Source organism: Oculina patagonica, chromosome 14, assembly GCF_052425735.1.
Source record: "Oculina patagonica isolate OP01 chromosome 14, crgOcupat, whole genome shotgun sequence".
Taxonomy (NCBI): domain Eukaryota; kingdom Metazoa; phylum Cnidaria; class Anthozoa; order Scleractinia; family Oculinidae; genus Oculina; species Oculina patagonica.
Window position 1 is genome coordinate 7,684,708 of NC_135771.1, and position 71,243 is coordinate 7,755,950.

At 39.3% G+C, this 71,243-nt stretch overlaps 4 protein-coding genes and 1 pseudogene across 8 annotated transcripts in view; 3 read left to right on the forward strand and 2 right to left on the reverse strand.

The window, feature by feature from the left end:
- LOC144638143 (carboxypeptidase D-like) overlaps positions 1-5,553 on the forward strand; it is a 7,465-nt pseudogene extending 1,912 nt beyond the window's left edge. Inside the window, exons 2-5 of the transcript XR_013567887.1 lie at positions 307-558; positions 2,639-2,944; positions 3,857-3,975; positions 4,435-5,553. The product of XR_013567887.1 is annotated as a carboxypeptidase D-like (transcript). The remainder of the gene's footprint in view (positions 1-306; positions 559-2,638; positions 2,945-3,856; positions 3,976-4,434) is intronic.
- A 7,735-nt stretch (positions 5,554-13,288) lies between these two features.
- Positions 13,289-43,247, reverse strand: LOC144639380 (uncharacterized). Of its 4 annotated transcripts, none has more exons than XM_078498693.1 (21): positions 43,070-43,247; positions 35,388-35,505; positions 33,852-34,038; positions 32,927-33,077; positions 30,538-30,725; positions 30,047-30,193; positions 28,651-28,804; positions 25,794-26,099; positions 24,321-24,614; positions 23,194-23,478; positions 22,861-22,913; positions 22,024-22,265; positions 20,840-21,332; positions 20,345-20,390; positions 19,747-19,841; positions 18,875-18,999; positions 18,090-18,358; positions 17,406-17,472; positions 16,251-16,731; positions 14,996-15,626; positions 13,289-14,029 (listed from the first exon to the last, which is right to left on the reverse strand). In XM_078498693.1, exons 1-21 carry the CDS (start codon positions 43,146-43,148, stop codon positions 13,884-13,886), a joined length of 4,557 nt encoding a protein of 1,518 aa, XP_078354819.1. In that variant the 5' UTR covers positions 43,149-43,247; the 3' UTR covers positions 13,289-13,883. The 4 variants fall into 4 exon arrangements, with proteins under 4 accessions (XP_078354819.1, XP_078354818.1, XP_078354816.1 ...); XM_078498692.1 differs by having other exon boundaries at positions 35,388-35,508; XM_078498690.1 differs by lacking the exon at positions 43,070-43,247 and adding an exon at positions 37,234-37,330 and having other exon boundaries at positions 35,388-35,508.
- Positions 43,248-48,573: 5,326 nt separating this feature from the next.
- On the forward strand, positions 48,574-63,108 carry LOC144637760 (lactadherin-like). Its single transcript, XM_078496838.1, has 9 exons — positions 48,574-48,766; positions 48,918-49,100; positions 54,146-54,260; positions 54,870-55,086; positions 55,799-55,949; positions 60,294-60,493; positions 61,923-62,066; positions 62,181-62,334; positions 62,472-63,108. Exons 2-9 carry the CDS (start codon positions 49,037-49,039, stop codon positions 62,711-62,713), a joined length of 1,287 nt encoding a protein of 428 aa, XP_078352964.1. The 5' UTR covers positions 48,574-48,766; positions 48,918-49,036; the 3' UTR covers positions 62,714-63,108.
- A 2,439-nt stretch (positions 63,109-65,547) lies between these two features.
- On the forward strand, positions 65,548-66,658 carry LOC144638316 (discoidin, CUB and LCCL domain-containing protein 1-like). Its single transcript, XM_078497547.1, has 3 exons — positions 65,548-65,713; positions 65,828-65,981; positions 66,119-66,658. Exons 1-3 carry the CDS (start codon positions 65,624-65,626, stop codon positions 66,358-66,360), a joined length of 486 nt encoding a protein of 161 aa, XP_078353673.1. The 5' UTR covers positions 65,548-65,623; the 3' UTR covers positions 66,361-66,658.
- Positions 66,659-66,773: 115 nt separating this feature from the next.
- The window catches only part of LOC144638131 (uncharacterized), a 20,315-nt gene continuing 15,845 nt past the window's right edge, over positions 66,774-71,243 (reverse strand). The window contains exons 19-22 of the mRNA XM_078497318.1: positions 70,804-70,938; positions 69,765-69,867; positions 68,247-68,370; positions 66,774-67,437 (exon numbers count right to left, since the gene is read on the reverse strand). Of these exons, the coding sequence (XP_078353444.1) occupies positions 67,208-67,437; positions 68,247-68,370; positions 69,765-69,867; positions 70,804-70,938 (592 nt within the window). The 3' untranslated portion in view covers positions 66,774-67,207. The remainder of the gene's footprint in view (positions 67,438-68,246; positions 68,371-69,764; positions 69,868-70,803; positions 70,939-71,243) is intronic.

A 71,243-nucleotide genomic window follows, 5' to 3' on the forward strand; every position in this document is an offset into this window, starting at 1 on the left:
AAAAAAAATAAGTTTATTACTACTGAAGGAAGGATTTTCAGTGTAAATGGATGTTGTCGTCAATTCACTCAAAAACAATAACTTATGCAACTATAAGCATAGACTACTTGTTGCGTTTTTGTTACTTTTGTCGTTATCGTTCCTTTGATGAAATCGCTTTATTAAATTCAAGGGCATGTTAAGAACGCGAATTTAAAGTGATTCAAAATACAAAATTTTCGCAAATCGCGAAATATGCGCACCTCAAAATCGCGAAATTAACGTGTCGCGAAAATTTCATGTAATAAGGTACTTGTTTTACTTTAGGCACATCCCGTGATGCATCTGGCTAACCCTAAGTGGAACTGCACAGACCAAAAGGAAGAGCACTTCATAGACGGTATCACGAATGGTGCCAGCTGGTCAAGTCTCTCAGGAGGCATGCAGGATTATAACTATGTTCACTCGAACTGCTTTGAAATAACACTGGAACTTGGCTGCGATCGATTTCCCAAAAGCAGCGACTTAGAGAAGTACTGGCTTGATAACAAAAAAGCTCTTATCGAGTTTACACAGCAGGTAGGAAAGATATTTTTGTCTGTTACCTTATTATTGCCAACGAGACAGCCGAGCCAAGAGGCGAGGCTGTCGAGGCGGCAGAATCATAGAGCCGTGTGCGTATGAGTGTATAGGCAGAGAAAATCTTAAGTTCTGCGTAAGGGACTTTTTTTTTGACCATATTTGGGTGTAAGTAAACCCCATATTTGGGTTGTATCGTCTTCCCAACTGGTTCCCAGTCTCTCACTCCTTGCTAGAGAGCAAATGTCCAAAATGGCGTCAACGCGGCTCGCTGTTAAAATTTTCAATGTGGTCATTCATCCCTTTACCGATCAATACACCTTTAGGGAATTATAAATCGAAAGAGAATACCCTACAGAATATTCGACCGCCGAAAAAATGAACATCAAGGTCTTCAAAGCGATGAAATAATGTTTCGACTTTGGGAGTCCTTTGATTTACGATCGAAGAGAGATGAAAATTAAAAGCGGACTGTTGACTTCAAGTAGAGTTTTCTTGACTTATGAGAATGCTGAAGTCGGGTAAATGCTACCTTTTAGTGTTGATTGTGTTTATAGTAATTGTTTGACCGATGATTTATTCCAAATCAAATACCGTTTATATATTATTTGGCACGCATTTTCGCTCCGCGTAGGAATAACATCAATACAAAGCGACGCTCACTAAAGCGGCATAACAGCTCTTATAAAAACGGCATCGACGAAAGCATAAGCACAAGCACAAGCACAAGGATCAAAATTTGTCCTTTTCTTGTGCTTGCGTTCGTGTGAAAACAAACATCGCATAAGCACAAGAAAAGTGTTTACGTCTAGCCGTGTCTAGCCAATTGAAGTACTAGTTCCAGCATTTGAACAAAGTCGCAGAGGCCGCGGTTGATTTTGATAAACGTTTTTCGAGAATGTTCGGAGAAGTGTAGACAAAAAAACAAAAAGGCCCAGGCGCGGACTTGAGTAGCGAAAAAAACGGAGACGAATGCTTTCTTTAAAAATATTTATAATCCCAAATGTTTCGTTTTTCTCCTTTATAAGTCGCTTTCACTTTCTTCGTCACACGAGTAGAGGAGAGATAGTTTCTGCCACAATATTTGCAGGGAGAACGGAGTCGAGAACGAAGCCTTCTAACTTGTAAACATCATATTCTTATGCTAACGTGCTTGTGCTTATGTCGACGTTCGTTTTCACTTGGCAGGAACTACTTATGCTGCTTGCGTTTGTGCTTGCGCTTGTGCTTGCGTCGCTAGTGAAAACCAGGCTTAAAATTACTGCATGTCATACGCACAAGAAAGTCAAACGTTTTTACCTAAAAAACGTTTTTACCGTATTTTTACCTAAAATGCAATTTACCATATTTTGGTCAATTCAAATATAGTTCTATCAAAAACCATTCAATATCTTTTCTTATGAACAAACATGAGTATTTCGCTCGTTGGCACTTACCGATAGGTACAACTAGTAGGTACCTTGACCCTTATTCTTACTAATTTTCGCGCGTACTTAATTTCGCGAAAAGCCGAAAACTCGGGAGCCGAATTTCGCGAGTATTAATTTTCGCGATTGCAAGAAAACTTAGAGCAAAAGTGTATTAAATTTCGCGATTTTGTCAGTGTTTTCTGGATCAGTCGTCAATGACTAAGGAACAACTGTAAATATACAAAGGTCTGGTTCAATGTAACTACAAGGAGCCTGCAAACGGAAACTTTTGTGACTGTACTAAAGAGGTTTTGGCGGATTTTTAAGCTGAAGAAAACAGTTAGAGGATGGATGCTAGTCGAAAACAAGACAGAAAGACGTTTTCAAGGGTAGATATTTGCATTTCCAAACATTCAAAATTTTTTATTGTTTTGATATATGGTATAAATTTTCGCGTGTTAAAATTTCGCGCAATGTTTTTTTCGCGCGTATCTAATTTCGCGATTATTTTGAAATCGCGAAAATCAGTACTCGCGAAATCTAGCTAGAATAAGGTATTTTTTAAATGAAAATCTAATGTTAAATGTTCTCTCTCTGATATACTGAGTTTCCTGCAGACATCCATGACCAAATGCAAACTGAAAAAAAACTTTATTTGACATGTCTCTTAGGTACATTACGGCGTGAGTGGGTTTGTTAAAACCACACAAGGAGAGCCTCTCACCGATGCGACCATTAGTGTCGCAGATCGTCGTCATGACGTCACTACGTCAAAGGATGGAGATTACTGGCGCCTGCTCGTACCAGGTTCCTACGAAATCACGGCCAGGGCAAAAGGCTTCCAACCTCAAACGCATCTGGTGGAATTCCACGCGTCTGAAGGAAAAGTAGTTAATTTTACGCTAAAGCCGCATCAAGAAGACGCGACGAAACTGTCACTTGTAGCAGGCGAGGACGAATTGTTAGACCGAGTCATGGTAAGCTTATCACGTTCAGATATGTATATTTATCGCTCATAGAAACGAGGGCGAGTAGTCTAATTGGAGGAGGAGGAGAAGCCACGAGCCAAGCGGCCCACACTGCCGGAGCTTATCCCGGTTTCCGTAGCATTAAGCGGCTAAGAAAATTTCTACTCCCCCCTGAATGGGATGCTAGTCCATTGCAGGGTTCCCCCCCAGCATTATGTCGCCGGTACCCATTTATACACCTGGGTAGAAAGAAGGACTATGAGAGTTAAGTGTCTTGCACAAGAACACAACACAAGTGACCCCGGCCGGAGCTCGAACTCGGACCACTCGATCCGGAGTTCGGCGCACTTACCATTAGGCCACCGCGCCTCCCTAGTAGTCTAATTGGTTTAGTAAAAACTCTAGGGAATTGCAGTCCAAAACTTATAATTTTATGTAAACTATGCACTTTTAAGCCTGATTAAAAAAAATTGTCCCTTAAGAGAGCAAGGCGCGCGAGGTCGTGTTACCAGCGAATTGAAAACAATGGGAGAACCAATCAGATTCGCGTATTTCCAACAGAACACGGTTGAGTTTCTACTAATCCTTATTAGCATGACACAGTAACCGATTATTGGGAAAATCGCAATCTGATTGGCTACACAGACACCTACTATCGATCGATAGTAGGCTCTCGTAGCGCGAACGGCATTGTGGCTGGAATTATAAGACCGAAAAGTATCAAACAAAACCGTTAATAAATATGTGTTGTTGATATCATACGTTAAAAAGAGCCGCCACTTGGCTATGCTAAAACAATTAAGCTGCTCGTTCTTGGTTTCTATCAACTGAGAAAGTTGGCTCGGGTGGTTCAATCCTTGCCCATTTGCTCCTCCTTATTTGTTTTCTAAAGCTTACAAGTATTTATCACTTTTGCCACAGACTGGAAGCTTCGTAACGGAAACTGCTGATCCAAGGGAACACATTATATTTCCAAGTCAGAATGACAGAGAAGAACAGTCGTCTAATAAACACATCCTCCATCCCGGGCTCAACGACAGGTAAGTTATCTTTTAAAATTCCGGACAACAGATATGAGCGCTCGGAAAAAAGGTGTTAGTGAATCGCGAATTTGCAGTCTCCGTTGCCAGACTGAGCTCGCATTCAACGTATCGAAGTTGCTTAGCAACTGATTGCGTCATGATGGCGTGAAAACTTTCGGAGTACTCTCGAGTGTTCGTGCTTTTCTTTGATTGGATAACAAAAATCCGAAACTTCACGAGAGTTTCAATTGCGTTTATTTCTGGTCGGTAGTCATATATGGTTTGAGATTGTTGAAGGTTCACTTGAAAGTGAGTTTAATAAGTTTGAAAGCTCGAGAAGCTTGTCCTTAAACATTCCTTACTAGACGCTCCGGTGAAGCATCACTATTTTGCACAACAAATCTTGCCTCCTTAGGTTTAAGTTTTATGATTCTTTGTCATGATATGTTTGTCCCTTCCTTCTTTCTCGTTTTAAAGAACTAGATTGTCTCTTGAGAATGAGTTGCTACATGAAGAAACTGCGCGGGGGAGTGGAGTGAGCGAGGAAAACAAAACAGACGATTCGTCCGGTGAAGGAGGAGGGAGTGGTGACGAGAACTCTTCACGCGTCAAGCAAGAACCAGACAGACCTGTCAGTATACAAAAACTGGTTAAACCAGCCAAACCTGCAAGTGTCCAGACACCAGCTAAACTCAGCAGCAACAAAACGTCACCTAGAGTTAACACCAAACCGCCTAAGCGGAACAATGTTCAAAGTCAAAAGAAGTCAGTACCTGCTGTAGAAACGAAAAAGGACGCACAAGCTAAAATAGCTGTCACAGACAAACGCTTTGCTAAGCTGATTGGTTCAAACGTGGCGTGCCGTTTGGTCGGAAAGAAAGGCTTAAGGAACGGGAACCTTCGATGGGTGGGTCACTTGCCCCACTTGCCATTAGACGACGCACATCTCATTGCTGGTGTGGAATTGTTAGCGGATGATAAACTGGGAACTGACGGCACATACCGTGGAGTAAGATACTTTAAGAGCTCTCCGAAACGAGGTTACTTCTTCAGGTTGAAGGACTGCAAAGCTGTCAAACATTAGGGGTCGTTAAGTGCTAAACTATAACTTTATTGAAAGCACCCAGGAATTACGCTCCGACTAGAAGGGCGAACTGAAGCCTAACACCATGACAAGTTACAATTGACAGATGGTACAATTTGAGACTTTTTAAGCTCACTAGGAAGATTTTTTGTAATTCTTCTCAATCTCTCCTAATCCCCGGGTGAGGGGGCGGGGGGGGGGGGGGAGGGTACTCAAAACGTTTTTATAGTGGGGCTCCACCCCGAGATCTTAACCCTTACCCTGGCCTTTCATATACCATTTTACGACAGAAAAGGTAACCATTTCGTATAACTTCGATAGGAAACTTGTACCGCTTTCACTAACCTACAGAAGGGATACTGCATCTCTTTTCTTTATATTTCACTTTAAAATACTTAAAGGAATCGACCGTTAGATGGGTCTGTTCTAGATATTTTGAAATGCCCTTTTTAATATCTAGATGGTACTTTTTAGTGCCCTTTCCTTTACTACAACTCGTGAAATCCCTACCCTTTTATCCCGGGGGGGGAGGGTACTCCCTATAATGGCCTATACGGGGAGGCTCCGCCCGAAAGGGGTACCCTTTTCAGGCTTCAGGTATATAAATGGTATGTAGGTATATGAAAGGTATATATGTATTCGAACAGACGCACTTTATGGCTGTATGATTTTAATTTATAAAACGCAACATGAAAATGACAAGAAGCCGTCCTGTTCTAAGTCTATGCCATGTCTTTTAGGTATATGAAAGGGGTACCTTTTTCAGTAAAAGATATACGAAAGGGGTACAATTTCTGTGAAAATGGTATATAAAAGGGTAAGGGGTAAGAGCTTGGGGCGGAGCCTCCCCGTATAAAACTTTTTTGAGTGCCCCCTTCCCCGGGCCTTTTATATACCTACAGCTTGAAAAAGGAAGCTTTCTTGGAAGGAGCCTCCCCGTGTAGTCCTATATAGGGAGTACCCCCCTCCCCCCCCTCAAGAATGATGACAAAATTGGAGAGATTTTGTAGCTCGCTAGAACGATTTGTTATTGGTCTCAAGCTCAACAAATCTTAGCCATCCTTTTGCTTTGTGGCTTATTGTAACCTCTGGGCCGGGTTGTTCGAAAGACGATTAACGCTAACCCAGGATTAAAAGATGATCAAGATTTTAATTTCTCTTGTTTTAAAGGATTTCCCAAAGCTAATATTTTGTTAAGTTTGAGATTGGTCCATGTCAAAACTGTGGGACAGAAAATATTAACAGAAAACCTCAACGAAATTATATAAAATTGAAATCATTATTCACGCTAATCCTGGATTAGCTTAATCGTGCTTTGAACAACCGGGCCTGGTGTTTTTCTACCTTGCTAAACTATTTTTTTAAGATTTTCTTCGATATGAAGGTAATTTTATATATAACAAAATGTGGCTTTAATATCGTTACCATGCTCTTTGAACACGTACTCTTAACTCAGCGATGTAGAAACTCGGAGAAAGGTACGCAGCGAGTACACAGCAGCTAATATATCTAATATCTACCAATGTTTGGATGACAATCAGCGTAATAGCTAGAACTGAGTCCGGGATATGCTTATTAATCATTTAGGACTTAATCTTTGCAGTGTTTTGAAGCTTTTCTTTCGTTGCGGATGGTAGAGTGATTACAGTCATGTAACTTCTTCCCTTCCTCCTCCTCCCCCACCCCCGCGGGTTCCGTTCCCCGTTCAAAGTTTGGGACTGGTGTCTCTTTTTACAGATGAATTTTTATTTTTACTAAGCATCTCACATTTATCCAGATCCGTTTTGTTAGCCGGTTTGTCTCTAGGTGTGCGAACTACCTTGTAGCCAAATATGTATAGACAACGTTCAACCTCTATTCGAAATAAAGAAACTAGCCGTCGTTTGCGTCCGCCAAAAAACGCAGAATATGAGCACTCACGTTGTATTGTACGAAAAGTATCTAGATATATAAAGGACGAACAGAGCTATTGTTCTGCTCAAAAAAACAATTTCTTTAGCGACATTCACGTTGCTTTCGTGGTTTGCTTATATACATACTGTATACCTGGATGTAATGCTATGTATAAAGGTACAAAAATAAGATATCGAAAAATAGTAATAAAAATCTTACATTATTATCCGCCTCAGTTCTTTGAGCCATTTTTTTGTCCAGCTTTTCTGACCCCCTTGTTGGGAGTAGTAAAATAAGGTAAAGTCTGTCTCCGAGCCATGAGGCTCATACAGCCGGAGCTTATCCCGGTTTCTGTAGCATTAAGCGACTAGGAGTATTGCTACTCCCCCCTGGATGGGATGCTAGTCCATCGCAGGGTTACCCCCCAGCAGTAAATTCGCCGGTACCCATTTATACACCTGGGTGGAGAGAGGCACTTTGAGAGTAAAGTGTCTTGCCCAAGAACACAACGCAGCGCCCCGGCCAGGCCTCGAACCCTGGCCGTTCGACTCGGAGTCGAGCATGCTAACCATTAGGCCACCGCGTACTTCTCCTATAATCCAAAATGTTTGGAGGTATGTGCCGCACAAAAAAGCATATATATAGTATTAGAATTGTTTCAGTCGTGGGTGGCTCAGGGGGTGGGGGGGGGGGGGGGGTACTTCCTTACATTGGCTATACATGCTCGTCCCCATAGCCTTTTCGTTTTTCTTAGCCGGCTGGGCCTTGGCACGGGAAAACGAAGGGCTATAGAGACACAGGGACCAAAACTTCTGGTTTGAGTTTCCAGAAAATTCCAGTGCAAATGGAACAGTATTTTTTAACTTTTCTGGTTGACAGCACGGAAGGCAAAACAAAATTTGCATATGGTCAGGTAGTGCGTCTAATATGGAAATTTCTACGGTGCATTAAAATAATGCAATGTGGCCTGTTTCGCAAATAAAAAGCATTCCGCGCACTGAAAATAAACTCCGTGAATGACATCGTGGCCACAAATACAGGAACCTTTCAAACGGCACACTACAAGCAATGAAAACGTCGCCAACCCAAAAAGTTTAATGAGCGATAATGAGCGTAGCCTGCACGCGCGTTATAAATATTTGTACATTTCTTTGCTGCCGCCTGCAAAACAACAACGAAAAGCAACCGAGTTCACCTAAATTTTTTATGCTTTTTACAAAATTTCCGGAAAAGAAGTCAACCTTGAAAGGTGGACCCAAATTTTTGAAAACAATTTCCGAGAACTTTCAGTTCCATTTGATTTTGCTACGCCAAATAGTACGCCAAATAGTACGCCAAAATAGTACGCCAAATAGTACGCCAAATAGTACGCCAAATAGTACGCCAAATGGTACGCCAAAATAGTACGCCAAATAGTATGAAAAATAGTACGCCAAATAGTACGCCAAATGGTACGCCAAAATAGTACGCCAAGATAGTACGCCAAATAGTACGCCAAAATAGTACGCGAAATAGTACGCCAAAATAGTACGCCAAAATAGTACGCCAAAATAGTACGCCAAATAGTACGCCAAAATAGTACGCGAAATAGTACGCGAAATAGTACGCCAAAATAGTACGCCAAATAGTACGCCAAATGGTACGCCAAAATAGTACGCCAAATAGTACGCCAAAATAGTACGCGAAATAGTACGCGAAATAGTACGCCAAGATAGTACGCCAAATAGTACGCCAAATAGTACGCCAAAATAGTACGCCAAATGGTACGCCAAAATAGTACGCCAAATAGTACGCCAAATAGTACGCCAAAATAGTACGCCAAATGGTACGCCAAAATAGTACGCGAAATAGTACGCCAAAATAGTACGCCAAAATAGTACGCCAAATAGTACGCCAAAATAGTACGCGAAATAGTACGTGAAATAGTACGCCAAATAGTACGCCAAAATAGTACGCGAAATAGTACGCGAAATAGTACGCCAAAATTGTACGCCAAATAGTACGCCAAAATAGTACGCGAAATAGTACGTGAAATAGTACGCCAAATAGTACGCCAAAATAGTACGCGAAATAGTACGCGAAATAGTACGCCAAAATTGTACGCCAAATAGTACGCCAAAATAGTACGCCAAATAGTACGCCAAAAAGTAGTCAAATAGTATGCAAAATAGTACGCCAAAATAGTACGCCAAATAGTACGCCAAAATAGTACGCCAAATAGTACGCCAAATAGTACGCCAAAATAGTACGCCAAATAGTACGCCAAATAGTACGCCAAATAGTACGCCAAATAGTACGCCAAATAGTACGCCCAAATAGTATGCAAAATAGTACGCCAAAATAGTACGCCAAATAGTACGCCAAATAGTACGCCAAAATAGTACGCCAAATAGTACGCCAAAATAGTACGCCAAATAGTATGCAAAATAGTACGCCAAAATAGTACGCCAAATAGTACGCCCAAATAGTACGCCAAATAGTACGCCAAATAGTACGCCAAATAGTACGCCAAATGGTACGCCAAAATAGTACGCCAAATAGTATGCAAAATAGTACGCCAAAATAGTACGCCAAATAGTACGCGAAATAGTACGCCAAGATAGTACGCCAAATGGTACGCCAAAATAGTACGCCAAATAGTACGCCAAATGGTACGCCAAAATAGTACGCCCAATAGTACGCCAAAATAGTACGCCAAATAGTACGCCAAATGGTACGCCAAAATAGTACGCCAAATAGTACGCCAAATAGTATGCAAAATAGTACGCCAAATAGTACGCCCAAATAGTACGCAAAATAGTATGCATAATAGTACGCCAAAATAGTACGCCAAATAGTACGCCAAATAGTATGCCAAATAGTACGCCAAATGGTACGAAAAATATCTTAAAAATGTAGAACACTTATAAAATTTTCTCTTTTTATGCTCTCTGCAGTTTTTAGATGTATCAGGGGCGCTTTCCATTCGACCAAAGCTTCTGGTTTGAGTTTCCTGAAAATTCCAGTGCAAATGGAACAGAATTTTCCAATATTTCCGGTTGACTGCACGGAAGGCAAAACAAAATTTGCATATGGTCAGGTAGTGCGTCTAACATGGAAATTTCTACGGTGCATTAAAATAATGCACTTTGGCCTGTTTCGCAAATAAAAAGCATTCCGAGCACTGAAAATAAACTCCGTGAATGACATCAAGGCCACAAATACAGGGATCTTTCAAACGGCACACTACAAGCAATGAAAACGTCGCCAACCCGCACGCGCGTTATAAATATTTGTACATTTCTTTGCTTCCACCTGCAAAACAACAATAGTCCGGCGGCTTAGCTCGAAATTTTAGTTGAATTGTGCACTTTTTGATACAAGCACGAAACTTGGGACAATGAAAGTGGTCACGACATGAAATGTCGTGAAATATTTGTTTGTCCTGGTTTATAGACAAATACTATTATGTCAGGTAGTGATACCAAGTCGCACGTACAATGAAATTTAGAATGAAATGCTGTTATTGAGACTGTTCACAGCCCTATATTTTCCTATTTTTCTTCTGTATGCAATAATTTCCTAGTAAATTATTGGTATCAAACAGATGGTAAAAAATAACAATTGTAAGCCTAATTTAAAGCATTTATATCTGTATTTATGAATAAAAATCTACAATAAAAGGTTTATAAAAGTACAAGAAGAAGTACTCCGTGGGGGAGGGGCCTCTAGGCTGAAATTTCATTGCTGTTTACTAGCTGAAAATAGGAAATTGACGTTGGCCCTATATCAAAAATTGATTAGTATGCGAATGCTTGTAATCCCGCAAAGTTTGGTGCTTGTATCAAAAATCGCACAATTCAGGAGCTAAGCCGCCGGACTGCAACGAAAAGCAACCGAGTTCACCTAAATTTTTTATGCTTTTTACAAAATTTCCGGAAAAGAGGTCAACCTCGAAAGGTAGACCCAAATTTTCGAAAACAATTTTCAGTTCCATTTGATTTTGCTTCTGGAATTTCCGAGGTTCTCGGTTGAATGGTTCGCATTTCGGAAATTCAACACTTTCCGGATTTTCCGGAAACTTTCCCAGGAAATTTCTGTACCATTTGTCCTTGTTCCGAAATTACCGGAATTTTTGGTCGAATGGAAAGCGCCCAGGATTTCCAGTCCTGGATTCTAGGACTTCCAGGCTTCATGTATGTTGCCATGATGCTTCAAAAGAATTAGGAATTCTTTGTTCCAAACAGCCAATAAAAAAAATCGAATTAATCCTAGCCCAGTCGGCTTAGAGAAACGAAAGGGCTATGGGGACGAAAATGTGAGCTATATAGTATGTGCCATATAATAAGGTGGCTTGTCGCCAACTTAGAAAGCGGCGCTGTTTTAGCATCTACGGTCCATCAAAGCGTTTTCAGTGTGTTTGGCTATAATGTTGCAACATTTCATTTGGGAAAGGCCTGCAGTAACAATTACCTTATTCTCACTAAATTTCGCGAGTACTTAATTTCGCGAAAAAACAAGAGCCATATTTCGCGAGTACTTAATTTCGCGATTTTGAGAGGAAGGTACAGTCGGAGTGTATTAAATTTCGCGATTTTTATCTATTCTTCAATATGAAGCTTTGACCTCGAAACTGTAACAACATAATTAATATGAAAGTCATCGTCAGAAAAACAGCAAACAAAACAATATACACATGACAAAACATAAGGTATTAAACAGTCTAAATCCCTAATAGGTTCATCTACGACTGCAAAAGCGAGATTTTGAGGAACTTGGCGGCAGAGAACAGTTCAAACAGTGCGACTGATATAGTGGGAGATAACTAATGGACAAAATTAAACAAAAAACTTTTAAACATGAAGCTCAGACATGTTAGAATAACTATGATAAAACACATCGAGTTTTATCAGAGTTTTATATTATCAGTACGATATTAAATTTCGCGATTTTAAACTTCGCGTGTCCTATATTTCGCGAGTATTAAATTTCGCGTTTTTTTCAAAATCGCGAAAATCGCGAAATTTAGTACTCGCGAAATTAAGTGAGAATAAGGTAGGTCAATAAGCTGAGGTTACATTTTCTCCCTCAACTATCCGTAGCTTATAATCAATATATGCACTAATTTTTGTTTATGGCAGATTCATCTGTTCAAAAAGCTAACGGTTTCGCAATAGCGTCGAAGCTCGAGTAATTAAAATGAGCTTTGGTCAACTTATCCTCGGAGACCCAGGGGCAGTTAGTGGGGCGAAACGAAGGAAAACCGGGCAGAAATCGTAGCGACGAAAGTTTTCAGTTTTCTTGAAAACTTTCGTCGCTACGATTTCTGCCCGGTTTTCCTTCGTTTCGCCCCACTAACTGCCCCTGGGTCTCCGAGGATGTGGTCAACTTCGAGGAACAGTTAAATTTTTGTGAGGTTTTTTAGTAACGTGTCTTCCAAAAAAGCAATAAAGTAAATAAGTGACGGTTCTCTTGTTCACAAAGTATCTTAGGTTTGTGGAAGGGGCCGGGAGGAGTCTTTCTTTTTGCAGTTAAAACACAATCGTTAGAAGAAATGCCAACTACAGTCGAAGCTCTCTTAACGGACACTCTCGTAAGCCGGGACAGCTCTACTTACGACCGCCTTGTTTGAAACCCTGTTTTAACTCCCATACAAACTCTGTATCTTTACATTCTCGTAAGCGGACATTCCCGTAAGCGGCCGCGGACACTTTTTCTTTGTTTTTAAGCTCCCGTAAGCGGACACTACAAAAAAAATCCTATTTTACAACCTCTGTTTGTTTTTATCAATCAACTTCACATCACCAATCGTCACAATGATTTTACAGCAGCGATTACAGTACCATATTTCAGTGTTTGTTTTGTCGTCATCCACGTCCGTCGAGCTTCGACTGTATACAAATAACTTCTGCAAGGAACATTTGAGGGGAAGGTTAAGGGGACTGTGTCACGGAGTTTAGCTTAATCTATGCATGGGAAATGACCATCAAATTTGTTGAAATATAAAAATAACCGCTTAAAACAGTGAAGGGACATTTCAATAACACACCAAATACAAAAGAAAGTACGGATGGCCAAAAGCGTCAAAGATTGAAACGGATTGCGATATGGGTTTTTGAAATATTGTTGGGCTGAACACTTTTCAAAGTCAATCTTGTTTGCTTGTAACTTTAAATTATAATGCCCGGCGACACATTTGGCTGCAATGGAGCTATGATTTTGTCATTTAGATCCATAGAAATAATTTCTTTGCAACCATTAAGTTTCATAGTGAGTATTTGGCAAAACTTAATAAAATAAATTTAACTCAGCCGTGACACAGTCCCTTTAACGGTGGCAAATGGCCGTTTTTTTTATTAAAGACTGCACGATAAAATCAGTCTGGCATTTTATTTACATTCCTTTATTCCTTCATGTAGAAAACAACAATCTGTCCAGCTTAAACCAAGGATTTGTAACCGGAGAGTCGGGGCAGAGCTTACATTAATTTCATTATATTTACAAGCAATAGCTTCGCAGCCACCAAACAAATTTATTAACTCTTTTCTTGGTCAGAGCGCGCGACCAATAAGAAAACACTTGAGCAGGTCCAGACTGCTTAACTGCGAGGTGTTTCTCCCGTGATGTTGCGTGACAAGCCACATTGCTGTTGGTCACCATTCCCTTATCTGATTTGTCACGCAATATTACATACACGTCACGCGCCAAAATGAAAACACTTGAGCAGGTCCGCACTGCTAAACTGCGACGTGTTTCTATCGTGATTTGTCACGCAATTTGTCACGCAATGCTGCAGAGGCGTCACACGCCGAAAGAGACCACATCAGTGCAGAGATTCCAACTAAACGTTCCTTAAAACAGGAACAAACTCAACATTGTCAACGAGTGTCTCTAGTTAACAGTAATTTTTACAACTCGACGCTGTTTATTTTAGAAGTCATACTTCCATTCCGTGCCTTTGTCAGTGGCGTTACACTTGATGAAGTGTTGTCACGGGAGAAGACAACGATCTTTGCCTCTCCAAGTCAATTAATAAGTCAAAATTTTCCACAGTCGTTTCAACATATCCAACAATTCCTCGAACTGAACCTCTTAGTGGGCTTACAATCTGCTCACCTGAAACAAAACAATGTGCAATCAATGACGAGCGACTAAAACAATAATAAACAATAAACAATAGTCTCTTGTTTGGGCTTGTCACGCAACGCTCCCTCTCCCGTGAAGTGTTGCGTGACGACATAAATAACAGCTGCGAAGGAGACTACTACAACAATAATCTCACTGTAAATTTGACATCTTTTTCGATATTTAACCGATAAAAAGGACCTGGCCAGAACTACTTGTGAGAAAACGAATGATACCTTTTAGAGGTGTATAAGATGGAGCCACGAAAACGAAATTATGGTGCCTGTTGAAGGGTTCGTGGGAAAGCTTATGAGTAATGTAGAAATTTTCAAAAATAATACAACTTTTTTAATTTTTACAAACATATTAAAGTCGTATTATTTTTACTACCAAAGTGTATTATTTTTTTTCATGAGTAATGCAGTTACAACTTGAAAGGATGTAGGTGAAACCCCAGTGCGTGACCATTCAAATGAAAGGTATTGAGCAGTACTTTCATGTGCTGTACAAGGTGTTTGGCTTTTTAGTCTGTTGGTGAAACTTTAGTGTGTGGCTAATCAAAGGAAAGCTATTGAACAGGTCTAACATGAAGTACTGTTTATTACGCTGTACAAGTCTGTGAATGAAACCCTAATGTCTGACCATTCAAATGAAAGCTATTAAGCAGTTCTTTTATGTGGCGTTATTTCAGATATGTCCAGGATTGAACGCTAATGAGATTCACGTTCCTCATGACAGCCATCACAAAGTGTCCTCATTAATAAATGTTCACCAAAACACACCAAAAATTAGTCAAATATGAAGTAATATGGAAATGTCAAATAACACAGTCAAACATGAAGTGCTCATTAAACAATACTTGCGTTCAATCCTGGACAGAAGTGCGTTATTTGTTCAAACGAAACTTAGGATGATTTTCCCTTCAATTTTTAACTTGGTCACTACATTTAAACTTACCAAGGTTTTCAAATGGAAGGCCAAGATGCTTCTTTATCGTGGGAGTTTGAGCTTCTGAGCTCAGAGATTCGCATGAAGTCTGATCACTGCACACACTAAAATCTGCGCTAAATCGCATTTCATCTCCTAATGAACAAGTTCTTCTGAGAGACGAGCCGTTATTTGCCGGTCTCTGGACCTCAGGAGTGTGTGACACAGTTCTTTTTAGAGTTTCTTTCGCGGGCATACACTCCCGTGACCAATTAAGAGCTCCAGCCGAGCGCAGACCGTTGATGCGTGGTACCCTGGGGGGTACCTTCGGTGTTGACCGCGCAGAATTCACCGTGACATACGAACCACGAACGCTAGGATCTCGAGATTGCGTGACAGTGAGCGCGTGGGATCTGAGACTTGGTGTTCTGGACCCAGAACGATATGACAATCTCGTGGCAAGTTCGTCCATAGATTCGTTGACTTCTATTCCCTGGCTTCCGCTAAGCTGATAATCGCTTGGTTCAATAGATACAGTAGGCACCTGGGCTCGGTCGTCTTCGTAAACCATGTTGCTATGGTAATGGCAATTATTCCTGCCAACTTTGTCCACAATCACATCCGGGACACTGCTTACTTTACGTAACGGCATTTGCATCACCTAAAATAGCATGAAACAGTAATACAGTTAGAAATTATTATAACTTTTAATTTTATTACAGTTGAAAGTGTGTTTATTTTTTACTTATTCCAGTTTGCCCTAACTCTGAAACCTTGGGTTGCGAACTCTGAAATTCAGAATCCAACTAACGATTGCGTTTTTCGCTGCCGTCAATCATAATTATGGCGACAGCCAACGAACCATGAAAAACAAAAACAAACAAAACAGATCGACATCTAGCAATCACAACTGATGTACGTGACCTTTTGACCTGGTTGAAGTGAACTTCTGTTTCTCAAGAGGTCCGCTAAAGTGATTGATGGCAACAAATAGCGTAAACCGTTGGTTTAGGATTGAATTTCATAGTTCGCATATCACTGAAACCGAAATAAAATGCTTGACCTATCCCTCTTTCGAAATATGCTTATTCTGAATTCTGAATGCTTGTAAAATACGCACCCAAAGTGCTGCGAGGAGCGAGCGCGAGAAATGTGCTGCGCGATCAAGTTCGCTCAACCTCCCCCACGCGCGCGTCGAAACTCGCGTGTCCTAGAAGTATTAAGTCGCAGTATTCCTGGAAAAAATTCGGCAAAAAAAGAAACCCTGACAAAGAGAGTGACTCACTTGAGACAGGTTGGTGTTACTCCTAGCCCTCATAGCATCAAGCTGAACCCTGCTGGCTGAAGACAGCCGCCTGCGGTCATACGAGTCCGTGTACAGCGACTTTGACTTATTGAGACTGCGCAGATTACAGGTCAAAAGAGCCCACCAACACTCGCGGACCTTCTTCTGAATCACACAATAAAACACGAAGATTGCAAAGCCTTGAAGACTGTTGAAGATAGCGAAGAGATACTGGAACACCAGACGAGCTTCACTTATGGCGAAGAACCCAAACATCCATGTGATGCCGACTAGAATAAGAATTCCAAACGCTCTTTTGATTTTAAGAAGCCCTTCAGTGCCACGGTCCGGGTCGGCGGCGTTTGGTGGACGTGTCGCTAGTTTGTACATGATTAACGAAAACGTAGCCGTGTTGATGAGAATGACAAGCAACACGGGAGCCATGAAAGCCGCAAAGAATGCTATGTCTCCAATACGGCAACTGCAAAAGAAGTCGCACTGTGTTAATTTACGTTAACCAGCACTGTGCTTATTTACTGTGCGCGCGCGTATTTACGCATTAGGGCTCTTTGTAGCCTGCGAATAGAGAGCCTGCTCGCAGGCTAGGCCCTTAGTGCCATTCTCGACTCCAGGAACTTCTCTTTTGCGCAAGCTCGAGCCCCCTAAACTTCTTTTACAAAACCTCTAACTGCAATCAAAAGAAAATAGTTCATACTTAACAGTGTACTTAACCACGAGAAACAATATTGCGCTTCTCAAACTTGCAGCCCCCCCCCCCCAAAAAAAAAATAATAAAATAAATTACAAGTGCTTGTTTAGTCCAAACTGCACCATAACAGGTTTACTTGTAAGTGGTAAAATCAAACTGCAGCTCCCCCCCCCCCCAAAAAAAAAAAAAAATACAAGTGCTTGTTTAGTCCAAATTGCGCACCATAACAGGTTTACTTGTAAGTAGTAAAATCATACAATAATTTCCTGTGGACCTTAGTAAGACCCTTATCTTTGAGTACCTCCAAAACTTTTTTGTCGGAAGTACTTGCAAACCCCAATTGCCTTATTAAATATTTTACATTCAAAACTCCTACAAATCCATTTTTAAAACGCCAAATTTTTTTCCAAGTACACCTGGTGTTATGATATTCTAATTACACTTACTAGTGCTTTCCGCCATAACTGCTTTTATCCACAGCAAGCGTGATGATTACAACGATAAATGGAATCCCTGAAAGAAATAACAGCGATACCAGATTAGCGTTACGTTAACTTCTTTACCCTTGTTTTGTGTTCAAGCTGGTTTAAACATAATTCTGGTTTCTTTTGACAATTATGTCCAGGATTGAACGCTAATGAGACGCATGCCCTTTACTATAGGCATCACAAAGTGTCCTCATTGATAAAAGTTCAGATATAAATTAATATGAAAATGTCAGACAAACAGTCAAACATGAAGTACTTATTGAACAATACTTGCGTTCAAAACTAAACATAGGTGTCTTTTGCCGGCCACCGGTCTATTGAACCAAAAAGAAAATTTGTGTATCGTCAAGCATGAAAAACAGATTTATTTTGATATTTTTTTATATTCTTTTGCTTGTGTTATGGTTGTTCTATGCCTAGTGAAAACCAACCATACTTAATACATTGACTGACTGACTGACTGACTGACCGACCGACCGACCGACCGACCGACCGACCTACCTACCGACCGACCGACCGACTGACTGACTGACCGCCTGACTGACTGACTGACTGATTGACTAATTGACTGACTGAATGACTGACTGACCGACCGACTGACTGACTGACTGACTAGATCAATGACTTGTACGAATGACTTACCCCACCCCATTGCGGCACATTTCCACATGACGTAATCCCCATAGTCTCTGAACACTTTGACAAATGCTTGATACATGAAGTACGCCTCGATCAACATCCATAAAAACGCGACAAGTAAGAAATAATGAACGAGTGCTGCTACGATCCGGCACACGTCCTCAGACACCCCGCCCCTCTCCACCCCTGCGACAAACACGATCAACACACACAGAAGCGAGGCACACAGGTGTAGCAGAATCTTAGCTGCAATCTGATCCTTTCGAAGCTTCCTGGGTTACACAAAAGAAAACAAACTACCATTAGAACTGAATACAAACAAATTGAAATGAAAATCTACTGTTAGTGAGGTACGGATTTGATCTGAAAACCGACAACTGAGTAAAACTCTTATATGAAAAATACAAAAATATAAAAATCTAAATATCTTAAAACTCTTATATGAAAGATTTCTCATATGGCGTCATTTTGAACTGAGACCACTCCCTAAAAGAGGCTTAAATTAATTTTGTACTATTAGAATTTTAACATGTTGACGTTTGGCTTTTGACTTTTACTTTATTTGAAAGTACTGCTCAAAAGCTTTCATTTGAATGGTCATACACTACGGTTTCATCCAGAGACTTAAATGTTAGAACCACCTTGCTAGAATCATCTTGTACAGCATAATAAACAGTACCACATGAAAGTACTGCTCAATAGCTTTTATTTGAATGGTCACACACTAGGGTTTCTTCTACAGACTTCAACCTACAGATCAAAACGTGAAAAAGTTCACAGAGCCTTACTTGAAAAATCCAAAAGTGAAAATGGTCAGCGACAATCCCAAAATAGACAATGCGCAGCCAATGTAGCTGATGAGTGACAGCACCTTAGAGTGTTTGCCACACGCCCTCGAGTGATCATCCACATCCTGTAAACAGTAACAAAGTTCGCCATGTTAATGGGACTGTGTCACGGATTTTACCCAAACTTAGGCAAAGGAAATGACCATCAAATTAGTTTAAATGTATAAAATAACCTCTTAAAACAGTGAAGGAATATTATAATAACACACCAAATGCAAAAGAAGGTACGGATGGCCAAAAGTGTCGAAGATTGAAACGGATTGCGATGTGGGCTTTTGAAATATGGTCCGGCGGAACAGTTTTCAAAGTTTATCTTGTCTGCTAGTAACTTTAATTTATGACGCCCGGGAGACAAATTAAGCTGCAAGGAAGCTATGGTTTTGTCATTTAGTATTAAAGAATTAATTTCTTTGCAAACATTTAGTTTTATAGCGAATATTTGGCAAAATTTAATAACATAAGATTAACTTAGCCGTGACATAGTCCCTTTAATGGGTTATTCACATACTGTCGAACTCCTATTGAGCAGTCAACCCCTGTTAAGAAGCCACTTGCCATTTCCCCGAGCGTGGAACAGGACTGCGAGAGAAAACTAGGACGGTCTATGGGCCAAGACCTTAAAACCTTGGCTTCAAATTGGAATTACAAGACGTAGTCCTTTTACGATTTGGATATTTTTGTTTGTTTTTTGTCTTTTTGTTTTTAAGGAATTGAAAAAAAGTAGAAGAACACTGAACATTGAATATGTGTGTCCGGAGGGGGAGAGGGGTGGGGCGATGGTGTGTGAGTCAGTTAATCAACTAGATACTCACCACTAAGGCTGCAAAGTTGGTCATGTGATTACATTCGCAAATGATTGTGTCATTAACTATGCCGCGAAGAGAACACCCCTCAGTGGACCATCCACCTGGAATTTGAAATCAAACAAACTTTACAAAAATGTAGCAAATACAAAATATTTTGTTATTGTTAAACGACAGAATAGATTTATTTTTAAGGGTTGCTGTAAGAGCCCATTTATGCCCAATACTGTTCAACTGATACGACCGGGAATGTCATTACACGAACTGTGCTATCTGTTCGACCGGTACAGGTTATGAAACAATAGTTTATGGATCGTACGGTTTGTGAACTGTATATTATTAATTTTGTAAAACAGGGGGTGTAGAACTAAAAAATGTTGTGTGACATGTCGTCATAGCAATGGTTTTCGGATCGCACAGCTGGTGATTTGCATCTTATTTATTAAACGGACGATGTAGAAATTTGTTGTCCGATCGTACGATATGTGGTGTGTTTTACGAAAATTAATGTATTGTTCTTCAATCCTGTAATGACTTTGCAGAAACAAGAATAGCTTCCAAAAGATTTTTTGTATTAGACATGAATTATGACAAAGATCCAACTTACTTTTTTCGAAATCCCACCAGACACACCTTGTGCTGTTTTCGACAATCTGTTAAGAAAAGGAAAACACAAGTCACTAAGAAGTCATAGGGAAGTTTTGTTTAAAAACGGAGGGCCTTAACCTACCACGTCACGCGGCGGTGGGGGGGGAGGGGGGGAAAGGGAGTGGAAGCGGGAGGTGGGGTATTAAAAAATTAACCTTCCAGACGGGGACCTTATTAGAGAAGGGGCGTAGAAGACTGGGGGGGGGGGGGGGCACGGGGTGGATGTAGAACATGGGAGGGGGGAGACGGCCATTGACAGGGCAGCGTGGAGAGAGAGTGGTGAGACCTATGTGCCACTAGGCACGAAGTGGATAGGTAACAGGTGGGGGGGGGGGGGGGCTCAATAGAGTTTGTACTTTATGTTCTTTCAAGAAGGAGCAATGCAAACAAGTTCAACTGCTTCTTCTGCAGCAACCGCTACTCACTACAAACTTACTCACACTTTTTAACTCACCTGGTCATGAGGCATTTTGAACTTGATAATAACGGGCGTGGTCAGATTCGCCACGTGTTTTTTCCTCAAGCTTGCAGAGAGTACGGGACTGCTCTCGGTGACGACATCACCAGTAGAGTTCTCCATTGTATAACGCGAAGAACGCGACGACGGTTCCACTTTGGACATCTTTTCTGTAGTAAAGCTATCCTCACACACCTCCGTTTTGCGATAATCTGGCGCAAAAAGCTTGCTTGTTCGATAGTAAACAACAATCAACGTGGTATTGTCAGTCGTATTCACAACCGAGGCAGGCACGGTCACACTAGCTTCGTTTTCCAAGTTTTCGCCGCTTGTCGAATTTTCGGTTGTGTTAAAAGCGATCTTGTCCTTGGTCGTTTGAACTGACAAGTGAATCCCGTGTTTAACTAACTGTGTATGAACAGCAATGTTCGAGGTACTTTTGCTGAACTTTCCGCCCTTCTCGAGATACTCGTCAAGTAACTTGACAAATCTAAAGTAGACAACAAAGAATTAGGACAAAATTACACTCCCAGGAGTATTACCTTAAAAAATTAGAAGCAAAATTACAAGAGTTTCATCCATACTGAAGAGTTAGAATTATCTTGTACAGCATAAATTATAGTTATAACATTTTCTAAAATTTGTGTTTGGGTAAAGATGAACATTGAACAATACCACATGAAAGAATTGCTTAACAGCTTTCATTTGAATGGTGACACACTAGGGTCTCATGCCCTGACTTAAAGTTTGAACCACCTTGTACAGCATAACAAACAGTACCACACGAAAGTACTGCTCAATAGCTTTCATTTGAATGGTCACACACTTGGGTTTCCTCCACAAACTTAATTCTTAAAAGAAACACCTAGTACGGCATACTAAACAGTACCACATGAAAGTAGTGGTCAATAGCTTTCATTTGAATGGTCACACACTTGGGTTTCCTCCACAAACTTAATTCTTAAAAGAACCACCTAGTACGGCATACTAAACAGTACCACATGAAAGTAGTGCTCAATAGCTTTCATTTGAGAACAAGGAAGGTTTAATCCTGATTTTAATGTTTCGGGAACCATAACACAAGGTTTAATTCTGGGTGTAAAAATAACTGAACTGCAGTTGCGTTTTCTGTTAAATCGCTACAGTTGCATAAATAACTACTTTTTCAATGTTTTACTTACTTAGCTGATGTGTTGTACTTTTTTTGAGTTTTTTGTAGCACGTCAGTCTTAGCATCCATCACGTGACTAATGGTATCTAGCACGTGATCACCCACATCTGCTGACGTCGCGTTTGTCTTGACGATTTTTTTAAGGATGTTGGCTGTAAGGGAGATGTCCTTCTCCAACAACTCCGAAGACTTCGATGTAATATTCTTGACTTCTTTCATAACTTTAAGAGCGTTGTTATCTGTTACTGGGACCTGGGAAAGATGAATAACATGGTCGACTTAAGTTGGTTTCCGCCGAACATTCGAGCAATACAGGCAAAAATAAAGTTACCAAAGAGATCTCATAGCATGGTAACAGTTTAAGTACAGCTAACAAAAACCTACCAAAACTTTAGCTCTTAAGCTGACCCCGCCAGAGAAAAATGGATTTGAGATTATCCCAGTTAAAACGGACGTTTCGAGCCAGTTTAAAATGAAATGGAGCGGATTTTTAACATTATTTCGAGGTTTGACTTAAATGTTCTCGAGAATGCTTTAGGGTTTAATCACGGGGACACCAAGACAAATGAATTTCAGTGAAATTTTTCAAAAGTATGTAAAATGTTACCGTGCTATGAGTAAGTTTTTGGTAATTGAATTTTGCACTCACTGCACGAGCTTTCAGTAACCGTCATACTTTTTGAGTTAGGTCAGTCCTGTTTTTGTGTTTATAGAAAGTTTTGCTTCTGTCACGCGATCTCCTCTCCAATAAAAGATTGCGTGACGCGCACAACGAACTTTTCCGTAAGAGATAAAATCTTTGGGCTTTAACTTGACAAGTAGGTGTATAATTGTATCATTTACTTACCTTGTTAAGTTTCTCCAATGCACGCGTTATTTGCGATCCTTGGTTTGTTTCTTCTACAAAAAAATGTTGACAATAACATTAATTGAAGGCTATAATAAGAAGACATGGGTCTAAAGAGGTTTTAAGCAAAGTGGAGACGACGACATAGAGCTAACTGATCTATGTGCACTACGTTTGGTGCATCAAAAGTTTTACGGGTCAAAACAAGTGCAAATACAATGTTAACTTTAAAAAAAAAAACAACGACGACACATTTAACCACCTCAGGGTAGATGTATTTAATTGAGAGAAGACATTTTTGGTAAAATATTAAAATATATTTGGTCTCAGTACCTGTCGAATAAGTGATATTGCTGCTGTAGGGCCCAGGCCCCACCTTGGTGTAAGCCCGCACGCCAACGTAATACTGTTGATTAGTTTCCAGGTCGCTAATGTCCTTTGAGAGTGTTTTCTCTTCATTCATGAACGTTTCCTTATCACTATTCGGCTTGTAGAGGACGACCTCGTATTTGGTGATTTTGCCGTTGCTGTCTTTAGCGCTGGGAATGGACCAGGACACTCTGATGGTGTTTTTACCACGTGGTATTATGACGACATCACGGGGAGGACCGCTTGGGGCTAAAAATAAGGTGAAAGAAAATATTGTTTTTTTTTTTACATTCTTATACAAAATATGAACAATGTCAATGTTCCAAAGGGCTTCATGTTCCACGACTCTTGGCCGGGTTGCTAATCCAGGATAAGCGTGGATTTTGATTTCAATTTTAAACTTTTCAGTGAGGTTTTCTGCTCACATTTTCTGTACTCCAGTTTTGACGCCGACTACTACTAATCAAAAACTCCACAAAATATAGGGAATAAAAACACTTTTATACAAGAGAGATTAAACCCTCGATCAACTTTTAATCCAGAGTTAGGGTTAATCGGCTAAAACTACAGGGTTGAGCCAGTAAAACAAACGTGCTTCATTGCTTCATTGTCATTGCCTCGGAGCTCTAAAGAAAAAGAAGCTACATTTTTGTTCAGGCTTCAGGAAGATGAAAGTATTTGGCTTCAGGCTTCAGAAGAAAAATATCACAGCTCCAGCGCGTTAAAGCGCTCGCACCCTCTCTATCCCATCTTCAAGACCCTTAATCTTGTATCAAAGAATTCTTGGAAAAACATCCACAGCAATTTAAATTTTCAATTACGAACCTTGAAACTAAAAAGGTCGGTTTAAGATTTCTCAGCGGGGAGCCTGGGCGGTGGCGGGTTGGCGGGGGGGGGGGGGTTGGGTGGATGTGCCTTTCGTCTCTTCCCGCTCGTTTTTGCCGCCTTTGTGTTTGTTTCACCAACAAACTGAGAGCCTTGGATTAACAATGTCCAAGCACTCTTCACAGCCGTTACTTGGGTGTCACGCACCAAGCGTTGCGTGACGAGCCCAAACGCCTGCGAAGGAGACTATCTATACACGAACTAACCTGCTTGTTCTGTCTCAAACGGATGTGGTACACTATACGGTCCCTCATCGCCATCTTTGTAATAAGCCGCTACCTCCACTAGGTACTTCGTGTAAGGATGTAAGCCGTCCAACATGATCACTGTATCACGACCACTGCCGGTCTTATTTCGTAACACTGATACCCATTCCGAGTGGGGTGAGTGCGTTTTGTAGCGCACAATGTACTTCGCTGTGTCCGAAGGAGTCGGGTCTGTAACTCGAAGCTGCACGGTCCTGGACTGGACTTTAGTGATAACCATGACAGGACGGGGAGCTGGGAACGAAATAATGACTCATTACCAGGTCTACTCCTAGTAACAATAAGTCTCCTGACAGAAGGAGTCGTTACCAACCCTATTCTAACTCAAAACTTTTACAACTGAAGGCCAGCATTCTTTCGTTATTTGTCATTTTTGGCGGGAAAAATGTCGTAACCGTCGTCAAAATAACTACGAGTTTTCGTGCAAACGTCAAACAGGAGGTTTTGATTTCAAATTGAAAAAGTCGGTCAGGAAGACTTTTTCAAAGTCTGCCCTCGTGTCTTGAAAAAAATCGTTGAAAACTAACACGAGGGGACAAGTCGAGGGGGCACACACACGGAAGGGGGGGGGAGGGACGAGTCTCTTGAAGAGTTTACATGTAAGGACTAGCCGCAAGGACTCGTCCCCTCGTTTGTGCTAACCTTTATTGCAATTAGCTCTCTCTTCAACAATTCACTTTATAATCTTCATTTCAAAGGGACAGTGGAACTGTGGTTTTTATGTGATTTTCGTCCAATTAATACTGCCAAACTTGAAAACGTCAGCCCGACTTTTTCAAGTTTTCGGCAACTTCATTGCTATCGGCCCGTAGCCACACTAATTTTTAACAATGTTTGTAACTAGTACAGTGTGTCTCAGCAAGACCAGGCCACTATTAGTGGATGTCCAATTGATACCAACACCTTCATTGAATTTTCAAGTAGCACTAAAGCTTGGTGACACTGCCCCTTTAATGTTCTAGGAGGCAGCGTGGCCGAGCGGTTAGAGCGTTGGACTTGCAATGCGGAGTTCCCGGGTTCAAGTCCCGCCCTAGCCGCTAGCTGGATTTGTTCTTGGTAGTCCCAAGTTCAGATTCTCGACGACGCTTGTAAATAGCCAGCTGGTTTGCCTCCGGCCATCTGGGATTCTTAACGTTGTTATGTTTATTTGATTTATTTGTTTCTTTCATTTGCTCGGCCCCACTAGCCTTTGTGCTATAAATACTGCCGAGGGTAAATAAAGGTTATTATTATTATTATTATTATTATTATTATTATTATTATTATTATTATTATTATTATTATTATTATTATTATTATTATTATTTACTGTATAAGCGAAGGCAGAAAAATTCAGCACACTCCCCGTTTTATTCTCTCTTATAAGGTATCTCATATGTCACAAAAAAGGAATATAAAAGCAGCAGCACATACCATGTACAAGGAGATGAATATTCCGAGTCGAGTTGATAGAAAGTGATGGATACCAGGCCGTACAAGACACGATGGAGCCTCGGTCTCGATACTTGACACGTTCAAGAGTCAACACACTCCTTACGCTACCGTTACCGAATTGCGTGCGATGGATAATGGACAGTGGAGGGTCAAGGATCCGCAGTCCGTTCTTATACCATTCCATGTGTGCTCCAGGCTGACCGGAAACTAGGCACGTCAAGTTGACGGAGCTGGTGCGGTTAAGTTCCACTGTTTCACTTGGAGGACTCACTTCCGGTACGCTTCCTACAAGAAAATAACGCGTCAGGTATTATAAGGATTTGACTAAGTCGAGTCATTAAAGGAGCTACGTCACTGGGATTTTGCAGATTTGTGAGTCGCTTCATGTTGCGAAAAAAGGGTTAAGCTCAAGAAGTATGGGGGTGTGGCTCAAGCAGGAGGTTTTATACGCCACAGTTAAAAATATTCACAAAATGAGAGGAATGATCGCTAATAAGGAAACAGGAAATGGCGTTAGCTTGTAGCAGCAGAATTATTGTCCCACTGTTGTGGGACAATAATCCCGGATATAGTTTACAGTGCCCTAACGAACGACCCCTTGGTGACTATAAGGGCGGGGGACTGTGCTTAAAGTAGCTACGTTACAGGGATTTCGCAAATCTTTGGTCTAGACTGTTTTGAAAATAGTGGTAGGCGTTTTTACCCATGAAAAACATTACCTTTGAACATTTAACTGAAGATATAACCTTTATTTGGGGATAGAAATCAAACTTTGGCTATAAATATCGATTTCTTTTAAGGCGCGCGGAAACAACTTGAAAATGTTGCCTAACGTTTTCAAATTGCAATCCATTTCCATCCGAGCAATTGTTGATAGAAATAGACCATTATTTTTAAGTTTCCAACGACACAAATATAAATTTTGGCCGATTAAAAATCTGTTAAAATCCGTGACATAGTCCCTAGGGTCACAGGGAGCTTATCACTCTCTTTATAACATGATCTGGTCGGGCATATGACATTGCAACGGAACTTTATATCCTCGCCTACACACTCGAGCTCTGAGGTGACCGAAGCCGACTAATCCGACAAAGTTTTGTAGCCGCACGTGGGAAAAACAGTTGACCCAGTTTCTATTCAGTCTGGCCAATCACAAAAGACACGGACAATTCAGTGAACCAATCAAAACTCGAAGCAAATACATGAAGCCGGCACGAAGCTTGGGAAAACGTGCGCGAGCGAGTCACGACTGGTTTTCGTTTTACTTCTGATTGGTTCAGAGGGTGGCGCGAATTTTTTAACCAATCACATAGCGTAATAATGCAAAACCAAAGCAAACGTGAATTACTTTCGATATTCAAGTGAAAATCGTTCTAATAGGATCGATAAACGTTAGACGAACTACTAGAAATCCCTTTTTGACACTTCCAGGGGGCACTAATTGGAAAAGGGGCCGTTATTCATCAACACATTTAAAGGATGCACTTACAGGAGAGGGGACAACTTTTGGAAGGGGGCACTAAACTACACATATCTTCTTAGCCATTTTATTGTAAGATATCGCTGCATTTTTCCGACTCTTCTGCACATGACGAGTAAAACTGAACAGCGATACTACACAATGAAATGTCTAATATGACATTAGCCTGTAAACTGGGTCCTGAGAGGGGTATAGGGCGAAAAAACAAACAAACGGAAAGGCTTAGGAGCCAAGAGCGTTCTTGACTCTCTCCGCTCGCACTTTTTTTCATCCCATACCTCAATAGGAAGCCTGTTCAAAGCTTTTTGTACGAGATTTATTATCCAACATCCTCCGTTTTCCGAAACCCAGACTTTGAAGACCGTGCTATTGCGTTGCGCGCGGACAGGAGGACTAAGAGAACTTAAAATGGCCTGTTAAACAGGTTTCCCATAGGACATTTGAACTCATTTGGCGCATAATCTGCACTCTGAGTCTAGTTGGATAATAAAACTCTTTATTATAAATTGCGATTACTTTTACAATATTTCCTGCGTGGTTTTAACTATTTCACTGTTAAATATATTCACAGTTTCCTTTATCTTATTATGCATATTGCCAATGATAATTGCACAAAGTTAGAGAAAGTCCACTTCGTCAACATTCCAGGAGGCGGTAATTCAACGCACTTGTGTAGCAGCAAGTGATTTTGCTTTTTTTAAAAAAAAATAAAGAAACTTCTAAATTAACGGCAAAAACTAAAATGTGAAAAGAGAATTGTGAAACTAATTAACATGTTATACTGTAAATGAAGAATGAAACTGTAAAAAGAAAGCGTAATTTGAGGGTTGAAATGTTTGTTCCGCGCTTCGCCTATTAATTTCTTTCTCTGGAGTTTTTGTCATGCGATGTTCTCGATATACATTTGTAGGTACTTATTTGATAATATATTCAGCAGTTATTTAACGTTTAAATAATGGTCCAATTTTACAACAATTCTTATATTAGAGCACTGCAACTCTTAGCAACCGTCTTTGGCTGCGAATAGCTAGGTGAAAATGGATTGAAACTTTAATTTAGGCTACATTTTTCAAGTTGTATCCGCGCGTCTTCAAAAAATCGGTAATTATTGCCGAAGTTTGATTTCTATCAAACAAATTAAGGTTATATAAGGTTTTATCTTCCTTTAAATGTTTAAAGATGTTTTTCATGGATTAAGTTGCCTACCACTAATTTAAAAACATTTTCACCAAAAATCTGCAAAATCCCCTTGGCGTAGCTCGTTTAAACAGACTAGATACATATTAACGTATTTCCACTTTCGATCGCACACTTGATTGCTCTCTTAAAGCATGGCATCCAGGAATAAATCTTTACCTTTGGTAGGAAGACATTCGTAGATCTCGACACGCATGCAGATAAAGCCGCCCTTGTTCCACGCCAAAGGATTGAAGCGAATGTATCGCGCAAATATTCTGCGTGAAAACACCTTCTTTATCACCGTGTCGTTGTCCCAGTTACCTTGGAATATCTGAAAGCAAAACAAATTCTATGTTTGAAGCCTGGTTTTCATTAGCGACGCAAGCACAAGGGCAAGGACAACAGCTCTTATTTCTCCGTGAAAACGGCTTTGACTCAAGCAAAAGCACAAGCGCATTGCATTTGGATGCTTGTGCTTGTGCTTGCGGCAAGCAAAAGGACAACCGTCAAAATTTGTCCTTTTTGCGTGATCGCGCTTGTGCTTGCGTCGCTAGTAAAACCAGGCATGACGAATCTCCTTTTGGACAATTACCTGTACTTCGGTCATTTATATGATTATATGTATTCAGCTTAAACCCCTTTTTAGAGCGGTTTTCACTTGAGTGTCGAAAGATAATTGCGTTTGCTTTGGTTTTGCATTGCTAAGCTTAGTGATTGGCTTAAAAATCTCGCGCCACTTTCTTAGCCAATCAGAACTAAAACCAAAACCAATCGTGACTCGCTCGCGCACGTTTTCCCGCGCTTCGTGCCGGCTACATGTATTTGCTTCGAGTTTTGATTGGCTCACTGGATTGTCTGTGTCCTTTGTGATTGGCCAGAGTAATTACTTTGGTTTTGGTTTTACGACACTCAATTGAAAACTGCTCTAAACACCAACATTAAGTGTTAATTGAAATGAAAATTCGCTGTTCAATTTCTGTCACCGAGACAGCTGATCCTCCTACATTTTCAGTTTTTTTTTTCACACAATTTGTTGACGTTGATCGGTTTCTCATACCTTGTAGTCTCCTACAGATTTGTTTTAGAGAGATTTCTGTGCCGTATAACGCGTTAAGCTTGATGTTTCCTGCATTATTTTGATCGAGCGTTTCAGCTTTTTTAGCGTTGAGGTCAAAGTCCCACTTTCCAGAAATAAAAAGGCGAGCCATGATTGGTTAACCGCCGTGCGCGTACGTAGTTCCCGCGAAATTCCCGCCAAAATTACCCATACAAAGTCTTAATTTTACCGAAATCTTTCGCTTTAAAGCGAAATATTAACGCCGTCCATGGAAAGTTAAGGTTTATACGCAGCTTTAATATGGATGGGAAATTTGATAATTGATCTTCACTGAGTTTCCCAGTTTAAAATTTTCTTTCACCGTACTATTTCTATAATAATTTCTTACAAACGTTTGTGCACTCTCAAGTCAAATTCTTAGAAAAGTTCGAGGCGCCGAAAACCAGAGCTGACGTCAATTTGGGGGGGGGAAACGCGTGACGAGCCCAAAGGATGTCTGCGTAGGAGGCTACATACCTTACTGCTGCTGTCTCCTCTCTCCTTGTATGACTGCCATGTCAATCCGTCGGTACTGTAGTTCACTTTATAACTGGATACAAACATGTCATACATATAGCCTTGAGTTTCTACACCGGAAACAGACCGCACCCGTCCAAGATCAACCTGCATCAAAAGACAGACGAAATCATTGATTGTTACAGTCAGGGGAACTAGTGCCAGTTGATAGCGACATCACTTCTCCGAGAAGTGACTGAGCCTGCGGTTTTCGTCCCAGAAGTTGCTAAGCAACATGACGTATTTGTACGCGCGATTGCTTTCGGTGTACTCGTGAGCACTCGCGTTTGTTTCTGATTGGATGAAATAATTCGGAATTTCTTCGAGTGCTTCAACGAAGATTTGCAAAAATTGACACTTATTCCCCCGACTGAAACTTTCCCGAAACAGCTAGCTGTAGTATAAATTTTTGAAATTCATGCACATTTACAAAGGACAGTCTACACATTTACCTGCAAATATTGATTCTTGTTAAGCTTATCTGTGCACCATCCTCCCCAAATAGTATCCCCAGACGGACCCATACTGGCCTGGTTGTTGAGTCTAGCATTGGAGGCGTAATGTTGGTTCCAGTGGGATGAAGCTGACATCTGTTGGTCTGTGATTTTGCGAGTCTCAACACCAACTGGCGTGTTACAATCTGTTGTTATGAGTGCAAGGATAAGCAAAAAGAAGAAAGTCTCTTAGATGAAAAACTGGTTGTTTTTTTATTCTTCTTAACTTTAGCTGTAGATGATATTGTAATGCTAGTACAAATGATCGTTTTGCATGTATAGATAAGAAAATAAAGAAATAAATAAATGAATAATAAAATGAATGAACGGGGCAGTTTTGGCTTAAAATCGCGATCGAAACAGCCGCATTTGCGGCTAAGATGTTTCCTTCAGTGACAATGTTTGCGCCTGGGCCTTCACAGACTAGACATTTGGAGGTCGACATCGGACAGCTATTTGATATCATCATATCAACAACCAAATGTTATCGACAACTAAGGCCATCCCAATAAAATGTTTAGTTTCCCATCGCCCCGTCTCTTGTGATGGTGGGTCGGTCGGTCGGGCAAAAGAAAAAATGAATGAACACTTCAAGGGTTCTGGGTGAAAGGCTGGGCTGTTAGGTTAGAAAGCCTGATTACAAAGTCAACTCGAAAACGTGATCTTTTCGTTCGTTATTCCTTATCAAATGTCTAAACAGTCTTTAGGGACCGTTCATTTTTTATGGGGTAGGGGGGGGCTGGTGGGATTTGATAGACAGTCACTGTTATATATAATGGCCCCCCCTTCTTCATCGAAAATTTTTGCCTGGCCCCCCCTCGAAATCAAATTTTTTGCGATGACCCCCCCCCCCCCCTAAAAAAAACAATAATCAAGTGAAATTAAAATATATCGAGCCTTGTGAATAAAGAATTTATCAGTGTACAAAAAACACATCCCAAATAGCTGGCATTGCCTCAACTGTTTATTGTGGATGTCGTCTGTTAGTATGGGTTGTCTGCACTTGTAACCAATAAGCTGTTGGGTTGAGTTAATGGCATTTGGTACATAATAAAGTAAGGGGGTTCGGGGGCATGCTCCCCCGGGAAAAACTGAATTTTAAGAACCTCAGGAATGTTATTTTGGGCATTCTGGCAATTTTTTTTTACTCTTACAGAAGCCTCTTTACAACACTTAAAAGTACAATTATATTTAGTGACCCCCCCTTACAGACCATATTTTTTTGGCTGGCCCCCCCTTTAAAGCCAAATTTTTTCGGATGGCCCCCCCTCAAATCCCACCAGCCCCCCCCCCCCCCCTATCTCATAAAAAATGAACCGTCCCTTAAATAACGTAGTATCGATGTCTATTAAAGACAGACATCACATCATACCAATTGTGTGCTTGTAAATTGAAGTCCTTGCTTCTTGGACTAGTGAATCTGCATTTTTTTTTTTTTACTTTTCGAAAAAAATGGGTCGGTCGGGCGATGGGAAACGAAACATTTTAGTGGAATGGCCTGAAAAAAGTAGTGTGTGAGGCGCGTTGTCGACAACTAAACGCTAAATTTTTGGTTGTCGACAGCTAGGCAGTTTCCCTACACGTGAGATTTAATTTTTAGTTTAGACATGGTTCTTGTAAGGATGAAACTAATTTTCTCAAGCTATGATAAGAAATTAACAGTTGGTTCATACTTTAGTCTGGAGAGCACGAACGAAGCGTAAGGCCGAGCGTAAAACTTCTCAAGTCAACAAATTACAATAGTTCGACTGGTGCACAGCTTAATTTAAATTATTCTGGTACTCGGTTTTTGTCTAACTTGAGTTAATATTACTCGATTTCCTGATGCAGGGCTCAAAATAACGGCCGGTCAACGGACAATGTCCGCTCAATATTACAATTTGTCCGTACAAAGTTTGGGTTTGCCGCTCATTTTGATCGGTCACATACATGACTTTTAAAATAATAACTGGTGACAAGAAAAGAATAACATTATTGATACCAATTTATATTTAAGGCATTTATGTAGTTCTAATGAAAACAACGTCGGAGATGTTCAAATTTTGTCTCAGTTAATTGACTTGTTGTTATCACATCTTACATGGATATTAAGAAGCCATTTATTCAAGAAATTTGCAGCCAAAACAGTGAATAAATAGCAGGTCTTTTTATACCATACGAACGAAGAAAATTCAACGAACAGCAAGAACAAGTGCTAGATTAAAATTACTATTTTCAATATTTTGACCGGTCAGAAACGACAAGTGACCGAGCTAAAATCTGTTTGGCCGGTCAGCATGACCGGCAACTGTACAAAAATTATTTTGAGCCCTGTGATGGATTCCGTCTTAATCTGTGTTCTACTAACCTTCACTTGGTTGGCACCCATAGAGCTCCACTCTTAGACAGGATGACAAATACTGATCAACCACGGGGTGAAAACGAACAGCGCGAGCTGTCAGCGGCTGTGTAAGGTTATTCCTCTTTGGTATATATTGGTTCTTGTTGCCCTTAAAAAACTGGGAAAATAACGCAGTATGTAGTTGTGTACCTTCATACGTTTCATTTGCAGCTGTAATTTGGTTCGTCACGCAACGCTCGTTTGATCGTCACGCAACGACCCTATATCTGTAAGGCTTAAAGATTCAAAAATAGTGTACAGAAGAGAGAAAGTAATTGTTTCCTAGTTGCTGTATGAAATCGGACAGTATCTAGAATTTGGTGTGCAATTAATGCCTCGGAAATTAACGCTGCACTTGAATAATGACGTGGAAATTAACGCTCACAAAAATCAACACGGCTTAAATTAACGCGAATTTTGGGTATTTGCGTTTATTTCCTACAATAAGGTAAGTAATCGTATCTATAACTAAATTCTCGATTTTGATTGGTTCTGCGCGCCTATTTGTCGCGTAATCGGCGCGCGATCACGTGGGTGTCCAATAACAGGTATCCAATTTTTACCTGTAATTGGACACCTACGCCATTCGCGCGTCAATCATGCACATTTAAATGGGTTCTTTCTTGCTGTTTTCCTGCTTTTCGCACAACCAGTTGAGTTTATCTTTGACTTTTTCGCACAAAAAAAGGTTCTCCAAGACTTCCTAACCTCGAATTTTGTTATTGATACGATTAATTAGTAATTGGACCTCGTGTCGTACAATTCAGAGAGTAATCGTGCTCGTAATTTTTGAAATTACTCGCTCGATTACTCCCTGAATTGTACTCCACTCAGTCCAATTACTATTACTAATATTAAAACACCGTAATATAAATTTACTATTTAAACTTACCTTAATTTTACCGTCGACTGTGTAATTAAACCAACTAATGTTATCATAACTGAAGGTTAAGGTGAATTGTTCAACCCAGCTGCTGTCGGCTCCCTGAGTTGCCAGTTTTGTGATGGTGTGAGGCGTCAGGAGGTCTACTTGAAGGTACGGATTTTTATCATTTTTATCGGGGCACCATCCGCCAAGGCTGTAAGATAAAAACAGAAGTTCATGCAGCTGTATACCTCAGCTTCTCTTCGACTACAAGCACTCATTTCTCCCCTACCCCCAGTTTTTAGACCAAGAAGCAAAAAAAAAAAAAAAAAAACGAAGGGAATCAGAGCGGCGCGAAATGTGGACGCCACAGCTTTTCTTTGTTCGAGTTTTCACTTCTCCGCCAACAATCCGCCGGAAAGTAGGGGCTATACTCGACAATCTACCTCCTGCCTTTGTATTGTTCAATTCATAGATTTTACATCCATCTAGCCATTTCTCGCAATAATTAGCCTGGTTTAGTCCAAGAAAATGTTTAAAAAATGAAAATTTACCAAAAGTTTCGGTTTACATTTAAGAAACACGGCGTTAAAAGGCGTTTCTTACATGATTTTGAAAACAGAAGCTTATCTCGTCTCTTCGGGTTACCAACACGTGCACTTCTTTAGAATGAATTTGTAATATTTATTCCATCTCGGTAAATTGAGAGAAAATTACCGTGAAGTTGAACGTAGCGATCGCCCGACATTAGCAATCCTGTTCCAGGCGTTTGGTTAGTTGGGAAGCAACGCAAAAACGTGGAGCGAAAAGTAAGGGAGGGGGTGGGTGGGAAGGTGTGTGTGTGTATGCTCCCTCGCCCCACACCTCTTGCCATTTTTTCCACTCGACGTTCTTCGCACTAACCTCGTTTTCGCGCTGCTTCCCGACCAACCGCACGCCAGTAACAGGCTACCTTATTGTAACTTATTTTCGCGGGACTTAATATTCGCGATTTTCAAAAAATCACGAAATTAAAGACCCGCGAAAAATAACAACGCGAACTTTTATACCCTTCTATATGATTCAATATGATTAATCAACGTTGCCGACAGTTTACTACATAATTATCTTGGTACAGTCGTCAAACTAGCTCTACTTTGTTACAAAGGAAGATTTAAAACTTTTTTAAGTTTTGTTTTGTTATGTGGTTCTGTTCAGTGTCATTGGAAACTATTGCTGTGGAGAATTAAAATCAGTTGTGCCAATTTTTATTGATGCAGACCAGTATTTTTAACACTTTACGCGAAATTTAGTTCCTCTAAACATATTTTTTTGGCCAAATCGCGAAAATTTAAGTCCCGCGAAATGTGCCAGTTCCATTTTCGCGAAATTAAGTTCCCGCGAAAATAAGTAACAATAAGGTACGTTGCACCGAAAGTACCGTCTTCAAACAATTTTTATTTATTATTTAATATTATTTAAAAAAAAGGAAATTGGAAATATCTGATACATTCCAAAGAGTTTGTTTCAAGCGTGGAAGCGTTCTAGCGACTACAAATAATAAACATCAAAGCATTTTTTTACCCATCGTTATTGTTGAATCTCGCCAGCGCTGGTCTCGCTTGGTGGGAAAATTGTGAAGAAGCCGACAGTTGATTATTTTGAATATGGCCACTCTCCAATCCAAGAGCTTTGGAACAAGCTACTGAAATGAAATAAAAAATGTAATTAATTTATAATAATTACTAGAAAGCTAAAGCCTGGTGCGTGAAAAAGGCCGGTTTTCACTAACGATGTAAGCATAAGCGCATGTACAAAAGTGTATACAAATATTGAAAATTGCAGGTAGAGATATCTTTAATTCTTGCGATTTCACTAGCGTTTTCAGCTCCTGGCTTTACAGTATTTTAAGGCGCTACGCAGTTCTTTCACTGGCCTTAAGAAGTGTAAAAATACGCGCTCAGCATAACATTCTCAGTCATAACAGTCTACTTCCTAAAATATACTGATCTAAATAAATTATAAATTACCTTAATCAGTAAATAACCTTTATTTAGACACGGTGAGAATTAAAGCTATAAGCTTTTCAGGGCTCGAGACTAACGGTAGCCAACTAGCCAAAGGCTAGTAAAAATGCAGTTTTGGCAGTAGGTTTTGGCCTTTCACTAGCCAAAATGGCTAGTGAAAAAATCAGGCATTAGTGGCAAGAAACCGCATCAATGCGAAGCTTTAAACAAGCTAGTTGACAAAAACGCATGTACATGTACAATTTTTATAGTGAAGAACAAAGCCCAATTTTGTAAGAAAAAAAACATGAAGATTTAAGGAACATTTTACGGCTCAAGGTTTAAACATTATCGCACATTGTTCCCCCCCCCCCCCCCCTTAAAAGAAGAACTATGCTTAAAACTTGTGGCTAGTAGAAAATAAGTTTTGGCTAGACGACTAGTGAAATCAAGGCTGTTACTAGCCACTTGGCTAGTTAGCAAAAAAGTTAGTCTCGAGCCCTGCTTTAGCTGGCTGAAGCCAATCTGCCAATCTTTAGCTGTCTTAGCCAATGATACACTGTTCAACATTTTTTAAACAACAAATGTTCCAACTTGTTGAAGGCTCTATTCAAATTCAGTTTAACAACGTTCAACATGTTCAGTGAATGGAATATTTCAACATTAAACATTACATGATACACTGTTCAACATTTGTTGAAAAGCAGTCGCAACATTTGTTGCTCAACAAATGTTGAACCGTGTACGTATCATTGACTTTAGTGTAAAAGCTGTTTCGTAAATTAAAGCTGGGACAACAAAACGTAAACCGGGTCAATAATTTAAAAAAATCTGCTGGTTGCTCAGAAAGTATGCCGTATAGCAAACAGAAACAAATAAAACTGAGAAAACTTGGCAACAGCCGCAAATTGCATGGGATATTTTTTCAAGCACAACAACATCAGATTTATTAAAAGAGTTACGCAGAATAGAATTACGTTTCCCGCCAGCTAGCGGGGTTTCGCTAAAGCCCGGGCCAAACGAGGATGAGAGTTCAAACTCTCACTCTCGTTTGGCATGGAACTCTCATGCCCTCTTATCGACTCTCATGCACTCTCATGTTGCGCTCTCAACGACTTTGAACGTTCTCAAACTTTCACGAGAGACGATAAGACTTTGACGGACTCTCGTTCTCGTTTGGCCCGAGTTCATGATAGTCGATGAGAGGACGAAACCTCTCACTACAGTCAACTCTTATCAACTCTCATCCTCGTTTGGCCCGGGCTTAAGGGAATGGTAAAAATCAATGAAAAAGTCGACAATACGTAATCTGGTTTTCAATTACGTTAAGAAATCTTATCTTGTCGTCATGCTAAATTGAAAAGAATCAAACGACTCAAAAGTTAAAATAGTTAACGCCATAAAAGAGTTGTCTTTATACCTACCAAAACATGCCGATTGCGTGATGTATACTAAAACTGCCATGGCGCCCAAACGGGCAATAATGTTAAGCGAAGGAACTGAGCACATTTTCTGTTCGAATCTAACTACGTCTATTCATATTCACAGAACTACGCATTCTTTTGTCAAAGCGCAGAAAAGAAATTTAATTTTAATCATCTTTTACCGGAAAATACAAACATTGGGTGTGAGAAATACTACGCTTCTCATTGAAATGGTAATTTAGCTACGAATGACACAACGAGTCTCTCTTAGAACGAAGGTGACAAACAAACAGGCAAAATTAGATCAGAAATTGCGATTACAACAACAAAAGACTCAAACGTTCATGCCGTACAAATCGTTGTTTGCCTTAGATAGATAAAGCTTTCTGTGAAATTTCAAGTTTTACAGCGCACGAGTTTTAATGACTTGATCGTTAAACTATCAAAAGTATGCTAGAACTTTCCCTGTTGTTATTTTGAGAGCCCATTCTGACTAATCCTTGATAAACAAACCTTTCCGTTCATTCAGACATCGTGACGAGATGCGAGCTCATCTCATCCGGTTTTATTTAGCGGTGTTTTGATTTTTACGACCTTGCGTTGATAAGCAAAGAACTTTCGAAACCAAACTTTCATTCACGATTAACTTAGAGGCAAGAAAAGACCTACGGAGTACGTTTAAAATGTTCATATCACAGTTTTGTGTTCAAGTCGTATGCTACGTGACCTAAAATAAACCACGATGACTTCACTGACATATTTACTTTGTTCCCTTTCTTTTGGCTTGACTGTTTTGAAAACTGGAACAAACATTACTGCCTGACAAAAGTCACACACGCAAGAGAGTTCGATTCGGTACTAGACTTTTCTTGACAAATACACTTGTTGTTCAATCAATAATTTCTTCTCCAACGCGAGGAAAGCGAAGGCGAAACTGCACGGCCGGTATAAATCTTGCTAGTGAATCATAATCCGTCCTGATTTGTAGAATTTTTAGAGCAGAAACACAACTTTTTAGGGTGTTAGGGTGTGGGACATTGCTTGTAAACCCACCGAATCAATAAACGTTTCGACTATTGTTTTATTTCAATGGTACTATCGTCATAGATCTTTCTGAACGTGCAGTGTTGCAAACAAGTCGCAATTTGTAGAACTCTTGCTTGTAAATCTGTGACCTTATAATGCGGTTATCAGTTATTTGGTATGTTGTTTCACAATCGGTAGAAATCATTAATCTTTTCATTTCGATTACATTGACCGTAAAATGGTTTGATGAGAAAGTGGGGCTTAGAAAAGCGGACCGGCTGTACTTAAATCAAACCGAAACTTCTAAAAGTATAACGACACGCTAAAATTTGTAAGCTCGATTTGTTCCTAGCAAATTACACGCTGCAATTCGCCGGCGCGATTTTCTTTGCCTTATTTGAATTGCAAAGAATAAAAATCGGCCCGATTTCTAAAATCTGTGGCACTGCAACAGACTGTTAAAAATCGAGACGATTTTTACTGCGCACTCATTTTCTTACAAAAACTGGGCCAAATCGTTCCGTGTAAACCGACCGAAATTTCGGATTTTGCAGCTTTTAATGTCAATACTTTCGAGGGTCGCAGATTTCGGGGTATTGTTTATTTTTAGTAGCTAAAACTTTTATGATATGTGCGCCGATTATTATTAATAAAGCAAAAATGTTTTAAAATATAATTTCGCGGAAGGAATCAGTCTGTTTTATCAATAAAGACGATGAGAAATGATCTTATATATTGAAAAGAATTTATATTCCATTAAATGTAGAGGTACAGTAATATATTGCCTTTGGAACATGGATAATCTAAAATAAACATAAGATCAATTTAGTATAGCTTGTTGGATCTGTTTTATTTTCTTTGGTTTCTTAATATCAAGTCAAATTTGAGTTTGGAATCACACTTTTGGAGAAAACAACCGTAAATGTTATCGCTAATTTCGCGGTTTGCTACTTTCAAAACTTTGACGGTTTCAAAGTGTCCGTTGTCCGTCTTAGAAAAAGATGTGTCCGTCTTTTAGGGAGCTTAGTTACAGTGAAATGACTGAAAAGCGTCAGGGACCATCACCAGGTGTCCGTCTTATGGAGGTGTCCGTCTTAAAGAGGTGTCCGCTAAGAGAGAGTTCGACTGTACAGTCGAAACTCTTTAATACGGACACCTAAGGGCGAGAAAAGAGTGTCTGCATCATGGAGGTGTCCGAATTACAGAGAGAGAGTTTATATGAATTTTGGTCTCTTTCGTACCAAGTGAACGGTCCGTACTAGAGAGGGTCCGTATTATAGAGGTTTTTTTCTAAAAAAAATATGAGAATTTTATTGGGGAATCTGAGATTGTCCGTACTAGAGAGGTGTCCGTCTTATAGAAGTGTCCGTTAGAAGTATGACTTACCAGCTAACGTACAGACAAAAGTACCGAATAAAGCTGTCAGTAAATTAAATATTTTCTTGTTAAAATTGTTTGGGGAAATTAAATAGAGAAGGGGAATTGGAGAATTGTATAGTTGTATAGGTAGCTTACATGTAACAGTGCTTTTATCCTGATTCATGGTATGTCCAGAAAATATTGTCCTTTGCTGTATTTTTTGGGAGTAATTATTATTTTCACAATTTTTCCAATCAAAACCTTTTTTGTCACATTCAAATTAGCATCCTTTGTTAGTTGCTTAAGTTTGAATACCATCCACTTAAAATAAAAAAAAATTTTATTTTTTTTTATTGTAAAATAGTCTTTCCTTTGCAATTTTTTTTTGCAAATTACAGTAGCCTGAAATTTGAAAAGATTACAAAGAAAAACTATGTTACAAAAAATGTATTGTAATGAGACATAAAGTTCTTTTTATTAAAATATTATAAGTGGATGGCATTACTCCCAAAAAAGCAAACTTTAGCTACTGCCAGTGTCAAAAGCAGTGTTTCATGAAACTCAATACAAGCTTCACTTTAAATATGACAATTCTCCAGTCCCCTTAATTGCAGGTTAGTACAAGCTATGTGAAACGACTACCTCCCCCCCTCCCCGCCCAAACAAAAAACTTGGATAGAGCAAATCTCTGAACAAGAAAACAATTAACAGATGAATAGTCTCATTCTGAAAAGATGATGCCAAATGGTTATTTTTATAAAAGTTGTTATTTTTACATGTTAAATAACCATTGTTCTGGACTGGCACCTTCTTCAATTCAATTAATAATTGTTATTGTGCACAAAGCTTGTGAGTCTTAAGTAATCTGGACTTCTTAAACAGGGAATGTTGTCTTTTTTGGATTGACTTAGCCGAATAGTAATGTTATTTGCACCATGAGATTTGTTTATTTATTTCTTATTTTTGCAGTTCCTTTTTTGAAAGTGTTTTTAAAACAGGAAACTTCTCCTATATCTATTTTCATGATTTGAAACACATTACAGATGTACCACAAGATAAAACCAAAACACAGACATCTTTTTTTATGCACACTATAGCTTGAAATCAGCTTTCTGCCACTACCCCCTCCCCACCCTCCAAGATCCAGGAGGGACTTAATAGGGCTTTTACAGTGTCTCTTCAATTAGTGGTTTGGAACAAATCTTTCCATAAGATATAATGTAAATTTAAAAATCAAAATAAATACTAAAGATAGTCAAATAAATACAGATAATAATTAACTAAGTGAAAACTGTAAATGTAGAATAAAACACCTGCAACCAATTTTTTTATATACATAACTCAGTACTTTTAAATTGTTCGGAAAGGGGGAAAGCACAATATTTCACAATACTTAATTTTTAGGAATTTGGTATAATTCAGTTTTAACATTTCATTCCTTTATAAATAAGTCACTTTTTTCACAACTGAGATGCAAAAAATTTGATGTCGTGAAAATTTTGTGTAATAAGGTAGCAAGAATTCCAAGATGGTTGAATAAACAACAGAAAACAAAGTACCACATTCGAGACTTATTGCATAAGAATGCAAAAAAATATGGCCCTAAAGAAATTATGCAAAACATAATTTAGACACTAAAATTACTGTTTGATATGAAATAAAGTGAAAGAGAAAAAAACCTTTAGACCTAATTGGATTATTTGTGTGTGGTTAAACTGTCCCTTCTTTTCTTAGCTTTGTTCTTAATTAACTGCCAATTATAATAGGTGGGTCCCCATGAAATATGAAATTTGTTTACTTAAAAAATAAAACTTTTCAGTCTCAAAATTCAGTTTTTGAATTTCATTTAAAAAGGATCTCTGCTAGTTTTTAAACCGTAATGAATGTTGTAAGCTACTTAGCACGTATTTTGTCTGTCTCTAAAAGCGAGACAACTTACTTCATCGAATTAAATATAACACTGACTAACTCAAGAAATATTTTTCGTGTTTCGAATGTCTCATTTTCCTTCGCCATAAGGCGGGCATTCTTGCAGGTGAAAACCTGCTCTCGAGAGATAAGTTCGTTCAGAATGCGAGTAAAAATTACGTTTCAGACGAACAGAAATCAAATGAACCCGAGTTAAAACGTAATTTACAGAATAATTACGTAAAAACGTACATTTCAGCGCGCTTAAGTCAGTCGGTAAACAACAAAAGATTCGTTGTTGAATAAACATTTGAAACGAGCTTAAATTTGAAGAAAAGCTAGAAGTCGCCGGAGTAGTATTTTATCTAGTATCGACACGCTAGAATTTAGAATCTTTTTTGTTTTTTGTTGCCTTGATAACATGATCAATTGAAATGTAAGTTTTTGTTGATAAGTTCTTTAGCGGCGCTAAATTTCCTTTTAGCGACGCGCGACTAAGGGATATTTTGTCACAAGATTACCGGTATCTGTGTGAAACCCAATTACTTAGGATCCGACACAAATTAGGTAACCCACATAAAACCAGTAATATTGAACACAATGGACGAAGCAAACAAATGATCGAAAAAGTAAAAAGTAATAATTGTTGGTTACATTTCTAATTTCCTAATAAGAAAGTGCAAATATTGAAAAGGGGGACTGAATTCGACATAATTCGAACTACTGAATCGGCCATTCCACAAGAAGTTAGTTTTAGTCATAGAATTTCGACTGGAACGGCAAACTATTCTTGCTGAATGCTCACTTATTTATAAGCTTAAACCGAGCTTTAAAAAGTAGAAAGATAGCGGCAACAGAAAGAATTGCGATTTCAAAACACTCAACCGGTTATGATATGAGTCACGCTTGTTCGCATAGCCTAAAGCACTGTTTAGTGAAATTCCCCTTCTTGTGTGAAATGCTAAAGATTAAAAATACAAGCTTGAATTAAATCTTTTGGAGAGAAAAAAGCAAGCAAAAGTAGCTTTATGTCTAGTCAAATTTTGTTGAATAAACAAGAGTGTACGTTTGCTGTCAAATAATGATAAAAACATGCAGAAATATACAACGCTAGCTCGAATGAGTGAAGCCTTTTAGAAGAAGCTACCGAGCTTTGTGCCTTTCAAATGCTAGTAGTTAAGACATTTCCAGTGTTGATATTTTAACAAACTGAAAGTAAAGAGAGAGATGTAGACACAGTGGGCAAATATTGGCAGACAAGCTTACTGATCGGGTCATATTCTCAACGCCGAAGCCGAGACGGCGGTGCGCGACCGTAGACAAAATAGCTCTTCGATTATTACTCCTAGAGGCTCCAACATTAGCTCAACAAAGAGTTGCAGTGATTTACCGAAGCTACAATGATGCGAATGAGCAACTTTAGAGCTTCCCACTTGCGAATTCTGCTGAAAAAATCGCCGAATACCAAAGCATCTCTCTATTTCCTTTCGGTATGTGATTCCATTAGCACGCTAGCGACGCAAAACACTTTCGAAAATCTTACCTCTGTGAACGGCTCCCTGAGCGCCTCTCATCCATGAAATTACAAGAAATCCCCACACTAGGAAAGACTTTATCCTCATAACTCTTTGTGTAGCTTTTACGGTTTAAACTGATTCGTTTGTTCGGAGACAATAATTTCAATGTACAATTCGACAAGGTCTGCGCTTCGCACAAAGGGGAACACAAGAAGGCTATTGTATTTCAATCCACTAATAGGTTTTTTATGTTCAATTTGATTGACATTTCACGTGGAAGTGACATAGGCCGAAACACAAACAAACCTATCAAATCTCAAGGACCTCCAGAACATTCAAGAATACACAAAGTCGACAAGTCAACATAACTTGTATTTATATCGAGAGGATTATAAAAAACTGTGAAAAAACTCTTGTTTTTAAAAGTACAAATTTAATATTTATCGCATTTAATCCATGACAGCTTAGAAACTGTTGAATATCAAAAACCAGACTGTCTGCCTGCACTTGTGAGGCAGGGGTGAAAAATCATCAATCAAATTCGTCTATAAATACTTCAGTTTTGAAAACGGGATGATACGCGCGGGATGATAGATGAAAAGGTCAAATAACTTTACCTTTTTTTCACCCCTTTTTGATACAAAATTATCAAGGAAAACTCGTTGAATGGCAGGAAAAAATTGTTCAGTATAAAAAGACCTGCCTAGCGTCGAAAGGGATTTATTTGGCTCGTAGTTTACTTTGGAAAAATGCCTTCTTTTCTGACATCACCTTGTGTATTTTTGCGTTCAAAGAATGAATCTTCTTGCATGTCTTGACGTCCATGTCACACAAATGACTGCACCTCCGCACATCTTTCAACATAGCTCAGTGGTTACGATGCCCGCGCCAATCCAAATTGCGTGGTGATTGGGAATTTCCGGCCTCCAAGGAAGTTCGCAAATGAACTTCACGTCATTCACGTTCAGCGGTTTTGAGGGCTAGGGGTTCATATAAAGTTCAGATCGGTTGGCGGATCGCCACACCATGATCAGAACCCTGATAAACCATAAACCACTCACATACAAAGATATTACAAGCTGTCAGATTGCAATGTGGGAACAACAAAAATATATTAATAGCGGGAGGGGGAAAGAGAGTTGGGGGTTGGGGGAGCTTTCCCCACATGTGGTCTCACGTCCCGTACGCGAACAGGTACATCGGTACATGTACAGCGGAATCGCGAATCTCAGATTAGCCCTCAATTCCTTGAACTTGCCGATAACTCGAGCCAAAAGTGGTCTTCTTTTTCCCTTGATCAAACACTTCTATTTTACTGTCGATTTCTCGATCGAACACCCGATCTCTCGAACCAATTTTCGTTTTCGAGAAATCGGGTTTCCACTGTATGTGTTTAGCCAGAGGTTTTGCCTTTTTAGACTGAAAGTGGCAAGATTGCTCTTTGAGGAAAGTGAACTACAACATCGATTTATTAGACTTTTTAATAGACACTAATTTAATTAATTAATTAATCTTCAAATGTACAATTAGAGAAAGAATTACGTAGAAACTCGGCTTCCAAGGAAAGTTATTGGAGTTGACAAACACGCGATCAAAATACCGCTTCAAGTCTAAAACAAGGAAAATTAATTACAGTCGAACCTCCCCTTATTCGACCCTTATTCACACATCAATAATACGAACACTTTCCTATTACGGACCGGTTCCCTTGGTCCGCAAGAGACCAAAATTCAAATAAACTCTACCTCTGTAATACGGACACCTTCATAATACGGACACTTTTCCCTGTCCATTGGGTGTCCGTATTAAGAGGTTCGCCTGTATGTTATAGTTATCTTTCTCGTTTATATTTTCCTTTCACCTGTTTCTTTTGCGCAACAAACAGGCATAGATAGATAAACTAATGCACCTATCAATGTTAAGCCGCTGGGAAAAGGGTGGGGGGGGGGGGGTGGGGGAGGTCGGGCATAGGCCGGGCATTTAAACTTAGCTGAGCCTTTCTGTTCAAATGCCCAACCCTAGGGGATTTGTGGATGTTCAAAAGAGTCACTTAACGGTCAAAAGTCCCCACTACGGGCAAATAATTGCTGTCAAATCCCCTGCCTTGCCCGGCCTCTCCTCCCCGCCAGCGGCCTAACATTGACCAGTGCATAATTTATAAACAACAACTCAAGGACAGCGGCTGTGAAAAAAAAATATGGCGAATCTTTATAACTGTTTCTCGTTGATACTATGTCTTCTTCCTCAGTCGTAACCATGCATTATTGTTTATTTTTGGTTTATTTATTACTTCTTTGGTGTTTTTCTAGCATAGAAAACTGTTGTTGAAGATCTCTTTAATTTAAAAACAATCGTGATAAGTATCTCATCACAGAGCTGTCCAAACTGGCTGCCAGGATTTCCTGTACGTTAATTTTATTTCCCCGCGTAGTATGAAGTGTACGTATACGTATTTTGGAGAAGACTATTTTAAGTGACAGTGTTTACTCGTGGTTTTGAGACTCCCTGATGAATTGCACGACTCTGCTAGGATAACTAAAGCTCACGAATGAATGTGGCTATCAGTTTTAAAGCCTAGAAGGCTACTAGAAGGACAGCAATAACGGACAACGAATTTATACATGTGCGAACGAGAATATTGAACTTGTCCAACTTATCATAATTTTAGCTGACTTTCGTTGTCGGCCGCAAAAATGCCGTAAACTGGGTTTCCTTAAACTTATTTTTGTTCGCTTAATTCTAGAGAGGGGGGATGGTTTCTTGTCGAAAATGCGTAACCACCCTAGCCCGCAGAAGATGGTTTTTTGGGGAGGGGGGTGGGGGGGGGGTGGACAGAGTGCGGAGCACGGGGTGGTGAGAGGGATTTTGTAATAGGTAATAAAAAAATTGGCGATTATGGAGAATATTAAGTTTGAATGACTTGTGCTCTTGGAGCTTTTTGGGGGGAGTTTAAGTTGAAGAAGATAAGTTCTTTTTATGATGTTTAATACGGGGTATTTGAGGGCTTAAATTTATCAGTCATATGGGTACTTTCGGAGGTGTTAAATCTCGGCGTTGTCTTCATCACTCTGTCTTTTTTCCTGAGTACGTCTGTCTCCCTTCCCCGGGCACGCATACGATTCTGCGCCTTTTTAGGACAGCGAGTTAGAACAGCTTTTAGCTTGTGGCTTCAGGGGCTACCAACACCCGTACCCGGAAAGATTTCAGTTATGTGGGTGGAAAGGCTGACTTACACAAGGAATGTGCGCATGCCATTGACATACCAGCGGTACTAATCGGATTGGGGCGGTATTTCATTTTCATCTTTTAGTGGAAAGAGTTTAGTTTTTGAGGTCAATGATGCTATATCCGGATAAAGCAGAAAAATGCAACTTTCACGTCCGAAGTGCAAGAATAAAGAACACAAAGGAAAAAAAAACTTTGATACTGATAAAATTATATTCGCTCATTGTATCTGTAATTAGTATATGACCGTAAATACTAAAACAGTGGATAGTGTTTTTGGAGCGTACTGATTGGCTACTCAAACTCCGAATACCCTTTGCTATTCACCTCCGAGCAACGCGCGCCACGAAAATTGTAATCTTTGAAGGGAATAAGACAAATAAACTAGCCAAAAATCATTCTTTCGGGTTATATTATCTCACTGTTTTAGTATATACTAAAACAACTATTCACCTCAGTGTCGGTGGCTAGCGGTGGATATTCACCTCGCCGCTTCGCGGCTGGGTAAATATACTTCACTAGCCACCTCCACTTCGGTGAATAGTTGTTAAGTGTTAAGACGGAATCCACTAGGAAGTCGAGTAATATTTATTAAAGTTGGACAAAAATCAAGTACTAGAATAATTTAAATCCTATTGCGTTATTTCCTACCCTTAATAAAAGGTAAAGATGTAAGTAATTATCCGTGATAACACCAACAATAATTTCTTATCAGAGTCTGATAAAATGATATTCAAATTTGATAAGCTATGGGCAAAAGTTTACATCTTTTAAGCGTTTCATGGGAATTCAGTGGAACTTCGAAATTTGTTTTCGATGTTTGGTGTTGTTAGAAAAGATTTCTTTCGATAAGATACTTGAAGCAGTAACACAAAAGCTTGCAATCAGGTGTAAATAGTTTTGGTACATAATTTTGTCCAATAACTACTCGAAGTCCTGGCGGATTTCCTCTTAACCAATCTGGTATGGCGAAGTCCCGTGTCCAAGAACTGACTGAGCCCGCGATTTTCGTGACCAATGTTGCTAAGCAACAAGAACATTTTTGCGATATATTGGCGCGCCTCGTTTCGGAGTACCGGCAACGGCGAGTCCTCGCGCCTGTTTTTGAAGGGACAATGGACAGTCTGAAGATGACTTCCGCTCAGGTTGTCGAAACGTCATTTATTAACAACAGTTCTTCTCAGAACTACTTTCACCCAGACGATCACACTAGTACTACGACCTACTGATACTCTGGGCTCAAACCATGTTTTTCTATATAATAGGAATGGGGACATTTTCGAGTGCCTTGCAGAAGATTACCCCAAAACGACACTCGTTTCTCCAACTGAATCAATAATTCTGTGACACATGTTATGGTGCAATTACACGCATGTAATTCTTGGCTGGAAAGGAGAAACCGCCTACGAGCTCATATGTTATTGTTTCTTGATGGCAAAAAGCGTCGGAGGGGGGGGGGGGGATCCCCATAAAGGGACGGTGATACGCTAGTGGAAATTTGAATTAAATCCCTAAAGGGGACCTATTTGGGCGTGGCTTAAGCTTTTTTGGACCCCTTAAAGGTACCATTTCTACTCCGGTCGGTCTATTACCCTACCCCCTTTTTGACGTAGAAAAGCCCCTCCCAGTTACTGAATCAAGATGGTCGCCTTTTATGTTTGCCTATTAGTAAGTACACTCGACAGTGAGTATTTGATGAGAATTTCAACTCCCACCATTGTTCAATTTAATTACTACTGAAAAGATAAGCTACTTAGGTATCTTGGCACAGAAAAAAGATGCAAAACATTTTGTTCACCAGAAAGGTGAGACAAAGCTAAGTTAGTTAGCCCGCGTTGGGCTCCCATCTGGCAATCTATCTTAGGAAAAGTAACAATGTTACTCGGCCCCTCATGCTAAAGAATGCGGGCGAGAAAATTAAAACTAGAGTAACTGTACTACGAAACTGTTACAATGTTCTTAATGTAATTGTATTAAACGCGATTAGCCCCGGGAAGAGGTACTATTGGGCTCCTAGCCCCGGCTTTAAAATCATCGGTACTTTTGTGCTAATTATGCTACTCCGGAAAATAGCCGGAAAAACCGGGATAATCAATAAAGAATAGAATATAAGACTATTGATAGAAATTTGTTTACGCGCGATTGGTCAAAACAACGCCTCCACGTGACACACTGAGGCAAAGCGATGCCCCCAAATAAAGTAACTCAGAAGTCGCGAGATTTTATAAAAAAAATAAAATAGCAAATGAAAAGAAACGAAATAGCAGTGATGCAACCAGGGAAAATTATCAGTTGGCTCGTTAAGTGCCAGAAAAGTCGGAAAACAGAGTAGCCAATAGCATAGCAAATTATCAAAGGCAAACGGATTTCCGACTATCTGTCATTCCAAAGCATTTTATGCTCATGCGAGTGGTGGAATGAGTTAAACTGATAGTTTAATGGTTGGACTTTCCGCGATAGCTTCTATTTGAAGTTAGCCGGCTTCAAGTCTGGACTTGGTAAGTTAAAGTTAATTGTTCACCTAAAGATACTGTCATTTTGATTCAGGTCTCTTGACAAAACTAGGTAATTGAAACTACAGTCTGCATACCACATTACGACAGAACGGTAATTGACGAAGATTAATTATCTCTTTATTTTTCCGACCAGTCGGTTTACATTACACAACGACCTAACAACAGAGAACCCGGACTGAAAGGACTCGTTTGGTTTCTTTACAACTCGCCAGCTATATCAGTTTGGTAACTGGGCCAATCTGTACAAAGTAGATGGCTTCGTCTACAGGCGCTCTTCTCGCTGTTCTTCTGTCTCTCATTCACCATGTTAAATCCGGTAAGTCAGGAAAACGAAATCCTTTAATGGTTGAATGTTGGCTTCTAATATAATTGTACTTATTAATTATAAGCATTGTACTAAAACTATACCGATAGTACAGTGAATAATCTGTAGATAATCTTCAAGTTGAATCCCGATTTCTCGAATTCTCGATTTCTTGATGAAACTCTCGAAATCTCCGGTACCAAAAATCATTTTCCTCAGTTGGATTTGCTTCCATAAGCAGAACACACTTTAATTTTACCCGCTATTTCTCGAACTACCGTGTCCTTTTCCAATTTTCTTTTCCCTTACGGGTTCGAGGAATCGGGATTTTGAATGAGACAGTGTCACAGTTATATTTTAATAACACTGCTCAACAAACTTGAACCGACAAAATGTGACTCAACTTGAGCAGCCATCATCAGTAATGTTATCTAAGATACCTTTATTTTTGGATGTGTTAAACTGTGTATCATTTAAGTCTATATAAGGAAGCTCTCTCTGTTCTATCCTAAGATCAAATTCATACCATTTGTCGATACAGTGGAAGCCCGATTTGCGGACCCTCTATTCTTCAAACTTCCCCGGATAACTCGAACCTTAAGCTGTTTCCCTTGGGCTTTCTTCACCCAGTCCAATGCTGTCTTTTTACCCTCAATCTTTCGGACTCTTGTTTTATCGAAGCAATCTTCGTTTCCCTTGGAGCATAGTTCGAGAAATCAGGATTCAATCATGATTGTATTGATACAACTGTACGTACAGTAAAATGCCGATTTGTGAAACCCCTCAATAACTCGAACCAAAACTCATTTCCCTTTACTCGGTTGAACACTGTAATTTTACCTCCGATTTCTCGAACTCCCCGATTCCCTAAACCACTTTTCGTTTCCCATGGAGGTTGGAGAATTCGGGATTCATTACTGTACGTTGCAGCGAGAAGTAATGAACTGACCGATAAATTGCTGCTATAAACGTTCGTCTCTGTTTCATTGAAAAAGACCAGAACGCGCTTTTAAAAGGGGAAAAAATCTTCAAGAATAACATTAATGTTACGTTTAATACTCGAATATTTTATCAGAGAAGTCTATATGATGTGTATTTTATGGCTAAGCCGAGTTTCTCTGCCTATACGGACCTATAAGACTGTTCCGATTCCGCAGAGTTCCTTCGAGTGACCGGTTCTTCCTTTGCTAACAACCCGGGATTACAAAGAGATTACGCACCTTGTTAGAGGATCTGTGAAGACGATTTACTTGTCAACTACAAAGTGCTACCTCCTCACAGAAACTTGTTACATTTAGCGAGTTTATAACTCTTCGGGAAACAAGTTCTTTGCCGGTTTATATAAACTGAGAAGCCAAGCGAATCTTTCTGAAAACATTTTCGAATAATTTCAAACGAAACCGGAGTGGTCTTTGTTTGCGTAGTCATTGGACTGTAATGGACGTTCTAAAGTCATTTTAAACGACAATGCCATACACATACAGAAATGCTCAGAAATTAGTAAATAAATCGTTTTCGCAGTTCATCGTGATTGCCTCTTTTAAGTTTTTAACATGCAGTGATTTAATTCGTGATCTGAATAAAAAAAAATAACTTGAAGTATTTCATCATGTTCAACAATGCCTTCTGAATTTAGGAGATAAGCGAAAACGTATCTGGTCGGCTCGTCATTTGAAATCTTCCTATGATTAATGATGTGTAAATTTGGACGTTGCATGGCTTGCCCGAGCGGCAGACACAAAATTGCCCCCGGAAACCGCCTCGAGATGCCCTGTCAAACAACAAGATTAATGATTATTAATTACTGTCAACGGTGCGACCTTTAAAAAGAGCTTCGCTGTCAAAGATAGGTCACGGCATACAGTGCGGAATTATCACTGTATCTCTAATAAAGGGCTAACGGGCTGGGATGGAATTTCAAACACGAATATATGAAGTATGGGATAAGAGTATTGAATGATTTTTATTTAATAATGAGAACTCTTTATTTTGACATGATCTGTTTTTTTTGAGGGGACTCTTGTAATCTCGGTGAAAGAAATGGACACGCCCCGTGTGAAGGTCTGTCTTCTTGGATGTCTCAACCACATAAAACATTTACAGAATAAAATTTTCATATTTAAGTTAGACTAAAGAGATGTATAATAAAAATATCGTGGGATATTGGAAAAATTATACAATTTATTAACTGAAATGCAAAGGTACACGTTTAGTAGGACATGCAATCGAATTGACTAGTAATGCTACAAGAAATATCAGTCTAAAATCCTCGGTAAAAACGTTTAACAATCGGGTGTAAACTTTCGAATATTGTCTTTTTTTTTTCAATTCGAATAATCCAATTTCTTATGTAAAGTAAAACGGTATAAAAACACTTAATTTAAGGTTTTAACTTTAATAAATTGAAGTTGGAAGTGTAAGAGATCTAAACCGCATAAACAGTACTTGAGAAAAACTGAGCGATCTCAGTTACATTGTAGAGACGCTGGAATTACATTCTGTGGGCACCGAACGCATTGCCTACCGCTACAAAAAGATTGTTTTTAAAGACTGTATGAGATAAACAAAAAATATCTTTCAATAAACATAGAACTGCCTGTAAATTATTTTACAGTAGAATCCCGATTTCTCGAGCCTCTGCGGGAAACGAATTGCTACAAGAAATCGGGGGTAAAATATTACAGAGAAGTACTATCCAAGTTCGTTCAATCGAGAGTTTCTAGGGCTTGAGACTACAATTGGGATTCTACCGTATACATACTGACACAATCGGCTTTAGCCCCTTGGTAGTTACTTAAGAAATGAATTTCCAGTATTGTTTGAAAAATGTTTGATAGAAGCGTGTAAAAAAGTGTAGATATTTTTACCAAGGCCATTTCTGAAAATTGAATGGAGACAAGAGAATATGTACTTCATATTATCTTGATGGAGATTTTGCCTCAGTATCCGCAACTTTCCCAATGAGACTAAATAAATCTAGGGGAGGGAGAAAAGTTATTTACCCGACACTTTCGTCTATATAAATAGACAATGCCTGTATTCTTAAGAATTGCTTGGAATGTGTTAGATAATGACTTTAGTAAACGACTTCCCTCTTTGCGTCCCAAATAAAAGTGCCTGGATTTCTAACTAAACTACGCATTTGTTAGTCGTCACGGTGGGCGATTCAGGGAGATTTTTCTTTAGGGATATGCCTTTCCCAAACTGAAAAGCAAACTTTAAATCCCGGGCAAAGTAATTTTTAATTGCTCGAAGATAAAGTTGTACTGCTGTATCACACGGACAAAGAATACCAAGATTTTTATTTACCCTAACAATACCACGTTTTCATAAGTTAGAGCGCAAACGCCCGGTCTAATTTCACGACATGATTCAGCTTTTCGCGGAATTTTTCTTCAGATGCGTCGGTCCCCCAAATTGGAAAGCAATCTTTCGAGTACTGTCCTGCTGGCAGTATAACACAAGGACAAAGAATCACAAGATATTCTGATTTACCCAAGAGAGGTCTCGATTTTCCCTCGGCTTACAATGCATTTTTTTCTCGAAATAAGGTTTGCAAAACTGTGCAGTCAATTTTCGAAAACGATGCCAACTTTTGCGTTTTGGAAAACGGGATACATTTAAAAACAAATTACGAGTTTTGTAATAGTTAGTTTACGTGAATCTTTATCAATTGTCAAAATTAGCAAAATTAAAACCCTCGCAGAAAAAATAGGGTGTTCATTGGAGATCTGGAAAAAATAAATCAAACTCTGGCGCTTGAACCGCAAATAACTTGTGGAATAGCAATCATAGATTCATTTCGGATACGCCTATACAATGTGACACCGCAATAAGCATATGGCACTTGTTGTAAATCATAAATCAAATGTTACCCACATTCGATAGCGCTGCGGCTGCAGAACTACTCAAAATACCTACTTATCTTAATACTGTTATTTTTGCATTGATAAATATGATATTTCCGAATATATCTTGACTTTGTAGCTCGGGGACATATTTAGACGGGGTAGGTCGAGGGTTGAGCAAGTAGAAAATAATTGAACTGAAAAACTACCCACGTTCGAAATCCGCTAATATAATAATCGTCGCTAATATAATACAGTAAAAACCACGTATAAGAACCTAGATTTTTCCAACTTAGCCTAAATAAGTTCTTATAGAAATGGATTTTGTGGGATTACGCTGCTAGGTTCTTAATTTGATAGGGGCGAGCGATCAACACAGTTAACTACTACGGGCATATGTGATGGAGTATATATTTTCTTGTATTCAATAATTATCTAGAATACAGTTTAGATGATAACCATACAGTAAATTTATCTTTTCAAAGAACTAGCATGTGTGTCTAGACTAAATTTTTTTTCTGTATTTTCATCGGTGCCTTTATTTCTGTAAACTAAGAACCTATTGAAAATTTTAGGCTAAATAGGTTCTTATGAAAAAGGGGTTTAAAATGAAAACTTTAACCTAACAGGTTCTTAATTTTTTTGGTTCTTATACGCGGTTTTTTACTTTATTAAAGGGGCATGTTCACTATGATTTAGTGTTATTTGAATATGCAATGAAGGCGTTGCCGATATTAATTGGAAATTCGCTAATAGTGACCTGGCCTTGCTAAAACGTGGTGTACTAGTCATGAAAATTGTTAAAAGATGGTTTGGCTACGGAGGGATAGGACAGTGGCCTAAAACTTAAAAAAATCGGGCTGACGTTTTTAAGTTTGACAGTGTAACTTGGAAGAAAATCACTTATAAACCATTGATTAATCACGTTAATTCACATCTTGGAGAATGAAATTATGCCTTTCTTTTGTTGTTGTTCAAAGGTTATGTTGTTGAACACTGATTGCACCCTCATAATTCCATCATAGTTTGCACAAAAACTTAGGAGACTTCTCGTGATATTGCACCTTTAACTCTGTTTAACTGTTCTCATTCAATTCTATTCTGGTTTGTTGTTGGCTGTCGATACGTTTTTTCCATTAAAGCTTAGTAAACTATTATTTTGAGGAAGTGTTTCGTTTTAAGTTAAAGTTGGTTTATTATTTTGTACAGACTGTAGTCTTGCCTTAGGAATGGCCACTGGCGACATTCGGGACTCTCAAATTACTGCCTCGTCTTCAAACTCAAAGTGGACGCAGCCATCTGCAGGCAGACTCTGGAACAGGAGGTGGGCTAAGACTCTGTTCGATGTTTAGTATAGTACTCAATATTCATGGTTTTATACTTTCTTGGTTTGGTTTTATTAAATTTAACACGTGATGATCAAAATTAGGATCTCCATGTCTGTTAACAAATCTACGTGAAAGTAATGCTCAATAGCTTTCATTTGAATGGTCATACACAAACTTAAAAGTGAGAGTCACCTTGTACATCATTGTACATCATTATAAAAAGTACCACATAAAGGTACAATAACATTCATTGAATGATCACACATTAGGGTTTCATCGACAGACGTTAAACTAAAAGTCAGAACCACCTAACATAGCATAATAAATAGTATCACATGAAAGTGCTGCTCAATAGCTTTCATTTGAATGGCCGCACACTAGGGTTTCATCTCGGAACTTACATTACTGACATCTGTAAAACTGGATTGAAACTACACAATACTTATTAAGCAGTTACCTTATCGGGTGCCCTATGAAGGTGAAAATTTTAGCTCTGAAGTTAAAGGTGGTTAAAGTTAAAAAACGAATAGCCTATATAGCTTATCTATATTGAGGGAATGTCAACAACTCTTGACTGACTGCCTCTTGGTGTATTCCCGTTGCAGGCGTATTCAAAACCCTGAAACGTTTGGCGGTTGGTGTGCAATGGACTGGGATGATGATCCATATTTACAGATAGATTTTGGCCAAGAGACAGTTATAACACAAGTGGCTACTCAAGGCTTAGACCTACCATTTGGCAACTGGGTCAAAAAGTACTCTTTAAACTACAGTTGTGACGGGATGAACTGGAAAACATACAGATCTTTCAACAAAGACACCGTAATTATCAGTCAATATTAGATAGTGTAGTTCCAGAGTTTTATTTGGCTTAGAGGCAATTGGATAACAGCCATTTTACCATGTGCAAAAAGCAATTATTTCAAAATGAAATATGGGGAAATACTTGCAGCCCGAAGCACCCCAGCTGTCTGTCATTCAGAGAGCCAGCCAGTCAGCCAATCAGACATTTAGTAGGTCGGTCAGTTTGTCTGTCATTCAGTGAGTCAGCCAACCAGTCAGTCAGTCGGTTAAACAGACAGACGTCAGTCAGTCAGTCATTCATTCAGTCAGTCAGTCAGTCAGTCATACAGTCAAACAGACATCAGTCAGTCAGTCAGTCAGTCTGTCTGTCTGTCTGTCAGTCAAACAGACAGAGGTTAGTCGGTCAGTCAGTCAGTCAGTCAGGCTGCCTGTCAGTCGGTCAGTCTACCAGTCAGTCATTTTATCAGCCAGACAGACAGAAGTCAGTCTGTCTGTCAGTCAGACAGAGAAGCTCAGACAAACAGATGTCATTTTGTAAATAGGTCGATGAATAGATAAGTTCTTTATTTGATTGTCAATCGATTTCGCTCAAGAGAAAATAACTGGGGACACGTATTTTTTGGTCTAATTTAGGTTCCACTAAATATAAATGCTTTTATAGGCGACGAACGATTATAATTCTATATAATCTAGAGGTTTTTTTCTCGTGACTTGGTTGAACTCTTTGTAGGCGCTAAAAGGAAACAGTGATGGTAAATCAGTTAAACGAAATAAGCTGGACAAGGCTATCATAGCGCGAGTTATAAGAATCAGAGCATTGGAATGGAATGCATATGGAATCGCTTGCATGAGAGCGGAGGTCTATGGTTGTAACACACAAGGTAAACTAATGAAGAGTCTATCATCAGGAGACTGTGCATCCTTGACTCAGGGGTTATGTGTACTAAAAGAACAAAATTCCGGAAGAACAATGTAACCAATAATGGAATAGGAATATATACCTTATTGTTACTTATTTTTCACATGGCTCGTTTTCCTTTGTTCTTCCATGATGGTTATATTGAATAAACCCCGCTAATTAACAACTGTCTAAAAAGCTGGGAGTGGCTTTGATTGTAACAGGGGAGAGCGGGGCTGATATTCTAATATTCCACCAGGGGAATATTAGAGTTGATAACCCCCTAGGGGAATATTACGATAATATTCCCCTCGTAGCAAATCCACAAGCCTCGCATTACAAACAAAACCACAACTTTACTTTAATAACGTTACATTAATTTTACCTTGACTGTTGTTACATTTTATTTTAAATACTACTGAGCAATTGCTCAATTGAAAACATGAGAAATGCGTTCCGTAACTCGTGCCTCGACGTTTGCTTTTTCAGAATGCCGAAGCAGTTTATTCTGTTCGGTTGCTAACACACTCCAAACATTCAAACGCCTAAAGGTTACCTTTTTTGTCTTCTTCGGGATCCTTCACTATTCCTGGCCAGCAGCTCTTTTAATTTGTCATCGTCAACGATGATCTCTCTAGCCTCTTCGACGTTTTCTTCCCATTTGTTTCCACCTGGTTAAAGCTAAACAACCCTTTTGTCGCCTCCTCAATGCTAATTAAACTGAGCGTTTTCGTAGTCCTCTTCCCGATTCTTAGAGGATAGCAGGCTCCAAGTTATTGCCTGGATTTGTCGAAAAATTAGAACTTTCCTTCGCAGACTCACTCACTTCTACCAACTTTGCAGTTAATTGGTGAAAAAAGGTGGTTACAAAGTTGTCGGTACTATTAGGCAATTACAAAATCCCAATGCGTACTTTCGGAATCTTTAATCTTTTGTAAAGCTAGTTTGGCACGCATATTGATTGTTTTGATCGGCATATCAAAAACGAAAAAATAACCTGTTTATTATAAAATTTAACAAAGTGGAAACCCCAGTGCGTCTTTTCGGAACCTTTCTCCTGTTGTCAAGTGTGTGTCAAGAAAAAAAACATTTGTTTTTCTTCAGCGTATTCTTATTGTTTTAAGCCACTGTTGATACCTCGCCCATGTGAAAAATAAGCCGGTTATTTTTAGGCACCTCGGGAATATGTGATTTATTCACCTTGGGCTGCGTCCTTGGTGAATAAATCGCATATTCCCTCGTTGCCTAAGAATAACCCTAACTTATTTTCGCGATTTTCAAAAAATCGCGAAATTAAATACCCGCGAAAAAAGGTTCTCGCGAAAAATAACGACGTGAACTTTAATACCCTTCTAAATAATTAACCGGGCGGGGAGACTGGGCCGGCCCGGTTTATAAATCGCCCGGAATTTTTTCGTCGTCGTAGTAGTAGTAGTCTTGTCGGTAAATCGTTCCAGACCCGCTCGGCCACTTTCTTGGCCAGGATTCAAATCACGCACCCTTGATGTTTACTCGGCAGAAACTATTAAATCACTCTCCTATTTTAAATTTTATCTAATACCCTCAATTCTCTTAAGCGTGAAATATATATTTTTGTGTTATTCAAGTGTTTGAGTACTGGTTTGCGAAACCGGTGATTTTTTTGACACGTCCAAGCAATATATTTTTTTTTTTTGAAAACTGCTACGTCAGTCACGCAATGATTTTGCAGCAAGCTTCACGCATAACTGCTTTTAAAAAAAGGGCTGGTAGCCAGAGAATTTTTGAGCCGGATTACTTTGAAGATGCTCTTCATTTAATAGAAAAAATTGTGTCCATTTTCATCCGTGTACAGTTGAGCCGGCAAAGTCGCGTATCAGAGACGATTGAATGTTTGCACAGCGAAATAATCTTATTTTTGTTCTTGATGTAAAAGCTTTACTTACACACTTCCCAAGACTTCAGTCAATAAAATGGTAATGTATAGTATTTCTACGAACTATGATGGTATTTGTGAAGGGATCCGCAAAGCCAGCAAGTAAAACAAATGGTCTGCAAAATGAAAATGAAATCTTGGCGCGGGTAATTTAATACATGTAATTAAATTCTACCACGGCATGCAAAATTTCACGTTTTTGAAATTTTCTAAATCTTTTTGCCTTTTAAAATGTTTCTTGACCCCATCTTGAATTAAAATTCATCTAAAACGTTTTCATGTTATTTTTTATTTTTTCACGTTTGTATTTAATAGTTGCCTTTTTAGGCTTTTGAAACGAACACGGCATCTATTTATAGATTGAGGCACCATGTTGATGTTTACATATTTGCGTTGTTTGTCGTAGTAGTCCACTCGGCCGCTTTCTTGGCCAGGATTTAGATCCCGCACTTTTGATATTTACTCAGCAGGAGGAATTAAAATTTTATCTAATACCCCGATTTCTGTTAAATGTGAAAGATATATTTTTGTGTTTTTATTCCATCGTGTGAAATTAATTAAATTTTATCACGGCATCAGTATTTTCACGGCTTTTAATGTAATTCAAATGTTTCTTCGCCTCATCTTGAATCTTTTTTTCACATTTAGTTGAGATTTTTAACAGCATCTGTTATCTAATACATGTGGTCTAATGCATGCCCTTTTTTAGTCTTTTTATTTTCTTTTGTAATTTTGTTTAGAAATTTTTCTGTTCTTGATATTTGACTCGTTTTATTCGTTTTTTTTATTATTTATGTTACTCGTTTTATTCGAGCAGGAGCCAATACTGTAATTTTCTGGTTACTCCGCTCTTTTTAGCGAGGAATATAAAATATATATTTTTTGTTTTTCATTCAAGGGTTTTGAGTTTCAGTCGGAACCGAACGGCGATGGAGAAATGACCTGCAATGAATCACGCAATCAAGAACTTGCGTTTGCGTGACTGCTTCCCAAAATTGACGTAAAGAGCTTGCATGTTTGAAAGCTGAAAAGCTTTCTTATCTTGTTCTTATTCCCATTTTTTTGGTGTGGTACCTTTTTAAAAATGTTTACATGTAAAAACACGTCTTAGTTTTTAACGAAATTGTTTGTTTGTTTTGGTCGGAGATCATTTGTACTGCCATTTAACTGGTTTGAGTTCATTTATTCAAGATTGCACACAAAACGTTTTCAACACCTAGGTTATTCAGTATTGGGAAGAAAAATAAAAATTTGAAAGCCTAAGCAGGAATTTGTCCAAGCATGGACAAGCAATCCACAGACTTGCGTGTTACTCAATATAAATTAAATGGTATTTTAAAAGTTTTTGCTGTACTTGTCTAATAAAGTAGTTAAACATCAACCGCCCGGTTTTAAGCATTAAGCTTTAGGCGTCTTGTTCGTTATGATTAGCTATGATTATTTAACGTTGCCGTCAGTTAACTACATAGTTATCTTGGTACAGTCGTCAAACAAGCTCTACTTTGTTACAGAGGAACCTGTCAAACTGTTTTAAGTCTCGCTTTGTTATATGGTTTTGTTTAGTGGCATTGGAAACTATTGCTGTGGAAAATTAAACTCAGTTGTGCCAATTTTGAGACTTACTGTTTGTTAATGCAGACCAGTATTTTGACAATTTTCGAGAAATTTAGTTCCTTTAAGCGAAATTTAAGCCCTGCGAAATATGCCCGTTCCATTTTCGCGATATAAAGTTCCCGCGAAAATCAGAAGTAACCGTAAGGTATATAAAAAGACAATATCCAGAGGAAGTGTTGTTTTTCAATTGCAAGGTCTGTTTTAATTTGTATTTGCTGAGCCCTATGATTGGTTGAGAAAACACGTGCAAAGCGTCCTTATCATTCAGGGCAAGTTTGTTCAACCAATCAGTAGCAACACTAACCGTCCCTTGGCTTATGCACGTTTTCCCGCGCTCTGCACAGCTGGTTGCATGTTTCTTGCCACCGGTTGCCTGTTTTCCCGCGCTCGACACCGGTTGCGCGTTGTGTCTCGAGTTTTGATTGGTTTGTTCCGTTATTTGGGTTAGCTGTGATTGGTCAGTTGTGATCACTTTGCCGTTGTTTTACTAAAGTCAATTGAAAACCCGCCCTAGCAAGAACCTTGTCCTATTAAAGCAGAGTAAACCATTTTTAGCCATTTGCGGCAGCAAAAAAAAACTTACGAAATTTACCAACTGAAGTTAGGAAAATTTGGAAAATAGCTAGCTGCAATTGGCAGCATTGCCAATTAACAATTAAAATTATGCAAGGCCAGGAGGATGTGGGTATTTCGGACGGTATAGACATAGATGTTATAGAATTGCGATCAGTGATTCCAATAAAACAATACCACTGGCAAGTACTAAGCTGCTTCTTCTTTCTATTAATCCTTACACAGACGGTTGGTATAAAGACTGCAGCGCTGCAGCCGGACTGGAGAGCAGACAAATACCTGATAAACAAGTTACTGCGTCCAGTTTTTTCAAAGGACACCATCCGTCACAAGGGAGGCTTAACAACCAGGTCAAACAAGTCAATGATTCTGCCTTGTGGGGAAGCTGGTGTGCAGATACCGAAGATATCTCTCAATACATCCAGGTACGTATTACTTTTCTCATGCGAGAGCTTTTTCGTAAAACACTGATTTGAACCTGGTCCTTAAAGGGACTATATAACGGGGATTTCGCAGTTTCTTGGTCTAATCTGACTGACTGACTGTCTGACTGACTGACTGACTGACTGACTGTCTGACTGACTGACTGACTGACTGACTGACTGACTGTCTGACTGACTGACTGACTGACTGACTGACTGACTGACTGACTGACTGACTGACGTTGGCTAACGTTTTCAAATTGTTGCAATCTATTTCCATCAGAGCCATCCGCAGCCAAACGCGCTTTTTTAAACGCTTTTAGTGTTCTAAAATAGCTATTGCTAATATAAAAGGACCATTACTTTTTTTTAAGTTTCCTTACGACACAAATATAAATTTTGGCTGTTCAAAAATGCAACATAAAGGGACAAAACGTAGCAGCATGTCCCAGCAACATATAGCAGCGACAAAACCACATGTACACACACAAGATGTTGCGGGGGGGACATGTTCAGTGCAGCGACTGATCCCCTGAAAAGAATCAGCAAATACGAAAGAACGTGTCGCTGCAACATGTCCTACGTTTTATACATGAGCCTCTGACTCAGACATATTGTATTTTATACCATGCCATAGAAAATACAGCCAATCAGAATACAGGAAAGCCGTTGTATATTCGACGGTATTCAACCTAACCTTCCCATCGTGCGCTACGATCTTATTCTCGATGAAATTTAGTAAGCGTATTTTCTATGGCATGGTATAAAATAGTTACACAACACTTTCTCGTGGTATACTATGGAATATCCCACTTGTCACTTGTATTTTCTTGGTATACACACTCGCCTAAAGGCTCGTGTGTATACCGAGAAAATACAAGTGACTCGTGGGATATTCCATAGTATACCACTCGAAAGCGTTGCATAACTAGTATGTATTGTATGTCCCTACATGTTCTTGTGTGTGTACAAGTCCGTTATGATTTTGTGTCCCGGGTACTTGTTCCTGCGACATGACCATTCGTGTGTGTAACCTTCAGGCGATAGTCCCATAACACTGAGAAACCTTTATGTTATAGAGCGATTTTTGATTGAGTGTCGTAAAACACAGAAAACAAAACCAAGCTTATCACTCTGGCCAAACCTGGCCAAACACAAATGGCATAGGCAATCCAGTGAACCAATCAAAACTCGAAGCAAATACATGAAGTTGGCGTAAGCGCGGGAAAACGTGTGGAGGCGAGCCAAGAGTGCTTTTGGTTTTACTTCTGACTAGTCGAGAACCTCCCAAAGTGGCGCGAGTTTTTTTTTTAAACCAATCACCAAACGTAGTAATGCAAAACAAAAGCGAATGCGAATCACTTTAGACAGGCTTGTAAAAAACGCTATAAGTAAACAGGAAAAGTAATTATGTTACCATTTTTTTTTTCAGGTTGACTTGACAGACGTTCAAAACATCTCTGGCGTTGCGACTCAAGGTTCCTCGATGGGAACCTGGGTAACAGAATACATGCTAAATTACAGTTTAGACGGCATACGGTGGAAAACATACTGCAATCAGTCTGGCGAGGCGAAGGTAAGAATTGGCAACAACGACATCCACTAAAATGCGACTACACTATACATCCTGGTAAATGTATGGATACCCATAGTTAAGGGAGGTTTTACTATTATTTTATTGTTGACTCAGATACTCCAAGGAAACTGGGACGAGATGACCGTTCACAAGAACATGTTTGAGCAGCCAATCAGTGCTCGTTATGTTCGCTTCAACCCGAGGGCCTGGAGATCACTCGGCCAAATATGCATGAGGATGGAAATTTACTTGTGCCAAGTTTATCAAGGTAAGTTCCTTACAATCTCGAACCCAGGGTCCACTCTGGAGTGCAAATTCAAGATGGCGGCTATTCAATCAAATCACAGCCGCCATCTTTTATTTGAACGTCAAACTTGAACTTTTTTCTTGCTTTAACTCCTTTAGGTTGTTCCAGGTCAACAGAACGGCTGCCAACCACGTCTACTGCAGTATCATCAAACAATAAACTCTCTGTTACAAGAAATGTTGCACCAGCTACGAAAGTAAACGCGTTTACACAACAGGAAAATCCGACATTTACAAGTGTAATCGAGGGACTTTACTCAAAAGGATTCAGAACAACAGAGACTTGGACCACGTGGTTAATGATTGCGTGGTTACTATTGTTAAATGTAGTTATAGAATAGCTAGAAGAATTACTAAATGTCGTACCAGAAGTTTATAGGAATTATGAACTTCTGGTCGTACTGAGAGTTCCGTAAATGGCAGGCGCTAAAAAGCTAAATTTTTTACAACTTGAAGCGTCCAACAAGCGACAATGCAATGAATTGATGTTACAAAGCCAAGTTAAATATTGTGTTGAAAAGCTGAGAGAATGAATGCTCATCGAAATGCGGTTATTTCTTTAAGTTTAAGAAAAGAAACATTTTAAAATGAAAAATGCCACAAGAAGATGGAACGACGTTCTGATGGCTTTTGTTGCAAAATTTACAAATTGTTTGTAAATAAAAAAAGTAGAAATAAGAAAAAAGAAGTAAGAAGTAAGACTTTATAGCTGAGAATTTCAAACAAAAAAAGAAAACACAGCCGTAACAAGCAGAGCCCATTTAAGACAATTTTATATAAAAAGTTAAAATACTTAAAAGTACTACTACTTTACAAAATGATACAACTTGCATAAATAAGTATAAAAATAAATATCCTACTTGTACTTTATATATAGCGAGGTATTGAATCTTTGCGGCATTTTAACTGCATCCCGTCGGATCCAGACCATTTTAACTTTAAACTCTGTTAAGAATGTATTCCTCTGCGTTATCAGATGAAATGAGAGCTGTTCAGTGAAGCAGCAGGCGATATCATGAAAACTGGCATCCTCGGAGACCCAGGGGCAGTTACTTGGACGAAGGAATAAACCGGACAGAAATCGTGGCGATTTCGGCAATTCTGAGCCAGAAATTGAAAACCTAAATTACTTGAGATGGTGAAGTCATTGCATAGCTTGGTTACTTTCATTTTTACATCGAATTCTCGCATTTAGAAAAATTCAGTTTTCACAATTAACGCCGCAGGGTCCTTTATTTAATCCTGGGCGAACTTAATGATTTGTTGGGAGGTGATCTGGTCGAGGCGTGCCTGGACCCTAGTCCCCAGTTCCTGCAGTTCCTCGACAGAAGGATAGAACGCAGCATGTTGGTGGTCGTCGTGTTGAATAATACACAGGCGGGGATAGTGGTAAAGCACTGGAACGTTCTCAGCTTGTCTTCCTAAATAAACAGACAAACTCTTGTTTAAGGAGCTACGTCACGGGGATTTCGCAGATTTTTGGTCTGATTTGTTCTGAAATTAGTGGTAGGCAACTTAACCTATGAACTGAAAACATCATCTTTAAACATCTAAAGGACGATAAACCTTAATTTGCGGATACATATCAAACTACGGCTATAAAGATCGTTTTTTGAAGACCTAGGGAAACAACTTAAAAGTTAAGCCTTAATTTTTCAAGATACAATCCATTTCCATCCGAGCCATCCGCAGCCGAAGACGATCGTTTACAATTTCAGTGCTCTAATCAAGCAATTTTAATAAAAACGGACTATTATTTTAAGGTTTCATGAGTCACAATAAATTTTGGCTGTTTAAAATTCAGTTAAATTTGTGACAGGGCCCCTTTAAAGGTCACCAGGAAAAGAAACACGAATGAACCTGGTTCGTATGGCACTTTTTCCGACCCGCAGCAAAACATTTGTCGACAAAACAGGTAAATTTATTTGAAAAGAACCTGGCCTATATATTTTGTTCTAAGTGTAAATGCGCCTTGAATCTCAACCCTCCACAAAATCTGTAACCTGCGAATGAAGCGTATCTCATCGCGTGCTAACAATACGGACGCCGTGCACGATACGAGGCACAAGACTTACAAAGCGACTTACCAAAAGCATGCTTAGCGTGGTAATCTTTGGGTACAAAGCGACTCGCCCAGTGAGCAATATAAAAGGACCATTACTTTTTTTAAGTTTCCTTACGACACAAATATAAATTTTGGCTGTTCAAAAATGCAACATAAAGGGACAAAACGTAGCAGCATGTCCCAGCAACATATAGCAGCGACAAAACCACATGTACACACACAAGATGTTGCGGGGGGGACATGTTCAGTGCAGCGACTGATCCCCTGAAAAGAATCAGCAAATACGAAAGAACGTGTCGCTGCAACATGTCCTACGTTTTATACATGAGCCTCTGGCTCGGACATATTGTATTTTATACCATGCCATAGAAAATACAGCCAATCAGAATACAGGAAAGCCGTTGTATATTCGACGGTATTCAACCCAACCTTCCCATCGTGCGCTACGATCTTATTCTCGATGAAATTTAGTAAGCGTATTTTCTATGGCATGGTATAAAATAGTTACACAACACTTTCTCGTGGTATACTATGGAATATCCCACTTGTCACTTGTATTTTCTTGGTATACACACTCGCCTAAAGGCTCGTGTGTATACCGAGAAAATACAAGTGACTCGTGGGATATTCCATAGTATACCACTCGAAAGCGTTGCATAACTAGTATGTATTGTATGTCCCTACATGTTCTTGTGTGTGTACAAGTCCGTTATGATTTTGTGTCCCGGGTACTTGTTCCTGCGACATGACCATTCGTGTGTGTAACCTTCAGGCGATAGTCCCATAACACTGAGAAACCTTTATGTTATAGAGCGATTTTTGATTGAGTGTCGTAAAACAAAACCAAGCTAATCACTCTGGCCAATGACAAAGAACACAGACAATCCGGTGAACCAATCAAAACTCGAAACAAATACATGAAGTTGGCGTAAGCGCGGGAAAACGTGTGGAGGCGAGCCAAGAGTGCTTTTGGTTTTACTTCTGATTGGTCGAGAAAGTGGCGCGAGTTTTTTTTAAACCAATCACTAAACGTAGTAATGCAAAACAAAAGCGAATGCGAATTACTTTAGACAGGCTTGTAAAAAACGCTATAAGTAAACAGGCAAAGTAATTATGTTACCATTTTTTTCAGGTTGACTTGACAGACGTTCAAAACATCTCTGGCGTTGCGACTCAAGGTTCCTCGATGGGAACCTGGGTAACAGAATACATGCTAAATTACAGTTTAGACGGCATACGGTGGAAAACATACTGCAATCAGTCTGGCGAGGCGAAGGTAAGAATTGGCAACAACGACATCCACTAAAATGCGACTACACTATACATCCTGGTAAATGTATGGATACCCATAGTTAAGGGAGGTTTTACTATTATTTTATTGTTGACTCAGATACTCCAAGGAAACTGGGACGAGATGACCGTTCACAAGAACATGTTTGAGCAGCCAATCAGTGCTCGTTATGTTCGCTTCAACCCGAGGGCCTGGAGATCACTCGGCCAAATATGCATGAGGATGGAAATTTACTTGTGCCAAGTTTATCAAGGTAAGTTCCTTACAATCTCGAACCCAGGGTCCACTCTGGAGTGCAAATTCAAGATGGCGGCTATTCAATCAAATCACAGCCGCCATCTTTTATTTGAACGTCAAACTTGAACTTTTTTCTTGCTTTAACTCCTTTAGGTTGTTCCAGGTCAACAGAACGGCTGCCAACCACGTCTACTGCAGTATCATCAAACAATAAACTCTCTGTTACAAGAAATGTTGCACCAGCTACGAAAGTAAACGCGTTTACACAACAGGAAAATCCGACATTTACAAGTGTAATCGAGGGACTTTACTCAAAAGGATTCAGAACAACAGAGACTTGGACCACGTGGTTAATGATTGCGTGGTTACTATTGTTAAATGTAGTTATAGAATAGCTAGAAGAATTACTAAATGTCGTACCAGAAGTTTATAGGAATTATGAACTTCTGGTCGTACTGAGATTTCCGTAAATGGCAGGCGCTAAAAAGCTAAATTTTTTACAACTTGAAGCGTCCAACAAGCGACAATGCAATGAATTGATGTTACAAAGCCAAGTTAAATATTGTGTTGAAAAGCTGAGAGAATGAATGCTCATCGAAATGCGGTTATTTCTTTAAGTTTAAGAAAAGAAACATTTTAAAATGAAAAATGCCACAAGATGGAACGACGTTCTGATGGCTTTTGTTGCAAAATTTACAAATTGTTTGTAAATAAAAAAAGTAGAAATAAGAAAAAAGAAGTAAGAAGTAAGAATTTATAGCTGAGAATTTCAAACAAAAAAAGAAAACACAGCCGTAACAAGCAGAGCCCATTTTAGACAATTTTATATAAAAAGTTAAAATACTTAAAAGTACTACTACTTTACAAAATGATACAACTTGCATAAATAAGTATAAAAATAAATATCCTACTTGTACTTTATATATAGCGAGGTATTGAATCTTTGCGGCATTTTAACTACATCCCGTCGGATCCAGACCATTTTAACTTTAAACTCTGTTAAGAATGTATTCCTCTGCGTTATCAGATGAAATGAGAGCTGTTCAGTGAAGCAGCAGGCGATATCATGAAAACTGGCATCCTCGGAGACCCAGGGGCAGTTACTTGGACGAAGGAATAAACCGGACAGAAATCGTGGCGATGTCGGCAATTCTGAGCCAGAAATTGAAAACCTAAATTACTTGAGATGGCGAAGTCATTGCATAGCTTTGTTATTTTCATTTTTACATCGAATTCTCGCATTTAGAAAAATTCAGTTTTAACAATTAACGCCACGGGGTCTTTTATATAATCCTGGGCGAACTTAATGATTTGTTGGGAGGTGATCTGGTCAAGGCGTGCCTGGACTCTAGCCCCCAGTTCCTGCAGTTCCCCGACAGGAGGATAGAACGCAGCATGTTGGTGGTCGTTGTGTTGAATGATACACAGGCGTGGATAGTGGTAAAGCGCTGGAACGTTTTCAGCTTGTCTTCCTAAATAAACAGACAAACTCTTGTTAAAAGCCCCTGCTAAATAATCGAACATTTTCGTCTACATCATGTTGGAAGAGCATGTTTGACCGTTTAGCCGCCTCTCTCAACATTGCATTTAAATGGGTTCCCATGCTTGATCTAGATCAAACATTTTCATTTACCTCTGCGAACTAAACAAGCCCAAGCGGGAAAAAGAAACCAATCAGAAACCGGATTTATGTGACGTCATTTACGCTATTATTCCAGCGATAATACGCACAAAGCGTTACGTGGGCTCACTTTGTTGAGGTTTGATCAAACACTGTTTGCTCTTTTAGCCCCCCATGTTGTGTGCGACAAAGGCAATGTTGGTCGAAAATATTTGATCGTTTAACAGGAAAAGAAACATGATTGAATGGCGAAGGTGTGATGTCACGAAAGGGAAAAGGGCAGAAACCCGTTATAAAGGCTTTACAGGCACGGTAAGTTTTTTTGGGTGCAAATGGTGTTCCAAATTCTATCCCTTTTTTAAACTGGTTTCGAGCCTTAGCCGTCTATGGTCTATGCAGATCTAAAACATTTTTGCAGCATGGTGCAAAAGCTCGTTCGGCCCATACAGGCCTTTTTAGCAGTTCACACTCAAACTTGGTAACGACCCCTCCTATATGTAGTGTAAATGCACTCCTTTCCAGACCTGGTCCGCAGGGCACTTTCTTTCGAGGCTCTTTCGCTTGTACCACGTGACGCAAAACAGGTTGACAGGACGAAAATAGAGGCCTAGGAACTAGGAAAAGACTGCTAAATCTTACAAGGTCAGCAAAGCGACTTACCAAAAGCATGCTTGGCGTGGTAATCTTTGGGTACAAAGCGACTCGCCCAGTGAGCAAACTCATCAATATCCAAAGTTACAAACACCATTTCACTATACAGTGCGTATGCTGCCTCGGTAAGTCCCTGAAAAATACGGTATACAGTCAACTCTCTCTATTACGGACACCTTTGGGACCGGCTGCAACTGTTCGTCTTAGAGAGGTGTCCGTCTTGTAGAGAGTCGGGGTAACATGACACCAGTAATTCTGAAATAATAAAGCTAAACCTATGCACAATAAAACAAACCTTTGCAAACTGCAACAAGGCTAAAACAATAAAAAGACCGTATTCGCTTGTTAAAGCAAAAGTTTAGAGCTTCTACAAACTGTAATACTGTAAGTAGAAAACGACCTCACGTAAGCTGAGAAGTTATCCGTTAAACGTCATTGTTTTTGGTATACACGTATCCTTAGGGCGCTGACTAACTTTGCTTTAGGTCGATATGAATTTTGGAAGTATTTTTACTAGAAAAAAACATGAACAAAAACCCTTCTCAAGTGTCCATTAATGACTTCAAAGTGTCTGTTGTCCGTCTTAGAGAGGTGTCCGTCTTATAGGGAGTTTGGTTACAGTAAAATGTCTGAAAAACGGCAGGGACCATCACCAGGTGTCCGTCTTATGGAGGTGTCCGTCTTATAGAGGTGTCCGTTAAGAGAGAGTTGACTGTATAGGTAAACTATCTTATGTTGGTCTCTCACTGAAACACTGTCTTGAAAGAGTTTACAAGTTGTTTTTTCCTATGTACAAAACAATCGTACATTATCCCTCCTGTTTACTCATTAGCGTTAAGGTACGGGATGGCCACCCTAGACAAGTAAACCCGTCTAGGTAGACTGAGAGTACTAATAAAGTAAACAAGAGGCGTATGGTAGGGGTATTCAATATCAATTTTGGACTAAGCGCAAATGACACTAGTGCATAATTACTGGAGTCTTATATAATGCTAATTACGTCATCAGTAGAGTTAATGTCCATCAAGGAGTTGAATATTCAAGCCTTTAGGTAACAGTTTATTAAGGAAAATTAAAAAATTCCAAAGAGTTAGCAGTAAACTAAGTAGACCCAAGTAGGAACAAGGGTAGTTAGAGCAAATTTGGATTGAGTATCAGCGGTCGAAAGTATCCCGGAATTGCTTTGGTCCTGCTTCACTAAGCTCCGTGATTGGTTTAAAAATTCCGCACTTCTTTCTCTACCAATCAAAAGAAAAAAACAAAACCAATCGGGACTCGCTTGCACCCGTTTTCCCGCGCTTCGTGCCGGCTACATGCATTTGCTTCGCGTTTTGATTGGTTCACTGTATTGTCTGTGTCCTTAGTGATTGGCCAGAGTGATTACTTTGGTTTCGGTTTTACGACACTCAATCGAAAACCACTCTAAGACTGGCGAAGACGAACTTTTAAATTTAAGATAAATCTTTTAAGATGCACCATCCGTAATGTAAGTCTTTAACTTATGAAATGACATTTTGTTTCTCCTACCTTGTAAAAAGAGCTGTCTTTGGATACGTTGTTCTTGTGTGCCAGCGCAAATAAAATTGGCAAGTTATGTGCAAAAGGTTCGAAGTTTGCATTCTCTTCAGAACTGGAAAAGAAATATAACATAAATTGTCATGCAACGAGAATGTCGCCAAACAAAGTATTTAATGAGCAGGCCGGGCAGGCCCTGGTTGTTCAGAGGGTGGATTAACGCTATCCACCGGATATATCACTTATATAAAATGTTTTATGCAATGGTGTAATAGCGTAGTATGCTTTGCTAACACAACCACTGGATAGCGGTTTATCCGGTGGATAGCGTTATCCACCCTTTGAACTAGGCCCACAACAATAGCTCTGCACGTGCGTTATAAATCTTGGTACATTTCTTAGCCGTCTTCTGCAAACCAAAACAACTGAACACTGCCTTTTCATATAGACTTAGCTGAATGGATCCAGAGATTCACGAAACTCTTACCTTAATATAGGAAATTAACGCTCCACGAAATTAACGCGAATTTCAAAAATTCGTGTTAATTTAAGTCGCGTTAATAAATGTTAACGTTAATTTCCGCGCCGTTAATTAAGTGGAGCGTTAATTTCCATGACCTTAATTTCCATTACTTTGGCACCAATTTCTCGATACAGTCCTTGCGTTCTTGACTCCTAGGAAAAGGCATTATTTCATCAGAGTAAAAATCTGTCGGCCGAGTCACTGAAACTGTGAAGAACGCTCGAGGCGGTCAATTTCCTTTTCTTAACCCCTTACGTTTAGGATTATACGCCTAGTGTTGAAATAGACTTGTTTCATTGTGTACGTCGCGTTAATTTCCTTCATTTTGAAATGTTAATCTCTCTTTCGCGTTAATTTCCTTTATTGGGAAGTAATTTTTCTTTCAATTCGCGTTATTTTAAGTCGCGTTAATTTCAAATACCTTAATTAATACAAGCGTTAATTTCCTATAATAAGGTAATATAAATTTACTTTCATCCTACTCTTATCGACTCTCGTTTTCGCTCTCGTATTCTCTATTGTACTAACCCTAACTTGGTGTGAAATGCAGCTGACGTCATGTGAAGGACTGGAAGGCGTCGATGGTCTTGAACAAAACGAACAGCGATGTCTGTGCAGATCTTATGGTCGTGTTCACATCTAAAGTTCTTTGGCAAGTCGTATCTGAAACATTAAGCCTAAATGTTATTAAAATTTCAATGTTTATTGCGGCTAAGCAGTTCAAATGCAAGTGTTTAAAGTAACTATGTCATGTTATTCAAGGTCACTGTTCCCGTAGGAGAAACAAAAGAAAATTTTACAAATAACCCGATAACAAGTTGGTAAATTTTGCTAGGGTCTGACGCCAAACATCAAAATGGTATCAAAATGCACTAAATTTCGAAGGCTCAAACAAATCTGTTCATATCGATCAATTGTAAGTCAACAATAAGACTACGAGCCCGGGTTTTCTATGACGGAAAAGTCAA

What these genes read in the sequence shown, in the direction of transcription:
- LOC144639380 (XM_078498690.1), bottom strand. Translation starts at nt 37,318, where the DNA reads ATGTGCTCAGTTCCTTCGCTTAACATTATTGCCCGTTTGGGCGCCATG. An exon ending in GTTTGAGACAGAACAAGCAG is followed by an intron (nt 23,479 to 24,320) that starts GTTAGTTCGTGT and finishes CCTTATTTTTAG; the next exon opens with CCCCAAGCGGTCCTCCCCGT. An exon ending in CAATATCACTTATTCGACAG is followed by an intron (nt 22,914 to 23,193) that starts GTACTGAGACCA and finishes ATTTTTTTGTAG; the next exon opens with AAGAAACAAACCAAGGATCG.
- LOC144637760 (XM_078496838.1), top strand. Translation starts at nt 49,037, where the DNA reads ATGGCTTCGTCTACAGGCGCTCTTCTCGCTGTTCTTCTGTCTCTCATT. An exon ending in ATATCTCTCAATACATCCAG is followed by an intron (nt 60,494 to 61,922) that starts GTACGTATTACT and finishes TTTTTTTTTCAG; the next exon opens with GTTGACTTGACAGACGTTCA. An exon ending in CTTGTGCCAAGTTTATCAAG is followed by an intron (nt 62,335 to 62,471) that starts GTAAGTTCCTTA and finishes TAACTCCTTTAG; the next exon opens with GTTGTTCCAGGTCAACAGAA.
- LOC144638316 (XM_078497547.1), top strand. Translation starts at nt 65,624, where the DNA reads ATGGGAACCTGGGTAACAGAATACATGCTAAATTACAGTTTAGACGGC. An exon ending in ATCAGTCTGGCGAGGCGAAG is followed by an intron (nt 65,714 to 65,827) that starts GTAAGAATTGGC and finishes TTGTTGACTCAG; the next exon opens with ATACTCCAAGGAAACTGGGA. An exon ending in CTTGTGCCAAGTTTATCAAG is followed by an intron (nt 65,982 to 66,118) that starts GTAAGTTCCTTA and finishes TAACTCCTTTAG; the next exon opens with GTTGTTCCAGGTCAACAGAA.